Source organism: Dermacentor albipictus, chromosome 10 (genome assembly GCF_038994185.2).
Source record: "Dermacentor albipictus isolate Rhodes 1998 colony chromosome 10, USDA_Dalb.pri_finalv2, whole genome shotgun sequence".
NCBI classification, from domain to species: Eukaryota; Metazoa; Arthropoda; class Arachnida; order Ixodida; family Ixodidae; genus Dermacentor; species Dermacentor albipictus.
The window spans coordinates 89,408,378-89,480,466 of NC_091830.1; the positions used below are offsets into that span (position 1 = coordinate 89,408,378).

The 72,089-nt window shown below is 46.1% G+C and overlaps 1 protein-coding gene across 3 annotated transcripts; it reads right to left on the bottom strand.

The window, feature by feature from the left end:
- Positions 1-1,646: 1,646 nt before the first annotated feature.
- On the bottom strand, positions 1,647-56,930 carry LOC135910237 (neprilysin-2-like). 3 transcript variants are annotated; one of them, XM_065442288.1, is made up of 22 exons: positions 56,799-56,930; positions 54,161-54,245; positions 52,505-52,630; positions 46,700-46,759; positions 45,810-45,944; positions 38,472-38,561; positions 37,819-38,024; positions 27,515-27,763; positions 27,299-27,373; positions 22,935-23,068; positions 21,855-22,095; positions 21,683-21,781; positions 21,520-21,597; positions 19,523-19,632; positions 16,670-16,728; positions 14,505-14,556; positions 14,366-14,436; positions 12,086-12,219; positions 7,900-7,965; positions 6,534-6,632; positions 6,343-6,434; positions 1,647-1,907 (listed from the first exon to the last, which is right to left on the bottom strand). In XM_065442288.1, exons 1-22 carry the CDS (start codon positions 56,838-56,840, stop codon positions 1,793-1,795), a joined length of 2,418 nt encoding a protein of 805 aa, XP_065298360.1. In that variant the 5' UTR covers positions 56,841-56,930; the 3' UTR covers positions 1,647-1,792. The 3 variants fall into 3 exon arrangements, 2 of the variants coding, with proteins under 2 accessions (XP_065298360.1, XP_065298362.1); XM_065442290.1 differs by lacking the exon at positions 38,472-38,561; XR_010566955.1 differs by lacking the exons at positions 1,647-1,907; positions 6,343-6,434; positions 6,534-6,632 and having other exon boundaries at positions 14,362-14,436.
- Positions 56,931-72,089: the final 15,159 nt, after the last annotated feature.

Genomic DNA, 72,089 nt, shown 5'->3' on the forward strand with positions numbered 1-72,089 from the left:
AAGCTACTCGCACGGCTGCAGCCAAGCAACGTCGAGATCAGGAGAACACTGTGCAGAGAGCAGCACAAGCTGCAGCTCGCCGTCGACGCTGAACGGACATTTCGGCTCGTTCTCTTGAAAATGACGCAAAGGGACTTCGTCGCCAGGACCCTCAAGCACGTACCGCCGATAACGCCGCCAAGCAGCTTCGCCACAATGATCCTCAAGTGCGTGCTGACGAAAATTCAGGCACAACAGCTTCGTCGCGCATACGCACATGCGCGCGTTGCAGAAAATGAGGCCCGAAATATTTGCCGCGAAGATCTTGTCGTCCATGCTGCCGAACATGACGCCTGACAACTTCTCCGTAGAGAACGCCGAGTACGCGCACGTGAGAGCCTGTCGAGGCAACTTCGCCCACCAGATCTTCATGTGCTGGTACGTGAAAATTGGGCAACGATACTTCATCGAGAAGACCAAAATGTGCGTGCTGCCGGAAATCTATTTAGCCGCTCCTCTAGCGCAGGCTGTGACTGTTCTGCATGTGCCGCGCAGGCCTGTGACATCTTTTATGATGCGAGGGCAATCTTTCAACGAAGCAGTTGCCACACTTCAGAGCATTAGCACGGCAAGTGTCTTCCACGTGAGGTTCAGCGCATCGCAGACACAGTAACCAGATGGGAAAGACCCCTTTACTTGTCCAAGCTTAAAGCACTGATGGTATTGAAGTGCCTTGCTTATGAATCACGGAGCGGAGTGTCATAAATTGCAAACTTTGATGCGGTATCGTATGCAATCTTCTTTGAAAATTAATTTCACGCCACGCGCGATACCAAGGCGGAAAGCATATGGGACCGCAGCACCCCCACTTGCCGATTGAACAGGGATAGGCAAGTCCGAGTTGAGAATATCAACATGAATGTCATAAACTACACCCAGTGTGGATGCATGGTCCATCGGGATATAGGAACACAATTTCGCGCCTCTTATCTACGTGGCTCATTGCAGTTTTTTTAAGCGCACTCCCGTTGGAAACACCGACTGTGTGGACACTTTTTCGCGTATTTATTCGGATGTCCTTAATCTCATTCGGCACGACAAATTGCTGGAGGCCAGCTTTAAGGCTTTGACTTCAGAGTCGCCATGGTTCGAGTTCACATTTCTATTTTTTGGCCCTTTTTCTACAGACAGAGATGAAACTACCATCCGATAAGTCTTCATCCGGCAGTAAGTACAGCTCAGTTGGCTCGGTGTCGCCGAGCAAGCTTCCTGTGTTGTTCGCGGAGAACGGGTGTGACAACTTCTGGCCAGCTGGCCCTTTGCAAGGCTCTGTGTCCATCGCCACAACACATGGAGCTGAGGTACATACAATTAATAAGAATTCCTAAAATGCCAGAGAACGCAGGTGAACGCGTTCTGTTAAAGTCGCAAGAAGTAGATCGTCGGGAAAAGTCCACTTCGCCTCATAAAGGGCAAACTGGCAGGCGGTTAAGCCTGAAAACTCCCGCGATGACCCTGGTTCTATGCGTTTTCAATGATTCAACTGGGTGGCAGAGGTTGTTCGTCTTCGGTCACAGATTTTAGCAGGAAATTATAGCCAGGAAATGTTCTTTGCTCTAAAAGACGAGAAATATTTATTCTCTTGTACTTAGTACAGACGCAAAAGATACGGCTACAATTTTATTTATGTAATAAATATGAGTACATGGTTTTGCCATTCCTGGTCGGCATGTAGTTCCATATTGTGGGTGTAGGAGTGGTAGGAGATGACGAATAATGCGTAAATCGCATGAATTAAAAGGTAAACAGAGAACTATACGCTGTTTAGGTTGTCAGCGGTTTGAGGGAAGAGTTTGCACACGTCCGTGGTTCCTTTACACTTGAAAGCCTTCTGGAAGCCGCAGTATCCATTCACGGCGCTGTTCAGCCTGAAATAAAAATTTAAACGGGGTGAAAACAATTTTCATGAAAGTAGCGTCTACATTGTTGCTAATTACACCGCTGGTCTTTACCAACTTTTTTTGTGTGTGATAACTGCTTGCTAAAGGGCTCAAACAACACGCCTTTCTTCCCGATTTGATTAGCATTAATGTGTACTTCGAAGCGCGCTTCGACGCAGACTTTGAGAAAGTGTGCATGACTGAATAAACTCCCATTTAGTATGACAGAGTAGAGCAAAAGAACCGTTTGCTTCCAGCCCCGGAGTCTGCCTAAACTCAAGAGAAGGAATTCGTGCTAGTCATTAGAATCTAAGTAACTATTTGACAAGCAGATGTACAGAAATGTGGCACAAATCAGTCAGAACTTCAGACGCAGCTTCATACAACTAGACTTTCTTGCAGGAACAATCGAATGTGACTGCCAAAGCGAAGCCTAAGCTGTTTTGTACAGTGCAGCTCATGCATCTGTGTTCTTTATTTTTGTCCATTTGAATAGTCGCATTGTGCGGTGGTAACACGCCTCCATCTTGCATTTTACGACAGGTATGAGAATGGTACGCGCGACTGCGCGTGAAATTCGTTCCAAATGTGTATTTTGTTTTTGCCTTGCATTGTAGTATCACACAACACGTAACGCCATTCACGCCCTATCTGCAGCCTATCTGGGACAATCCAGGAGGCAACGAACTGTGTAAACTGGATTGATTACAAAGGCGCGTGATGCCTCAAAGTGCTTGATTTAATGATGAAGGATGGGCAAAGGTGCGCGTTCTCATATTTAAAAGTAAATGGTTGCTGTGTGAAGCGATGCGTGCGCCAGCAGCTGAAAGAGTTAACTTGCACGGGGGACACAGTTTTGAGGTTGTTTCCCACTCAAGCGAGACATTTATTTGTCAACTATTTGGCGCAGCTTTGCGCTACTATACTGGGACACACTGATTAAATTCCACAGACAAAAATTTTAAATTTTTGGTTGGTGGTAGGTGGTCACGATACCTTCTGCATTGATCACGTTTGCTTCAGGCACAATAAAGCAAATGGTGATTTGGGGTTTAAACCATTTTCACCTCATCTGAAGCACTGGTTATTTGTGCAAATGCAATGACAATGTAAAGAAATGATTCTGTGTTGTGGAGCTCCCTAAGCCTTAGGAAGAGGGCAGCATTTGAATGGAAGATTTATACGTGTATATAGATTCAATATATCTTCCGTGGCTTTAAAATTTTTCATGCCGGTTTCTCAACAAGACCTCGAATGGCAGATTGTGGGTACCACAAAGGGGAAAGCTTTGTTACCGACACTTTCATGCTCGTCATCATACACCGATTAGACACCATTGCGTCTTGGTTTCCCAAAATCTCGTTTGTATGTCACGTCACACAGCCTGTGCCCGAAGCCGTTTTATTTGCAGGCCAACAGCGTTGCACTTCTGAAGGAAGGCCTTCTTTGTCGTCTTCACGTGGGTTTGGCATACGTGGGATCTGGACATGTCTCTGGCCTCGAGGTAAAAAAAAAGAAAAAAAAATGGCTGTGGCTTAGCTAAGGTTAAGCCCAGGATGCGAAGCATACTAGCCTTTATTTTAGATGTTGAACCACTGTTTAGCCTGGTGAGCTGCTGTTGCTTGGCTATATTTGGTTCGGCTAGACGAAGAAACAACTCATGCGTTACTCTGCTTCGCCTTCATGAGTGGAACGCGACAGCGTTCCCGTCGACCCGCCAAGGGGTGTAAGACAATGGGCTACGGCGCAGTTACTACGCGCCGCGCATTGGACGCGGTGAGCGTCGAGCAACGCAGCGTTCGGCGCGGCAACGAAATGTGCGCCTGAGCAAGCAACGCAGGCCTGAGCCTTAGAAATGCCTCGTTTCTAAGGCAACACCACATTCACTAGAGGCGCTTTTGTACCGCTTTGAAGCATCGTACTCGTGGCTCAGTGGTAGCGTCTCCGTCTCACACTCCGGAGACCCTGGTTCGATTCCCATCCAGCCCATCTTGCAAGGGTTGAGCCAAAGCCACCTATAGAAACAAGCGCAGCTGCTTATATACCGCCGCGACGCCGCGAGCGACGGCGCGAGTTGGAGCCCCGTTTCTCCTCTGCCGTGACGTCACGGTGTCACGTGGTATGGCATGGGGTCAAAGGTCATTGAAGGCGACACCGACGCGCCTGAGGAGCTGGGTTGAGCTCTCGTAATATGCTTCGCATAAAAAAGGTTTGTTCGCGCCTTCAGAGCATTGTACCGAGTCGCAAACAAAATAAAAATTTAGATCTCAGCGAAATAAGTTGTCAGAATTGACCGCAAAGTAAGTAAATTAAATGGCACTTGTTTATTTAGCACCAACATAGTCGAAGATGAACCACATTCTACCGTAGACTGCACTGTCTCAGGGATCAGCCCACTTGGCCTCTTGACCAGAAAAAGAACAGTGTCAACCAAGGTTCATGTCAAAGAATAAATTCAACGCACATGCGCGTAAAAAAAAGCGAACGAAAACGTTGATAATAATAACAAAAATACAGTGTTCGAAGAAGGTGTAAGGCCTCACAATGAAACGAAAAAAATATATTACAAGTAATGCAAAAACATTGGGCAGTTACGCAACATTGCATCAACACTAATATCCCAATTTCAGTATATATAGATACCTACACCATACACGTCTAACATTTCTTTCCGATCAACTTTCGGTTCGACGCGCCTTTCTTTTTGGCTGTGCATCTCTGCAGTATTCCAGAAAAACATACCACTGCGTCAAAGGTAGGAGGGCTAATATACACGATTTCAAGAACACACTTCCTCAAGCCTGTGACGTTCACTAAAACACGTAAGACATCATTTGCCGCTAAAAGACAGCTCCAAATTTTTTCGAATAAATTATTGAAGCGATATTATCTCTACACACCAAAAGGAATAACACAGCGCTTGCTATTCAGCGCATTCATAAAGAATACAGCTAAATTTTTTTCAGATTTTCTACACCTCAATACACAGCGCGGTCGTGCTGACTAGCTTTAATATGTTCTTATTGAAGCTCATGCTGTCAGCAGCATGCTTTATTAAGCCTTTTGCGTCTTCGAGGAATACACCTGCCGTGCCTATAATCAATGTAATATTTGATGTATTAGGACCGGCATTGACCTTCATTGGAAGGGGCCTCTGCGATGAATGCGCTTTGTTTCATCACCAACAGTTATTCAATTTAATGTTCCGCATAAGATTGGTAAGGTAAAATTAAATGAAAAAAAATTACCGACGATTACGTTACTACCTAATGCGAAATTTGAGCGCAGCAAATAAGCTGTTTCACCTTTTCGATAGATTGAGGCAAAGAAATCGAGCAACACATGTATGCGCTATCACAGAATTTTTTTTTATTTTTCACACGTATTCCTTTAACAAAGACTCCACTAACAGTTCTTGACAGTCATGAAGGAAGCTTTGTGGTCGGAGAAATAGACTGATATATGTTCGACTTGGTACACCAATGCTTGATTCTCAAAGACGAGATCTATACAAGTGCCTCCCGAGGTTGTCACAGCCGTGCCACCGATCTGGCTCTCTGATTGCCACCGCACAGGGCGAACGGCAGCGGCAATTTCGGCTCGGGTGGTGCACATATACAGATCCGCCGCCACCGACCTGGCTCTCTGATTGCCACCGCACAGGGGTTGCATTGGAGGAGGAGCGAAGAAAAGAATTAAGTTCGAGCCGGCGCTTTGACAACCGGAGACTCGCAGGAAGAGGGGGGAGGGGGGCGGCGTGTACACCCAGCGGCAAACGATGGGGGCAGAAGCGCGCGCAGCAAGCGGACAACACGATAAAGGGAGGAGGGAAGAGATAGCAGCGACTGACTGATGCCGCTGACGCCGATAGTGAGTCAACCCCAGCTGCGGAGTTGGTTTCAGGGACAACGCCGCCGATGCCGACACAAACAATATGATACCCTCGCTTCCGCAGCGCTAAGAACCAGGTCTAGCCGTGGGAATGTGGTCACGTATTCGTCGACGTGCCGGGGCCTACGTGAAATAACCGGCGCGTCGGCAACTGAAGAGCACCCTATCCACCACACAAGAACAGGGGGGGGGGACCCTTTCCTCCTCTTTCTGCATGGCGGCGACGGTGTTCTATGCAGTCACGTTATCTTGACTCTCTAGCGGCGTCAGCGGCATCCAGCGGTATCAGTCGGTCGCTGCTAGCGCTGGGGGGATGAAAGGGGGGCGGAGCTGGTTACGAGGCCGACGACAACGCCGACGACGACGCGAAACCCAGGAACGGACGCCAAAGAGCTGCGCTCTAAAATATTGTCCAAAGCGAACATAGCAGGCACCCTCCGTTTAACGGAAAACGGCAACACCTTCAGCATAATGAGTACGTCGGATGCCAAGAGTAACTACGCGGATAAATTGTTTGCTTTTGTTAACTCACCTTGCCCTGTAACTTCGTCTTCGTTGGGACCTTATTGGTTCATCAGACCTACCTGTTGGAAAGGCCTTTGTGATGCCGAATGGACAGAAAAGCTGTAAGATACGTTAAAAATTCCCCTGATTGGAGCTTGTACTTGCCAGCGGCATTAATTGTTTAAAAGCAGCAATTAAAGAGGAATGTCATGTACTTACGTTGCCGAATGAGAGAAAAAATATTTTGTCCTCCGTGTCAAACTTGCCTCCATGAAGCAAGTGTGGCTTGCTGTAATTTCCAACACTGCCTTTTAATGCCTGAGTAAAGAAGTTTAATGCATTCAGCACATTATTACCTGCACCATCTAACAATATCTCAAAACACCAAACGATGGTGGCGCGCTACAGTTTTTTTATGTCTCTCCTTAAGAGGAAGCTTTAGCTCGGGTGCTCCTATCTAAATACATGTAAAAGGAGAATTCGTTTTTCTCGACAACCACTGCACCACATTTGACGAAGTTTGTTGCATTTTGAAGAAAAACTTAACATCTAGCGACTGTTGGTTTCGAATTTTTGAGTTAGGTCGTAAATTTTTTATTAAAGAATGGCAAGAATCGAAAACCTTCAAAAAACGAAACTATCAAGTTTACAACTCTGTAAATCAACAAGAAAAAATGATAAGACAATTCTGCGCATTGCATCTAATTCTATATCTAAAGCGGACAAAATTGATATGTTACACATGAATATGAAAACATTTGATAAAATGTAAATACAGCTCTGCAGAACCTTTGTAAACAACATAAGAAATTCACTGTAAAATGACGTATCAAATTTGTCCGCTTTGAATTATCTAAGGGGTGCCGTTTACGGAACTGCGATATCTGTTCTTGATGCAGAGCTATGAATTTGTAAACTTCGTGCTTCTATTTTTTTCAAACTGTCGAATATTTAAAAATCTTTTTAACAAAACTCAAGCCCCATATCGAAATTCCGCTTCAACACTCACTAGAATTTAACTTTCTCTCTCAAGTGCAACAATTTTCATTAAAACCGGTCCAGGGGTTATCTCAGAAAAACGTTTTTGCGTTTTACATGTATTTGAATAGGCCGCGTCAGAGTTGGGCTCGAGCTAAAGCTTCCTCTTAACAATGTCGATTGCAGACTTACTTTGCATTGGCTAATTTGTTTTAGGCTCTATGCGACTTAACTGCGGTGTCTAAAACGAACCTCTAGGAAAATGTCACGAAAAAATTTTGTGGCCTCAAAAATTTCTCCTTTCTCCCCTCCGAGGATTTATTAACTCTATCGAAGAGCAGACATAAATTAGGAACTCTTGAACACATCGTCTCACTGCGAAGGGCTTTACGTAAAGACCTTGGAGCTAATACATGCGTCAGCACATTATCGGAGAGTCAGGAAACATGCAGGTGTCGTTACGTGCCGATCGAGCACACCTAGTATTGAGGGGCACCAGCATCATTGATACCATTGACAGTGGCGATGTGAAGTTTGTCACCTTGTACATAACTCTGTGTTTGCCTACCGACGTGCATTCATGACCAAGAAAAAAAAACCAGCTTACCATAAACGACACCCGCAGTCCGACGTAGTCATTCAAGTGGGCTTCACCATGAGCCTTGACATATTTCTGTAAGAAACAAACAACATGCGGCAGGGAAAACAGTCAAATAAGCTTGCGCGGAAAGAAGTGGAAGGGCACTTGGATAGCAGTAAGGGCATGCAGTGGTACGTATGACAATTAATGAATAAAAATCAATGGCCTAAGCAAGCCCACAGAAATTACTATTTAATACGTCTTCGACCCGACAGATGAGAACACATCGAAACTACAGATTTTATTTCAAATTTCCTTTCTCCCGTTATTTTTCGATTTTATATTTATTTTTATTTAAAATCAGAATCCGTGCATACAGCGACGAATGGCAATGCGTATCGGCCCACCAGTAACGTATGGCGTAAACGCAACAAACAAAACAGCTTAAAATCCACCTGCTGATACTTGGAAATACAGGCACCAAGAGGAAAGCTTTCGTGGTCGAATAGGTTGCCGCACATGCCGGCATCCTTGGTATCGAAAAAGCGCACAAAGCCGTTGGAAAAGCCAGCCGACCACCTGCGCCACGGTGGAAGAACTACAAATAGACACTGACGTAGAGGTGGTTCTCCTTCAGCATGTGCTAGAGAAAAAACGAGCTCTAAATGAACCCCATACAGATGATAAACACCTCTAGATATAGCGTCTTTCATTTACTATATAGGATGCAACAAACTAATCGCAAGTCGCCTTACACGGTACACCATCTCTTAAAGCTTTCCTTCTTGGAGGAATTCTAGATCCTTTCTTCAAGCAACGCCCCACAGCAAAAACTGTACAACATAGTTCTAGAAAGAACTAAGGGAAATGGCCACTGTAATGGCGGAGATTCGGCATTATATGTCTGCTAGGTTTGGTTAAAGGGTTTCCAAGAGCCAGATGGCGACATGGTTGCCCCTCACAGTTTGGTCCAAGATCCTGAATCCCGTGTGGGTATCCTTTTGAAATTTTTATCAACATCAGTCTCACCACCATCGCGACAACACCACAAAAAGCCAACTCATACATTGCCTTCCTTCCTACCATTTATGTAGGTACCCCATCCCGACACCCTACATCCCATTCTCCTACAGTGAATGATGACTAGTCTATAGCAGAACAATTCATTAAAAACACCGTAAACAGGTTTTCAAACACTCGAACATGCGGTGCACAACGTCGTTTCCAGCAGCTTGCGAAAACATGACTCTAAATTACAAAGCTACTTTTTTAATAGAACGTTGCCCTACGGTAATAAACGTTTTGTGCTTGCAAGTTATGTACACATGAATAGTTGGTTATGTTCGATGATATCTAATGAGGATATATGTGGTGCGATCCATAGATACACAGATGGTATTCCGGTGGGCCGCTTGGATGTAGACCCACTTTTGACAGGTAGTGGCTTCATTACTACAACAATCAGGGAGAATTCCACAACTGGTGCGGTAGGTTTGCGAGAGAAGCTGGGCAAGGGCAGAATGGACAGGCCGTGCCGAATACAGGCCCACGGTCCGGAGTCCACAGGCAGGTTCCAGCTGCAGTCAATGCAGCGCCCGTACGTAACCTTCTTGACACAACCTCGTCGCGATGGGAGAGACCGCGCGACAGGTCTGATCCGCACCAAGTTATCAAGAGTCTTGTGGAACGACGCAGCATTTCCTTTCTTTGATAGCCATGTGAGCACGAAGTATTGCGAGAGGAGCGCTAGGGAATATGTCACTGGATGTTGGCGGCTGGCTACGTCGGCCTGGATGTGTCCTGGCGAGGATGAACGGGATATCCAAACAATTCGCATCCTACACGGGAACGCCGACGCTTCACGGTGTACTTTTTCGGCGAAAGGCGATCCTTTCAATGCCTTGTGAAGGCCTTTCATCGTTTTGGCGCATATACCCCGTTTTGGCGCATAAATCTATGCATATATCCGATAGATCTGCGTTCACGATTCCGCCAAACAGCTGTTCGATTGGCAAATTCGGAACCTTATCCCCGTTTCCCGAATGCTTTGCGATGTCGAAAAGAAAGAAGATTTACTATTAAAAGTTCCAAAACTACATTCGCGGCAACTGGAAGAAGAGGCGCAGTTGCTGCCGAAGTGGTGTATTAGCAACACGTCGTGTACGCATGTACACGCTAGCGAAAACTTCATTGTTGTTAAGTATGCATGTGTCGACAGTGTCTCGAGACCATCTTCAGTTTCTAAGTTTGGACGAAAGCCTATTTGAGTCGGGTGTTACCAGCCCAGAGTATTAAGCCACCAGCTTAAGCGAGATGCCAGCATTCACTCTCTCAGATTGAAAAAGATTGATGTCAGCGCCATTGGTCTTATATTTTTAAGGTTGTCCGGAGGTTTGCCAGGCTTGGATAGGCCAATAATATCCGCGTAGCTACTTTTATGTGACAAATATCCAGTATTACAGGCGTCGTTATTAGAGACCAATAGCTTCGTCAATATGTCGCCGGTGCAGTTCTCAAACGGTTCCTAAGAAGAAGCCATGAAGGTTAGGTGCTTTACTCGTTTTTGCCAAATAGGCTGCTGTCACAAGTTCGGTCATAGCGAACGCAGTAGTGATGCTGTCGACCTCCGTTTACGTCGGAAGGCTGCCTGCGGTTGGTGGAAGTGTGGATAGGACGATAAATCGTGGCGGTGAAGAACTGAAGTCAGGGAAGGAGGCCTCGACTAGGTGAGCCGCAAGATGATCAAACGGGAGGTCTGAGGAAAGATGTGCAATTGCCGTTGAAGCCGGTGGCCGGCGACCCCACTCCATCTCGTGAAATAGAGTAAAACAAATCAAAGAATGGCAAGAAAGGTGGGATGAAGACAAGGGCTGACTGCAGACTAGCTGTTACTTTTCAATAGAATATATATATATATATATATATATATATATATATATATATATATATATATGGTGTGTGTGTGTGTGTGTGTGTGTGTGTGTGTGTGTGTGTGTGTGTGCGCGCGTGATGTCAGAATTGTCCCAGACATGTTGAATTGATGCGCCACAATGGCAAGAATACAAAATGTAAAGTTCTAAGTGGCCGCATCACTTGCACCGCATTCCAAGAAAGATAGTTCTTTAATGACAACGCTGTGGAAGGCTTACTTACAGCTCTTTTATTTTCTATGTCACTGCTTCTATAATCAATCTGTTTTGGTCGCTTGCGTGTCTCGTGATTACTATGGTGTCATTAAGACGGGGGGTGCAACTGCATTCAAAAGGGTAAAGAGCTTAATATGCACCTCTGCCCTTCTGAACTTTTCGATGGCGCTCCCTAAGGCGCACATTAAGACATCGACTTGTTTTCCCCATGTACTTTTGACCGCATAAAAGGAGTACGTCATAGACTTACAGCAATCGACGAAAGGGTTTTTATGTTTGACGCTACAAACTCGTTTTTCTATATTTTTTTTTACTTGACAAGTCAGCCTGCGCTACTCAGACAACATTTTCTGAGCGGAAAATGCTACATAAACATTCGTTCGTTGGCCTAACCTTATTATTCGATGCAATACATGGTGCCCGTACGGGACCATAGCAACTTTGCGCTTGGCGGATTACTGTGCGTCAGTAGCGGTTCCACAAGCACTTTGGCAATGCTTTAACTTTTCTAGCAATACTTCCGCTACCAAAATGAGCGGTGCTTAGGGCATCCCAAGCACCGCTCATTTCGGGCTGATGTTCTGCTGCCACGTGGCCTGCATTATGCTATCGTGACAATTTATTTATTTATTTATTTATTTATTTATTTACTTATTTATTTATTTATTTACTTATTTTTATTTATTTATACAATATATGCCTAAAGGCCCGCACGGCTGAGGGCATTACATGGGGGAGGGGAGTACAGGCAATTGATAAAAAAATAGAATACACCGGAAATTCATCGAAAAGAAAAGAAGTACAGATCATGTGACATTAGAATATAATTACTACTTATTATTCACTTCCTCGGAAACAAAACACTTCCTGAAAAACAAAGCCGCTTCATAGGAAACGTTTACAGAAAGTCGTTAGGGGCTTCCTGGGGCTTTACATTACCCTTTTCTATGATTTCGAGGTCAATGACCTTCATACAACGACAAAAAATTAACAGTCAAAGACGTCATGTTCGTACTTTCCTGAGCCAGAAATACAGGATACTGCGCTGGAATCCGCCAATTTCTTACCTTACTGTCATTGCATTCCTGGTTCCTCAGGCAACCGGAATATTGACAAAACCTTCGCTTCGTATCCTCATCCCAGAACTCGTTCGTGACTATTTTACCGCCGAATCCCCCTTTGTAGTCGGTGGACAGAATTGCTGAAAAGCATGGCACAAACACAGTTTTAAGGAAAGCGACCTTTGTGAACCTCAAACATTACTGCGTAATAAAGTTCGTGGCGTGTGACTTTGAAGAATATATATCATAAGAAGGCAACAAACACAGCCACCAAGGACAACACAGAGGAAATTACTTATACCTAAATATTTAATTAAAGAAACGATAAATTAATCGAAAATGAAGGTGGATGAAAAATAAGCTGTTTCACCTTTTCGATAGATTGAGGCAAAGAAATCGAGCAACACATGTATGCGCTATCACAGAATTTTTTTTTATTTTTCACACGTATTCCTTTAACAAAGACTCCATTAACAGTTCTTGACAGTCATGAAGGAAGCTTTGTGGTCGGAGAAATAGACTGATATATGTTCGACTTGGTACACCAATGCTTGATTCTCAAAGACGAGATCTATACAAGTGCCTCGCGAGGTTGTCACAGCCGTGGGACGCGTTACGAGCGAGAGGAACGGGATGTTCTCCCGCATAAGTGTTAGGAAATTGCTGTTTGTCTTTATGTCAACATTAAAGTCCCCCACTACTAACATCGGTGTGGATCGATGGACGGTTAATGCGAGTTGCAGGAAGTGCACGACGTCTTTCGTGAGTGCGGTAGCGGACTCACGAAAGCGGTATCAGTCGGTCGCTGCTAGCGCTGGGGGGATGAAAGGGGGGCGGAGCTGGTTATGAGGCCGACGACAACGCGAAACCCAGGAACGGACGCCAAAGAGCCATTTGTGTAGCCAGCCCTCCTCCACAGTCTCTCCTCCTCCCTTCCATCATCCTCCCTCGCCCGGAGAGCCGACAGCGCGCATGCGCGGCGGCGGAGCAGCGGCGCATGCGCGGCGGCGGAGCGCGGCGGCGGAGGCGAGCTGGTTACGAGGCCGACGCCGACGACGACGACGCCGACGACGACGCGAAACCCAGGAACGGACGCCAAAGAGCTGCGCTCTAAAAACAACTTGCCACAAGTGGGGAACGATCCCACGTCTTCGCATTACGCGTACGATGCTCTACCAATATAGCTACCGTGGCGCCGTTTTCCCATCCACTTTCATGGGTATTTATGCGTTACTACGAGAACTAACCCTGGGGGTGTTAGCCAGTGCCACCACTCACAAACCCTGGCGGCGGATATGGAACATCCTTTCCGCCGCAGGCGTCACGAGTACGTGATGTTTTTGGGTGAAGGCAACTGGTCAGTAAACCCACACATGCTACCTGAAGGCATCAATGTTGCCGGATTCGAGATACACAAAAATCTGAGCATTCGTTAATAGGAGACGCTGTGTTTAGCCAAAGATATGCACTGTGTAATTGCGTGACCACGCCTTTGAGAATCTCATACACTCTATACTCCATTTTGCAATATGACCTTATCATCCTACGGTATCGCAGTAAAAATCGAAAGATTCTAATAACTCTGACATCTTTAACTTGAATCTGAACAGCAGTTTCTTGCTCCCGACTCCCCAATTTACATTCCCACGTAACCTTAGAAACCTCCTTAGGAACCTCCTAGTATTCTTGAAAAAAAAAGAAAGAGAGAACCCTGAATCTGTGAAGCACGCGGACATCAAGCGGTGGGCTTTGTAAACTGCGGTACTCAAGCACTGCAGGCTCTGCGTCTCGATCAATGCTGTGGTGCGTATAGTACATGATGCGAGTTCGACAGAATAGTGCCGGCTATCATGAAATGTAAGTGGCGCAGTAGTTATAATGCTAGCGTTAAAAGCTGAGGACTGTTGGTTAAATTACGTGTCTAACAGCTCGAATGTTGTTGTATGTGCCGTGGCTAGAGTGTTCAAGCATGGCAAATGAACCAACATACATGATCCGCCCGTTTCCTCCATCCTCTGTTGAAGATAGATTAAGCAGACGACCAGCGAAAACATCGTATTGCACTTTAGTGAACATTTATACCGGGATAACTGGAAGCAGCTCAACTAGATAACAGCATACTCATTATTACGATAAAATCGCGTGTTTCGTTGTATGATGTTTCTTTAACATAATAGTATATGCTACCAACATATATTGTCTATATACACAAGCCACTCAGAGCAGTCTGACCTTCATTATGCGAGCGCGAATAATAACCAAGGGATGTTCAGCATACTCACGTACTGTCAAATCTGTCAACAGCATTAACCATCAGCATTGAGGCGAGTGCTCCAATAGTTCCAAAGTTCAAAGCCCTGCAACAAATTGAGGAGCAGTTGACGGAAACCCTTGAGTCATGGAGTAAAGTTTGTCAGCCCCATACCTCGGCATTGGCGGTCTCCTATAGTGTTGCACAACCACTGCCGCTGGCAGAACTGCAAAGTAATGTGTAGAATAGTGTTTCCGACTCTACAATCTTCATTGAAGCCAAAGTTATTTTGGAGATAACGCTGCAGAAAAAAATACAGAGACAAAAGGCACGATAACACAAGTATCGTGTTATCAGCACTTATATAACTGTGTCGTTATGTGTCCGTGTTTTTTTATGCGAAGCATATTACGAGGGCTCAACCCAGCTCCTCAGGCGCGGCGGTGACCATGAAATCACGTGACACCGTGACGTCACGACAGAGGAGAACCGGCGCTCCAACTCCCGCCGTCGCTCGCGGCGTCGCGCCCCGCATCGGACGCGGTGCGCGTCGAGCAACGCAGCGTTCGGCGCGACAACGAAATGTGCGCCTGAGCAAGCGCCGCACGCCTGAGCCGACGTTATGCGAAGCATATTACGAGGGCTCAACCCAGCTCCTCAGGCGCGGCGGTGACCATGAAATCACGTGACACCGTGACGTCACGACAGAGGAGAACCGGCGCTCCAACTCCCGCCGTCGCTCGCGGCGTCGCGCCCCGCATCGGACGCGGTGCGCGTCGAGCAACGCAGCGTTCGGCGCGACAACGAAATGTGCGCCTGAGCAAGCGCCGCACGCCTGAGCCGACGCCGACGACACCGGCTTTTCTGCGACACGAGCTCCTTAACGCTGTCGCGTTAAAATAAAGGCTAGTATGCTTCGCATCCTGGGCTTAACCTTAGCTAAGCCACAGCCATTTTTTTTCTGTGGCACCATTTACAAAATTAACCTTTTACCAAGTCGCCCAACTGTCAGTTCTTCTTAAGCCAATTTTTCTTGAAAAAGAGACAGAGCCGACAGGATTCGCACCTCATCTTGGTTGTCGAGCTTTACTTCGTCAGAAAAAGTCTTTCTCACACATCCGATGAGCCACAGAACCTCACATTTTACCATATCAACACTTGGTGCATCAATGTCCGTGCTTGCTTGAGCACAGACTGACAACATTATTCAGCAGTGCCCAATGCTATGAAAACAATTTTTTCACACTCCCCTCGTCGATATTCGGTTGGTCGTATAGCTGTGGTTGGCAAGCCATGCGAGGTAAAGTCTACAAGACTTCGAAGCTGCCTAGCAGTCATTTACTCGGGGGCTGTAAAGTCTGTGTGATTTCAACACGATTGAACTTGCGGAGAAACGGCGCTTTACCAGCTGGTCCGACTAAAGTTGTTAACGCGCATGTCGTAGTCATGAGTTTTATGGTCCAACTTCGTGAACACAAGCCGGAAAACAAATTTTCAATTTCGGAAAACATGTTGTATGAATGTTTGTCATACAATGGAAGTAAAAGAAGCAGCCTTCAGACGCACCTTATGAAATACACTCTAAAGATGCAGTTTTGTTAAGGTGTAATGAGGTATTGTTTAGAAGCCGTATACTTAATTCATAGTAAATAACAACAACAAAATCGACACTAAAAAATGAAACTCGTGGTTGCGCCATTTCTTCGTTCGTACATATCTGCCTACCGCGTCGCAATTTCGTTCCGCAGTAGTGAATCCATAATGCGTCTACAACAAATGTTTAATGTTAGTCTAGTTGAAGGGCCTCATCCCGGCCTTATGTCAATATGCAGTGCATGTATTTTTCTCCAGCAACATTACTTTTCCTCATCAAGCACAAGCAACATCTTCCTTACTCCACCAATTCTAGGTGTGGGTGAGAGATGTACATAGATGTCATTCTAAATGTTGGCAACTTTCGCGTCACTAGCTTCTCCACAAACAATAATTTGTCCAATGCTCAAAGGATGTAACATGAGATGATATGAAAACACAAACAAACCAATTTGATTTTTTTTTTCAAAGTTACACCAACAGCGCAAGGTTGCTCAAATCAGAAGCGTGATTAATACAGTCACGTAGTGGCTGTATTAATCACGTCTGTCTGCAGTCTTTTCCAGTGTTGTTTTGGTGGAGGTACCAAGGAACTTCACGCATGGAACTACTGCGGTTGTCATATTAAGGAAACCATATCCGTTATTATTTTACCGGCAACCACAATATCAAGTTTTCCAGGTCCTGTCCGCTGGAAGTAAATAGTCAACAAGAGCAATAGCGAATGCGCAGCTCATTGAACTTACCGAGGGTATCGCTCCGTTCTATGTAGTAAGGATGAGAAAAGAAGGCGACGGCCGAAAACCTGCAATATTCACGAAAGAAAGAAGAATGCGAGATTTAATGTTACGGAAGCGTGGCACTGAGTTCTTTCATTCGGCAAAGCCTAGCATATTAAGGAGTAAACCGAAGTCAAACGCTAATTCAGACGAGTGTGGTAGCTTAGTGCAATGGAGCTTCCAAAACCTTTAGCAAGGATGGCGCTCACATAAGCGAGAAAAGATGGCATATACCTATGAAACTTGCGCAATGTAAAGAAGGCTGGGCTAGTGAGCTTCACAATGTTCGTTGTAGTTTCGTAAAAGTGAGCAGAATAAACCTCTTTAACGTGGTAGCCACTGCATCTGCGCAGGAGCGGCTGCAGTATAACACACATAGTAAATAACTTTGTTATGGTGGTTGTCAACATGGACCACGAAGGTAATGGCAATAATGATATTACATTTTTCCTCCACGGGATAGTGGCCATACTGCTGACCAGTGCTGCTGCGGTCCTCTTTGCCAAACTATGATGATGTTTATACTTTGCCTCTAGCTTCCTTTAAGCTACAGTTTTATTCAAGGTATCCAATGCATTTAACACGTGTGTATTATGTAGCAGTTCATATAATTCGATTCATTTGCCTTTCTTCTCGTGTGCTATTCGGCATCCATATTACAACTCCCAATGTTTCGTAATGGAACCTGGCCCTTTGATGGTTGAAATGTTCTTTCGTCATTTCATGCTGACCTACTTTGTGCCGGAGTGTTGCCGCTATTATTACGCACGTTTTCCCCAGTTTTCTGGTCCACAAATGTTTTCAAGCTACTTTATGTTGCTTATCTTTTTTTTTGTCCAAAGCACGTTAAAAGACTGCAGCGCCCTCTTCGTGCAGCCTTCTTGCCCACTAATAAAGCATGTAGCGACCGGTAAAACACGACCGACATAGTCAGCCGTGCTGAATTTCACCAACACTGGTGATCACTTAAGCAAACATAGTCTGGCGTTATGCAGGATTATCGCTTCCTCAGGCGACGCGCTGATGGCGTACTACTCTCTTTGATTTTTGGGAGCATCTTTTTCAGGAAAGTACACATCACTTTCAATTACGAAAATCTCAGCGAATAAGTCTCATCTTGACAAGAATAAAACTCTGGAGAACTTGCCTTAAGAACTTAAGCACAAAGACGAAGACAGAATTGGTGCGACACTCGTCACTTGTTTAATACTTAGGCTGTATACAGAATGTTGCGCATGCATACATAAGTCAGAACTTCCGGGAACTTTTTGACACTTCCGTATAACGTATTTCCAAGACAGATTATCTTTTTTTTTTTCGTACGATATGCGGGATGCTCTTGACATGATTGCGCAATTGAAGTAGTGTGTACAAATACTAGGCTTTGGCCAATAAACTGAATAGTAATGAGCGCACACTTGTCGTGCTTCTGTTTTTTGTCGCGCTTGTTGTGTTCATAGTAATTTTTCTTTCATTTTCTCGCCTATCGGCTTCGTGCCGCCTAGAGATTAAAAGCACGGAGGCAACCATAACAGAGCACTGGAGCGTGCTATGCTATAGTCGGTTGTCCAAAGCAAGGCTGGTTACTGACTTGTGGCCGCTAACGACTACTGACATATCCCCTTGAGGCACAGCGTCCGCGTTTCTGGACGCGAGTCAATTCGGCCAGCTCCCTGGAGCGGAGGACAAGAGAAATCGACGTGCACTGGTCATTAGAGGCGAACCGCTTTTCAAGCTCAACGTGCCTTCAATACACTTCATTGTGCAACGTATTGCTACAAATAATCACTTTGACTATCACTATCTTGCCTGGCAAGATGTTCGACGTGCCACGTTCCGGCACAATATCGAAAGAATAACTTTTTTTAGTAATGCTGAACGCATTACTAAAGTCGATAATTGAACTAAAGTCGATAATTAACATGTGCATTCACTTTAAGTTAGTGATTCAAGCAGTTTTATGAAAGAAAGCAACGTTAGCGAGCACGCTATAAAAACGTATTTAATATTGAAAATTAAGTTATGGGGTTTAAGGTGCCGAAACCACTTTCTGATTATGAGGCACGCCGTAGTGGAGGTCTCCCGAAATTTCGACCACCGGGGGTTCTTTAACGTGCACCTAAACCTAAGTACACGGGTGTTTTCGCATTTCGCCCCCATCGAAATGCGGCCGCCGTAGCCGTGATTCGATCCCGCGACCTCGTGCTCAGCAGCCCAACACCATAGCCACTGAGCAACCACGGTGTGAGGGGAGGGGAGGGTGTGAGTGGTTTCTTCTTTTTTTAATTCGAACAGATTTGTTTTACTTGCACGGATCATATATCTCAATTTGGCCTGTTTGCGTGGATTACCTGAAGAAGCACAACAAATCCCAATGTCGAGAAAGGTCGTGAGAAACATTCCCTACATACTATTTTTTTTTAATATTCTCTCTTTGGTACATCTAGCACTAGCTAAATTCAATCCGAGCGGTTGTAAAGCCATGTCTTCTAGCAGAATTCCTAGGTATAGCGCCACCTTCCTTATATTAGTCCAAAAAATTAGCAAAAAAATGCATTGAAGGTCCACTTGGGATGTTCCTTACCTGCTAGAAGGACGCTTCTGAAAAAAACTCCTAGCATAGATGCCGGAATCTTTCGATAGTGCGCATTCAATGGGCTGACATCTCGAACGAGGTGTTGTCCTAACGCTTTACCCTAAGCCGACATGAGTTGAGATACCGCTCAGCACGAATTTCGCAATTATCTGTGCCCCAACATTGCTGCATAAAGAAACGTTTCGATTATTTTGACGGCATGACGTAATATCATATCAACATACTCTTCTTCTTTGTATTGTGACCCGAGTTTTAGAAGCTCCTGGTAGCGATGGTTTTCTTGAATCCAGAAGATGTGCTCAGCAAACGATGAATTTTCACTGAGCAATGGAACCTGAAAAACATTATCAACTATCTGAAGTTTCAACATTGCGGCCATCTGCGTCAGAAACAGTGTGTACGTTGACCGAAATAGCTGTCACGGACAGTCACTGGTTAAAAAAAGCTAGTTGGCAAGACATTCTACAGCAAAACTTTTACTGTGACTAATTGTGAGTAAAATATGTGTGTTTCGTAAGGACCGCTACAAGCGTCCACTCAAAACAAGGACAAAGAAATATTTAGGGAATCACTGGAACCAGCGTAACGTCGTGGCGACTGAAATTTTGACATTCAAGCAGATATATGTAGGTACAGTGAAAAAATTCTTTTATTAGGCACATTGTGTCGAGTTGTGCAACTGAAGTTTATATAGTGCATTGTTTTAAAACAGTAGGGCATATCATTATGAAATTTTAGTAGGGACAAATTCTTCACACAGGGGAAAAATGTCGCAGCTTCGCCTGAAAGGCAAACTATCGATGGCGATAGCAAATTAGTAGACAGCTACACGAAGTAAGGATAGTAGTTTTATCGGCCGCAAAAACTTGGAGACGTTCGCTTACTAAATGAATTCACGAGCATGGTGTCAGTGCGCACTACCAAACATGGATACGTCATACTCGATGAGCGCGGATGCTCGCTGTCAAAATGCTGAGGTGAGCAAGCGTGGCAGCAGCAGCGAGCGAAGTGACCTTCGTGCTGTCTATCGCGTCAACGCAAACAGCACGCACCAAGGTATGAGCCGTCTGCAGATCCCTTTCGAGATACGGCGCGCGCGGCCGTGCATAATACGCGCTTGTTGGCCCAGTCGAAGCCACCCCCCCCCCCCTCCCTCCCGCGCTGCCTCCCCGGTTTCTTCCATATATGGCGCGCGAAATTGAGCCACGATCATCAATTACCATTGCGCCAGGTCGCGGAATGCGCAGTTGCTGTCGAACCACAACGCCGCCCCCTACCTCCCTCCCTCCAATCCCCCCCTGGCCTTTCGCGCGACAGAAGCCGGCGCATTCCCTCTCCGCTTCCTCCCTTTGCGCGCGCCGGATTGAGTCGCAATTGTTAGCTTCCCTCGCGTGTTCTCTCTTGCACGTACAACATACAAGGCGCGACGACGGTGTTATCGCCCTTGGACTTTACACTGAACATCACGGCGACAGCGACGGCAAAAATGCCCCTTGAGTGTCTACATAATTGCTATCGCAACAGAAAGAGAGAGAACAATGTATTTCAAATGATGGCTCTAGACTTATTTGGAGAAGTTGGTCAAGCACGTTCAAGAACTTTCAAGTCTGCAAGTAGTTTCTGGATTCCACAGATAATTGCTAAATTTGGCCCGACTGCGTTCTCCTTGACGCTTGCACGTAACTAAAACGTTTGCTGCTTGTACCTATAAGGGGTATTCCAACGAAAAGTTGAATAAATATTACTTGTAATAAGGATACGTGCAACAAAAATATTTTAATTGGAGGTGTATTGGAGACGTCGCGGAAAATGTCCGAATCGCTACCGCAACCTACGGATGCTCGTTCTAGTATCAAATTCAATGTTAATGTTAATTCTGTAAGCACATGGCTCGATATTTACGCTTGAAACTCTGCAGTCGTGTACCAGAGAATCTCTACTCTGACCAACAGCCGTTCAAAGTGTCATCCTGTTAATCATAAGTGATCACGCGTTCAACGCTATCGGCGCTTTGGCAATGTGAGCGCTCCTGTTCGATGAGACAGAGCTCCATGGATTTTAGTCTTAACTGGCCCAAGCATACGGAACAACAAATACGCCTACATATGTTGTCGTATGAGTTGCATCAAATTAGGTCAAGTCCTTCTTTATGCACCACCTACCTGTATAGGCCGTAATTGACTGTCGTGGGAACAATCACATAAAGAAATGAGTTACTCACAAATTTATAGAGCTCGTTCACTGCGAGGTTGTCTAGCATCCAGTCAGGATAACCAATCACTGTTTCCATTTTGGCCAGCTGAAATGGTTTAAAATTGCCGTAAAGAGGGGCTTAATTATAGGCGGGGAATCGCAGAACGGCGCCCGGAAGAGAAAGACCTCACTCTCTGGGCCGCCTTGGTCTTCATAGAATTCGTCATCCACTTGTTTTCAGCGATGATCTTTCCGAATGATGCCTTGACGAAGTGCATCATCTTCAGCACCTGTTCAAACAAAGTTCAGGGGAAGGACGTAAACGAGTTATATATGTGCGCCAATTAGGTCAAAACTTCTCACGTTATTCCTGTCGTACTTGTCAAAACTATTCTTAATGTACAAGCTCGCCCCCGCACTGAGCATGGCGTCCGGTTTGAGTAGTTGTTTGATGCAGGAAGCGGCGACGTGATTGCTCGCAGATGAGCGTGTCGTGTTGGTCGCATTCAATTTATACGTCAAGTACAGGTCGTGTAGGGCAGTCCCTTCAGCCTCAGCCAATGACCGAAGGTAAGTCCAGATGACGTAGTTCTTGACAACATTCCTGAAAGAGACGGGAACAATCCAGCACACGAAAATAATGGCGCTCAGACCTTTCTCAAAGGACAAATTTTCGTTTCCCTACTCAGATCCAAACTCGTTAAATGCGCTCGCGAAATCATAGAGAACAGAGCGCGTTCCTATGTCTCTTAGTATCCACTTGCATTTCACACATCAAGGAAGTTGCAGTCGCCGACGAACTTTCGACAGTCCTAGTGAATCTGTAGTTCAAGTGGCTCGAGCGAAGATTCAAGTTTCCTTCATGTGCGATGAAATTTTCCTGTGAGACTTAAATGGGATGTCGTATAGATCGATTACGAGAACTATTTCGTGTGTGAAGGGTGCACCTGAGCACCTTCTATAAGTGGCTCACTACATTAAACCTTGATTTCCCTTCGAACAGTAAGATCATTACAGCCCTAAAACACTACTACAAATATGTTTCTGACGCCAACACTTCGAGCTAATCATTTAATATAGTACAAACGGTGATTTAGGATTGAGTTCGCAAGTATGAGCATGAGCCACGGGACGAAAGTGTATACTGACATTTTCAAGAAGCAATACCCAATCACAATCCTGCCCTGGAGTGAAATGTCGTGAGCAGTAAAGCACCAGCTAACAAAATTGGACAAAAGACACCATAACGAATTGTCATCGCGTTTACGTTACTACTGACATAGCCTGTCCCTTCATAGAAATATTTGTTAGGGGTTTGTACATTCCATCGAAAAAAATATTTAGAGTCCTTGCACCTAAGAACACGATGATGATGTGTCTTCTTGAAATCTGCGGCCCCACGTATGTCGTCACAGGAAAAATGCAAATGCGAATGTCACTCACGTGTTGTTCACACTGCTCATGAACTTCCGCAAGCCTGCATAATAGTCAGGATATTTCAATATGATACGAATACCATCGTCTAAAGTGGCGTTGATGACGCCAAGTTCTTTTTGAAGCATTGTCCGTAATGTAAACTGCGACGTGAAAAAAAATGCAATAAGTCATCTGGCACGTTTCTATAGTGACACGTGTACTTATCCTTATCGGGCAACCACGTTTCGCTGCTTAACAACTGTAATCGCACAGCGAGGGACGCGCCTGCATGTATCCGACGTTTCTGGAAAGTTATCGACGCTTCTATCCGCGTGTCTGTTGTCGCCGAACCTTGTGTTATCAGATTTCATCGCGTGACACGAATGGTGTAGAACTTTGTGGAAGACACGCGGGTTCCATCAGTTAATCTGGAACATTCGACGACTGATCTATAAAAGGCGACGCGCTTGAGCCGCTGATCAGATTTTCGACGATCGCCGACTGTGTTCGCCGCTATCGTTGTGCTTTAAGTGTAGCCTCTTTTGTGGGCACAGGTTCGCCCAATAAAAGCTAGTTTTGTCTTTCACAGTACTGCTACTGTGTTCTTTCTTCACCGTCACTACCATGTGACATCTGGTGGAGGTGCTAGTGCGTTCATGTACCGAACGCCCCCGCAAAGCCGCGATCCAAGCCCGAAGCCCGAGGACAAAACCGACACCGTCCAAGACCAGCGTGCTAGCCACAGACTGCAAGGACTGCCCCCAGAGCACGGACTTCTACCTGAGGCGACAAAGAAGATCGCGGTCAAGACAACCTCAATGGCTGCCCCAGCGTCGAATGGGGAACCAGCGCTGGCCAGGAGGCGCTACGACATTTTTCATGCGTTACTAAAATATGCTGAAACCGTCCGATAGGGAGGCTACGAAGATGGCACGACATATTTAACGATAAGAAACGTGCGCCTGTATCAATGTTTGCCTAGCCCGATGCGGCCAGCCAAGTTCTGTCCATGGCCATGCGTGCTGCGTAGAGCGCATGCGCTGCTACGTCCTAGCACGTCGGTTCCCTGCCATTTGAGGAGCCGTGAAAAGTGTGACTCAAGACAATCGGCGAATTTGCTGACACGAAATCACTGCGTGTGCTTCTGGAAACTGTGTCTACCGCTCGCTAGGCTGTGTGTTACGGCGCTGCTGTCGGCACGTGAAGCTTCAGCGCTGGTTGCCCATAGGAAGCCGTGGTGTTTGAACTCGCTGAATGCTGAATCAGAGAATAGATTCCACTTATAGGTCTTATATTTACACGTGCACTTGGTTATATTTTTCGGGTGACCACTTTTTCACCGTCTAACAAATGTTATCGTTCAGCGCGAGAAGCGCCCACATGTATCCAAAGCTTCTCGAATGTAATCGATAGTTTTGTCTGCTGTCTGTTATCACCGAAGCTAGTGTAATGTGATTGCGCATGCAACGCGAATTGTGCAGAACTCTCTGGAAGACACGCGGACACCAGCGATCACTATGGAACCTTCGATGACACATGTATGAAAGCCGACTGGCTTAACCGGCAGATCAGATCTTCGACAATCGCCGACCGTATTCGCCACTATCGCTGTGCTTTGAGTGTAACTTGCTTTTGTGGGCACACGATCGCCCAATAAAAGGCTAGTTTTGTAATTCACAGACTTGCGGCTGTATTATTCGCCGTCGCTACTCCGTGGCAATGTACTGCTTTGTGCTTATTGCTGCTGCACTGCTCCGTGAAACTGTATTTTCATCATTTGCCTATTCTGCATGTCACTAAACTTCGTTATTGATGCGATTTTAATGCGATTAGCTTTCTTCACGTACTACACGTAGTTTTCAGGGACGGGCGGTCTATGTGTGTATGGAACCGCTTTCCTGCCAATCTGGGTCACAAGTAGTCCATGGTCGAATGGGTTGTGCACCGGGCCGATGTGCCGAGTGAACAGGGTTTGAAACCAACCGTGGGACCAATTTGAGTACCTGAGTATGTGGCCCTTAGTTCCTTTGCGCCGCTCTTCAGCGTACCTGGTTGACGCCGACATGGGTTACTGGGGATGCGCCTCAGGATATGTGGCACTGATGAAGTATTGACGTAATCGTTCTTCGAAAACCCGCAAGGTGTTGAGAAGTAACTAATAAAGAAAAAATTAGGCACCCACCCAAACGTAGCGAATTGCAGCGTTAGGCAACATTGCCATCTTGCGGGTTTTCTCGCAGAACTATTACGTCAAACTCTGGTCTTTGCTTCGAGTTGTCGCTCCATTCGACTTCGCCCTGCCATCTGCTAGCCGCCTGGCTAGCTCAGATGGTAGAGCGGCTGCCCCAGAGCGGCGGTGGTCCCAGGTTCGCGTCCCGGACCGCGACGAATTTTTCTTCAACTGCGAGGCTTTTTCTTTCGAGGAACCTGTAAGGTCGCTCTGATTGTTCGGGTTCTTAAGTCTCACGAATCGGCCTCGTGCTTTGTGTATAGAGAGGGGGTTCACTTCCCCCCATGTCAGCGGAGCGACAGTTGCTTTGTTATGCGGGGTCACAGGCAACGCGCGGGGTTGGGTGACGCGTCGCGGCAGGTGCCAGGCGGGCGTGTGCCGATTCCTGGAAGTCAGTATTGTGCGCACGATGTTGGCAGTCCGCCGACGGGTCACACAGACCAGCCTTGAAACGAACCGCTGTACAAAAGGTATTGTGGGTCTGGCGCCCGAGTCCCTGACTAATTGGAGGCGCCGCCGAGGTTAAGAAGGACTTAGCAACTCTGACTCCGTGCCGCATGCAGTGAGCATGGACCTAATCCTCTACGCCTCCGGAACGTAATCGCCAGCCTTGTTGTTGGGTGCGACTGCCTGCGTGGTGTCTAAGACCAGCTTACCGTGCACGCTGTAGGAATGCGGTGCACACGTAAAGAGTGCATTCGCACGACGGCGTCTTGGAAACACGCACTCAAAGAACTTTGTCTTGTAGACAATAAGTTTGAAGGACAAGGAGGGTCATCCGTCTCCCAGACGGCCAAACTTTGAGTACAGCGGCACTTCGTGGTGCCGGTGCCCCTGCTTCCGAGACATTTGCAGCCTAGACGCCGTTGGCATTTGAAACGGTCTGGCGATAACTTGTTCGGGCCTGGCGTGTTTTGCTGAGCCGGTCACTCACTACGGAGAAATGAGAGGGCAACGGAGTTTTGGCGAAGAAGGAAAAGAGCTTTGTTTTCCAATATGTTTATTTTTAAGAGTAAGCCCATCCCTGTGGGTTGTGGCTTAACAAACGGTTGACTCTGATTGGCAACTGAACCTGTGGGACGGGCCAACGGCCCTACCGCCTTTTTTCTTTGTATATTTGGGCTATAAAAATCGGGACGACATGCTGTCCCTCAGACTTGGCTGAAATCAGGATTGCTGATAGATCAGTGAGCCTCCGTACTATGTACGTTAAAACGAGTCTGGGCTCTAACAGTCATTGAGGCAGTAGAAGAGTGAGACTTTGTTTCTCAATTGTTCAAGTTTGTAATGTATTTGTTTTACCTGCCATGTATATAGAAAAGTTTGCCTATAAATGTTTCTTGTACATCTGACCTCATCGTTTCCTGCCTGCGTTTGACCAACAACTGCCGATCATCGTCCGATAAGCTTCAAGTTCCAACGGTGAAGCGAGGACGGAGAACGAACGAAACTTTACTGAACCCGTATGGGTTTCCTTTGTAGCAATTTGCTACGTTTGGGTGGATGCCTCATTTTCCTTTTATTGATGACTTATTTCCCTTTAATGAACATCTCTGACGTTGACTTAGAGCCCTGTGTATGTGCCACTCGGTTCCGCATCTGTGGCAGCTAGGATGCATCGATACTACGTTATGGTTTCTCAGCCGACGTGGTTAAATAGGAAATCAAAACCTGCGCGTATTTTCTTGCATCGGCTATATTTCGAACTTCACTTAGCGCTACACATGCCTGAACTCACGACGACGAATACGTTCCTTGGGCAATATATCACGCGCGTTTTCTTTGTGCGTTGAACATGAAGCCATCTAACGGACGAGTGTTGTTAAGATGAACGTTAGCTTTTGCCTGAATTGTTGAAATGCACGTACGACGCTGAAATTACTACATATGCAACCTGTGAACTGATTTCAATTTCATTCATTGCAAAGAATTCCGCGTTCTATGGGCTTTTGAGAACGGATATGCTATGGTAGGCTGTGAAAAGAAAAATGATGATAATGAAGATCCTGGTATGAAGGAAAACAATAACAGCTGCATCATAAATGTCACATGAAATACAAAAGACCGGTACCAAATTAATCGGTCGTTTGAGATGAGTTACAAATACAATGCGAAACGTAGTAAAACATTGAAGAAACAATGCTGTTATCATAACACTCACATTAGGTGAAGAGACTTCGGTGCCCACGGATGTCGCGTTTATTTCGATTCTCTTTAAGTTAGTTCCGTCGGAAATCTGAAACAAAATAACCACGTAAGCTCGAGTACAAGGCGTGTAAGTAGATGTTGTGCCTTTGATAATAAACTTGCACTAAACCGTAGCTCACGCCTCGTAAAGTATATTGCATGTGCGCAACACGCGCCTGGTATCTCTTACCTTGGCAACTTTCTGTTCGAAAGTCAAAATGTCGTTCGCAATTAGCGCGCTTTCCTCCTCCGTCACATTGGCCCTTATTAGCCTGATTGTTTCGGCAATGAAGTCTTTGTAGCGTCCGTACTGTTCTGCCGTGATGTTTTCAGACGTTGATACTGCCCGACCAGCTTTCTTGGAATTTAAGATTTCGGAAAACAATTTCTTTTCAGTGGATGCGCTAGAAGCGAAAAAGAAGTTGGTCCGCTTTGTGATCTGCAAGAGAACGCCAGTGTGTTATTATGGCGAACTCACTGACGCAGCGCCATTGCCATGCTTTAATAGTCGACATAGTAAAACTCTTTTCATGTTGAAAAATGATCAGGGTCTAAGTGATGGGGGAAGAAGAGGGGGAGGGGAAGGTCTGCTTAGAATTGCTGTCAAGCATGCGGCTTCCTTGACTAAATAGTTATTTTTGTTTTTCGCCTTTTCATTTGTCGAAACAAAGTAAAACAAACAGCGGCACTTCCGAGCATTTTCGGTCTCACTGTATGAGTGCAAGACGTGAGCGCAATTTTAGCAACTGGCTTAATTCCATTTGGCATTCTTCAGCGCGAAAAAGGACAGCAACACAAAAAGGAAGGACACAGGACTAGAGCTGTCCAACAACTGACGTCTACGAAGAAAAAATAACGAAGAAAAAAGGGAAGCCGTCATCTGCTCATCAGCTGCCATATTCTCAACTAACTCAGATGATTCCAAAATGAGCAACTCCTTTATGCGACTGTTGTGCCAACGCGCTGATTCGGACTTGTGCTCAGATATCTGAGAAAGAAATTCTTGTGGGCCTCGACTTTTTAGCGATGGATGACTTGATTGTGACAGAGGGCGCCCGTTCGTAGAATTGAAAACGTCACACTTCCTTTTTTTTTACACATTTTTGCACAATAGAGAACCTGTATTGACTAGAGAATGCAAACATTTTACATTTACCTCAAATGTCGCTTCACTATACCGCATGCAATGTGGCACCTTAAACGTGTGCGTTATAGTTAAACACTGAGGTGGGGAGAATACGATTGGTTGGTATAGATTTTCATTTATACGAGTATCAATAATAGCTCTCTCACTCGCAGTTTAAGCATCTCATGGGGAAAAGTATTTCGTATTCCATTCACCATTGAAGTATCAGAATTTAGTATACCGAAATCATTTTTATTTTGTAATGTTTCCGTTGGATGCACGCTTTGTTCACGTTTTTCAGCCAAATACAAATAATTAAAACCACTGACCAGTGCTTGCACAAAACCTTAACGACTGAGTTCCAATATGATCCCGGTTTAAGACCCTAAAAGCACCCTCTTTTTTCATAAATACTGTAAGAGTGTTGTATTTATATCTTAAGGCAAAGGATGCATACCCTACAACTATATTACACTTGTAAGTATTGAAATTTATAGCTCAGTAAAGCGGCTTGTCTTTAGTCTGGCTCTGATGTAGCCTATGCGGCCTGGCATTGCTGACTCAAGTTCAATATCATAAAAAAGTCTTTTACTTACAAAGTTAATAATACTCCAATTCAGAGCGTTAGTGAATATAAATACCTTGGTCTTGTTTTCACACCCAGTATGTCTTGGTCGAAGCACATAGATTTAATAACCTCAAAAGCCCTGAAAAAGTTAGGCTATCTGCACCGCACATTGACCACAGCCCCAAGAGATACTAAACTACTCATGTATAAATCACTAATCCGGCCTATACTCGATTATACTTCTCCCGTCTGGAATCCACACAAACAGTGCCACATTAATCAAATTGAGGCCATCCAAAAGAAAGCGATCCGCTTCATATGTCGTAGGTACGATAGGGATTTTTCGCCGTATACCGCGCTTTCATCCCTAGGCTTAGAAGCGCTCTCAGATCGCCGACGCACGGAATCACTGAAGTTTTTGTATTGCGTCATTAACTCTTCTTGCCGTATATCTTCGGATAACTACCTAACTCCTGCGAAACCATCTAATACTAGAAGTAACCATCACCTAAACATCTCACCTTATTTCGCCCGTACGGCCACATTTAAATACAGTTTATTTCCCCGTGCAATCGAGTACTGGAATTCTTTGCCTGGCCATTGAATAGTTTTGGTTTGTGTTTGTTTGTATTGTTCGTATTGGGCCTGTATTGTTTACTATTTTCATTTCTCTGCCTTTCACACCCACTCCTGCAATAGCCCGATCGGGCTGCAGTATGTACAAATAAATAAATAAATCAAATAAATCAGTTTTAATCCTGAAAACAATGAAGAAACAGATCTAAAGCTTTCTCAAGACCTTGCGATTTACAGACAAATCTGTGCGCGAAATTAGGACATTTCTTCGTGCTGCTGTGTTTAATTTCTATATAATATTTATTTATTAATTCATTCCTTTTCAAACCAAAAGCAGCTCCTCCTCAACTGAATAGGTATCCTGACAATTTGGCAACTCAATCGCGAAAAAGCAATCAGAGAGCAAACGTTTTTCTTGTTAAAAGAAATCAAGCTTTCCCAAGACGTTTCGATGTCTATGACTGTAATATAAAGTGCACCATGCATATTGAAAAAAAAAGAAAGCTTTGTAATCTTGTGGGTCCAGTAGCAAGGATGAATAAAGCTTTCGGCGCTAGGAATAATACCCTCGCCTCCTCAATTGCGCACATTCAAACCCTAGAAGTTGTACATTAGACAATGTTCACTGTCGTCCTTTATGAAAGGGAACACGCGAGCGCGTGGCCTGCGCTCTGCGGCGGTTGCCCGCAGCGCCATCAGCCGACAGCTAAAGAAAGCACGTCCGCTTTTGGCGTCATCTATTGGCAAACAAAATAACCAGTCATGGCCGGTGGACAAGCGCTGCTAGATTATGCTCCCTCACCGCTCGCGCAACGGGCGATGCCTGCAGCGCGTCGTCTGCTGGTGACAAATCGAGCGTGGTGCACGAGCACGATCGAAACGTAGAAGCTCTGTCTCCCGCCTTACGCCTGTTGCGCTTCGCCTAAACTAGAGCTACATAGGTGAGGGCGATGCACTCAGCGGAAGGTTTGGTTGTGGTTTGCTTTTTCGAAAGTGTATCACTGAACGTCGCGGAAATTTTCCTTCGAGGCAGATTCCCACTTACCCGGAAAGTACTTGCCTGTCGGCAGAGGAAGTTTTCTGTCGTTTAGTATATCTGCACTTGATGCTATAACGCCATGCACAATCAGAGCACCCTGACCGTGATGATAGCGAAGGTATATTGCTACGTAAGAAACTTGAAGCAAAAAAAAATGTTAGAAATGTTTGTAAATATTTTAATGAATCTTGTATCTGTAATGTAAAAGACGCGAGCACAAAATGCAAAAACAGATATCAATACATTTATTGACATAAAAGATACACGTATATTTTTCTTTTGTATTGAGCACCAAAACAAAACAAAAGTCTGAAATACGTTGTGTCGACGCACTTCTCCGTACCTCGTGCCGTCCCCATTTGCTGCGACGACAGCTGCCATTCTTCAGGGTAGCGAGTTATACAAGGTGGCCGTTAGTGATCTGTTGCTTCTCAGCCGCTTCCACTCCTTTGTGACACCCCAAAGCTCGTTGGCCCATAGTCCGTGCAGACCGAGCCGCCAGCGCAGTATTCAAAAGGCCCCGGACGTTCTCAATAATGTTAAGGTCTGGAGACTGGGGCGGCCACCTTAGAGAGTCGATTCCACGATCCTCGAAAAAGCTTGTCACCCTTCCGGTTGTGTGTATGGGCGACTTGTCTTGCTGGAAGATGTAAGCACCTTCCGGGAAGGGCCCATTCAGCAATCAGGGCACCATCACGTCGTCCGCGATTGAGCAGTAGGCGGCAAACGTGAATCTGTCCTCTATGCGGACTAGTGGACCAAGCCCTTTTTTGGTCACGAGGCCCCACACGCACACTGCTGAACGCCCACTTGCAGCCACTCGCTGGAGGTATTCTGGTCTGTAACTGCAGAAAAGTATCATTAGATCATGCATTGACACCAAACCAACAGTCACTCAACTTATCTCGTATACCCTTCCTTTACGCCAAACATGCGGTATTCCGCTGTGCTACATGGCGCGCGATATTATCGCCGGCTGCTCATGTATACGTTTCGTACTGTTTTAGGTTTTTATTCACTTTCCTATTTCTTTCAAGTTATTTTGCTATTTTCCATTCTTTCATATAGAAACAGCAATTGGGCTGGTGGTGTGCCTCTGTTTGTGGCAGTTGCCAGCCTACTGCCTCCTCTTCCGTGTCTATACTTTCAGCATGGGCTAAAGCGTCTTTCAATGCGAACTAATACTGATGAGCGTAATAATACTAGTAATATTAGAGAACGCAACTACAATTTAATGCTGGTGAACGTAATCTAACACCGTGCCTTGAATATCAAGTTCTCTCGGGCATCTACGCCAGAGAGAACATGATAGGCTACAATATCACACAATGCATAAAGAAGGGTAACCGCCCGGTAGAGTTTTTTCAGCATTTCTTACAGTGATATAATTACCGTTAAGGATAAAACGTCACCTACCGGCGGTTTTCTGGGCGCCACACTCTGTCTCTGGTCCCACCGGGTCGTGAATGAACCTTCGTCGGTGAATACAACATTTTCCCAGTCGGAGGTAATCCAATCTGCGTGATTCTTCCCAAACTGCAGGCGTTTGGCTTTGTTGGTGCCTCGAAGCAGTGTATTCCTGCAAGCAATCCTCTTTTTGAGACCAGCTTCGTCGAGGCGGCGCGTCGCAGTCGTCTCGCACGCCCTAATGCCAAGTTCCTTCAGTACTTCAGGGACTGTTGTCTGCGGCTTCAGTGCTACTGCAGCCACAATCACGCGGTCTTCGTATTCAGTTGTTGCCCGAGGTCAGCGCCTGTGCCGAGCGTCCTTCACACGGCGTTCCGTCTTGAAGGCCTGAACGATCCTGTTTGCTGCTTTTAGTGGCCTCCTTGTAGCTGATGCAATGACCTACCTCCTGGCCCACAAAAATAAGGAATGAAACTACACATGCCCCTATCCCTTTTTATCAAGCCAGTACGCAAGGCGTTCAGCATCCTACCTTTCCCTCTCGTAGTATTTTGGAGCCCATATTTACACGTATGAACTAGTACATTATCACTGCTAGCTTTACCCCGGCATTCTTAAATGGTCATAGACTCGAACTTGGTCCACCGACCGAACTGATCATAGCGCTGCCACTCGGCTGAAAACCATGCAGGGGTTTTGAACGACTGCTGCCGATTATCGCACACACAGTGACCATTTAGCCGAGGGGAATCGCTACCGTCGTCTTTTTTTAACTGCACGCGCGGATTCGCGCGGACGGAAACGCTCGAATTCGGGGGTTAGTGCCATGCAAGGTTGGTTTGAAATTTATCCTCGAGCGAGTCTAAACTGGTATTTCTACATTCATTCCCGATGCAGGGACAATACAACTGAAGCTAAGCATATTTCCATGAAAATTCACACCTTTATTCCCTGGAGAACTATAATGCTGCATACTGTGTTCTTGGAAATGTATTCAGTTGTGGCTTAAGCAAACGCGAGTTCTACGACGAATCCATAGAGCTCGCATGATAGTGTATCACTGAATGAATGATACAGAGTATCATTCAGTTATAGATAAAGAACAACCAAACCTTCCGCTGAGTGCATCGCCCTCACCTATATAGCTCTAGTTTAGGCGAAGCGCAACAGCCGTAAGGCGGGAGACAGAGCTTCTACGTTTCGATCGTGCTCGTGCACCACGCTCGATTTGTCACCAGCAGACGACGCGCTGCAGGCATCGCCCGTTGCGCGAGCGGTGAGGGAGCATAATCTAGCAGCGCTTGTCCACCGGCCATGACTGGTTATTTTGTTTGCCAATAGATGACGCCAAAAGCGGACGTGCTTTCTTTAGCTGTCGGCTGATGGCGCTGTGGGCAGCCGCCGCAGAGCGCAGGCCACGCGCTCGCGTGTTCCCTTTCATAAAGGACGACAGTGTTCATATCTTAGTACTATGCTAAGATGTCAACCAAAGAAAAAATATTTATTTGGTAACATCGCTCTTGCAAATATTTCAGTGATACCAATAAATTCGCCGATCTCAATATAGGTGGAGATCGGAGATCATATTCATAACATAGTGCACACGTACTACGTGATCACCAACAGTTAACCGTTGAATTATGTGTTCTTTGTCGACGTAGTATGGTCATTGACAAGACACAGACACTTCGTACCATTCTATTCCGCCCACTTTTTGCCTCAATACTCCTGCTCCTGTATTGATATACATTAACCACTGCGTGATGTATTGCTGACGTTGGCGTTCACTGATTCTGCTGTATTACTTGCCAAGCGTTTTCATTTCGCAGCGAACCCGTTAAGAAGTTCCTCAACAGTTTTCTTGCCCCAGTGAAAGCAGGCATGCGGTGACGTGATCGATATCAAATGTAAATGCAACGCAGCGTGTTTTGGAGCACCTAATTCGCTTTGAAACGTAAGAACAGATGATTACTACATAAAAGTTGTATTGCTTGTATTTAATTCAAAGGGACGGTAACCGTGGCATTGAACCGTGGCACATGCAAGTGCGGCAGTGAACCGTGGCACATGCAAGTGCATGTGCCACGGTTCTTTGAACTCGTAATTCCTTAATTTTGTTTCTCCTGTCACATCACGCAGGTTCCACGAAGGAGGTCTATAGGGAACTTTCGTGAAGTAGTTTGCTCTAGAGGGACGAGCTGGTACTATCGACGGCGAACAGCTAGTGCCATCTAGAGAGTCGGCAACCCAAGTACAGCGTAAGTGATAGCGTAAATCGACAACCAGGAGTCATCAGAAAGAGAGAGAAACAGAGACAGTGAAGTGAATAAAAAGAATGGAAGCAAACAAAGAAAGACCATGGTCATTTACAAGAATGGGAAGAAAGTAATTAGAGAGAAAAATCTGTACAACATAAATGGTAGTGCCTTGCTAATTGAGGCTTTCGCTGGTTGCCTAAGGACAAAAACATACCGGAGCAAATGCTCGCAACAAAATTAGGCATGTATATGCTACAGCTAAATCCGGAGACCACTCCGTACACCCTAATATAATGCGACGGGATTCACCAGTGAGACGTGTACGTAACGTACACTTTCCAGAAGCGCTTGGATTTAGAGTGGACGGAAGCATCAACCGGTGAGCAGTCGAGGTAAGCAAGGCTCGTTTAGAGTATTAGTGTGGAAAAAATAAGGGAAGAGATTGATACGACTGGATCCGTTGCAGGCATAGGTAGTGTTAGGAATGGCCGTACGGGGTGGCAACGTGCCAGCTTTCAGCCCGCTGCACGTGTTCCAAGCTCACCAGACGAGGCGCCCTTCCGAGAACTGCGGATGACCGGCAGCCACGTGGCGCGCGGTCAGCTCAGGAATGTGGTACTCCGCCGCGCCACCCGGGATGGAGCACAGTTCTTCGAAGCCCTCGGTCTTCGACACCGAGAGCTCTGCGGCACCGCGAGTTCTACAAAGCCCTCTGACGTCGGCTCCGGAGCCTTTGTGTGTGTGCGCTCGAACTTGTGTGCATTAGTGTGTGTGGGCCGCACTGCGGGGCGGCGGCAAGTTTACAATGATTGGACGAACATTCCCGACCACTCGGACTCCGTCCACGCCGAACGATGACGTTGAACTATGACGTCAAGCGGAGAGCTTATAAGCAGCGTTTGCCGGCTGCTAGAGTGTGCTCGTGTCGTGCTCGTCGTTGGGAGCTGAGTGCTCGTTGTTATGCTCAATATGTAGTAGTGAGCTGTGTGCTCGAATGCTGTTTGCTGAACGTTAATCTTGCGGGCTCCATATGGGAGTCGCGCTAGACTGCCGATGTATGTCTTGCCTTAAAATATGTTAATATGTAAATAAATCCTGTTCACCGAATTCATCTCTACGACCTTCGACTCCTTCAAATGGTGGCAGCGGCGCGGTAGTCCGACGAATCTAATAGTAGTTATACAAGGTAGAGAGAGAAGTTTTGAGGAAGAGAAAGAAAGCTTAAGGCGATTTACATAAACTTGCTAGAATAAAACAGCATGCATGGCATACCTGATAAACTCAAGCTGGCTGGGTGACTAGTTGTCCCTGATCCATTTCAAAGGAGGCGGCAATAAATCGTCTTTATCATCATCATTATGATCACCGCACACTCTGGCCAACGCCGTCATTTTTCCTTCAGCCTCTTCTAGGGTTCAGTCGAGGCGCCACACCGGAAACGCTACTGGCACGCTCATCATTAGGCCATCGTTCCGATACGCCTCCAGTGCAAAGCTGTACCTCGCTATTGCTTTCAATGCGAAACAGGATTTTTTTCGGCGACACGCCAGTCACTTTTGTGCAGCTCAAATTTCGGAGTGCTCGAATAAGCTGCACCAGCTCAGCGGCCGAAACTTTCACTGGTGATGTAGCGCTATATGCGAGAGAAATGCGTGAGCAAGCACTACGTCGCTCCTCTTCGAGGTCCCTCGTCCGCAATTTAAACCGCGTTCAGCACATTGCAAAGGGTTGTTGGGGAGCACGGCTAAAGGTGAACAGTCGCAATGATCATGCCGTGACACACTCACAGCGGCAGCAGGAAGGTAGTAAGGTAGCTGCCCCGCCCTGTTTCCCCCCCACCCCCCCACCCCGGTGCAGCGTCACGATGCGCTTACGCTTTTGTAGCGAGACCTACACTTTTGAAAGCGAAATTGGCGTATTGAACGTCAAATTTCGCTATGAATAGTTCGGAATACAGACGCTTTAGAAGTATCCCAAAAATAGTGTTGTCCTAAAATACCACTGCCTTCGCGTTTCTTTTATTATAAAGCCATATCATTATTGGGAAATTCAAAAACTTAATTAGAAAATATTTGTTAACTATGTACTTGCTGATACTGCTTGTTCGCAGAAATTCCGCGCAGCGGAATGCGTAGAGCTCTTGTACAAGAAGCGCTGTGCATAATATGGTTTCATTAAAGTAACTGACCTTTTAACTTTAACGACCCGGTATATTATGCAGCCCTATTATACGGCTACTCCAGTAGTGGGGAAAAGTAGAGAATACTAAATAAGCAAACTACAAGGCAAACACAAGGCAATATTTGAAAAAAAAATGCCTCGAGCCAACGAACACAAGCAAGGAACAATATCTATTGCGGGAAACCAATTACACATTCCTAAGTACTTTCCTGTGGCGACTGAACGCTTATTTATTGGCGAGTAACGAACAGCACCGGACCGCGAATTCAAATGTTCTATTGTACTACATGGACAGAAAAACTACATTTAAAAGAGGTAATAGGAGCAAAAAAAGATTTCTTCGGCAATTCTGAGAATTGTCTACAAATGCGTACGCATTACTTGGCTCGGCTTTTACTTCGCTTTTGTTTACTTGCTTTTCCTAGCTTAAGCATGTCTACCCATCGCTTTTCCGCTGCGAAAGAAATTAAGTCCATGTAATGAACGGTGTAGCGATCAGTTGCCAAGAAGCTGCGTGGCCGTTCAAAAGCGGTCGTATTAATTGATCCGGAACGCCGTCACAACCAGTTTCACCACAGTTGCTCTTTCCATGTTTCTTTTTATATTTTATTCTCTCCTTTCCCTTTTGTGTTACGACACCTTGACGTAGTGAAGGCTACGTCATGAGTTTTCTTTAACGCCACCAATCATTTATTATTATTATAAAGCTATTAGATCATATATACGAATCAGTTATTCTTATTTTTATACTCAGCAGCCCCACAGCTGGCTTCTCTGCACACATACTCGTATTGCGGTAAAGTAAGCTTTCAAAGCGGCCTGACGAGAACGGTTTTTTCACTGATAATCTTTTTTTTTTTTTCAATTGTGCCTTATCGCTTATAAAGCTACCGAACATCGACGTTTACAGTAATATTACGAATAAGTGCTTAACTTCGAAAATTGCGCATTTTCGTGCAGATGCGTTACACTTTTCGAGTGACAGATTTTGCTGGGGTACTGGCCAAAGAATCCTTCGCATTAAAAAAAAAGTATTATGTACAGAACATGAGAACTGCAAGTACAACTTCATTTAACAAGCGTGATATGACCACAGTCACAACAACCGGAGACGTAGTTAAGGATGGCATGCAGAAATTTATGAGATTCAATGTGATAGTGCAGCAAGAGCTACTATCAGTAGGTTCAAAGGCTGTAGTGCTTGTGTCGGTGAAGAAAAACGCTTTCGTAAGTACGGTATAGGAACCGCTTCTTCGCTTTGTTGGTATGGGTAACAAACCACGGAGGCCTACTAAAAATCAGTAAATACGACAAGAGAGCATTAAACAGTGATGCTCACTATGATGGTGGGTTTGCTGGCTGCGTGCTTCGATTGCAGTTGGACGTAGTAGTCGAAGAAAGTTCGTAGGCCCATTTTCTTCAAAGTATCGTCGATGGTCTCATGGCTTTCTCCAGGGGAATGCTTGCTTGTCTTTGGCCAATCCTGAAAACCCAGCTCGCGAAGTATTCTTTGCAGTGATACTTGTAGCTGCGGGCTGTCATTTCCTAGGGAAGTGTTGGTTGTGAAAGATATTACAAGTTGACTTTGGAACAAGTACAATGCTTGTTTGCGTGACGCAGTGACGCAGCTATGACAAGTTGCTAGCGCTGTGGGAACTTCTATCACGTGTTTCACATAGACAATAATTGTTGTAACCAAAAGCCGGCATATCACGTATGGCAAGTAGGCCTTTAACTGCAAGAAGTAGTACCCTTTCTTCTTGGTCAGTAAGCAATTCAGCATTCAGACTCTTTTATAATTGTGTGCTGTTCTCTCTCAAAAAATTTTAGCTGGGCGGAAGTGCCTGGATCTTCTCATACACTCGTTTATTGAATGTATTTATTTCGCGAGAACCGTCTATCAAAAAAAAAGAGTACCAATCCATTTATTTGCGTCAGCAGTGTGTACCATACGGACTAGCTTTCCAAAAAATGTAGTTCACGCCAACTTACTTGTATTTACGCATGACCTGTAGGCAGCAGTGAATTTTCCAGCTGCACTCGAGCTCTCCTGTCCTCTAATTTTTTGGTACTTCAGAATTTCTAGAAGAAATATACAGCCAATCAAGCAGCGTTCTGTCTTAGTATTTCAAAACATTAGGCTACGCCTTATCCAACAAAATACAGTCATATCACTCATTCACAAAAGAACGCATAAAAAATGAGCCAGTTAGAGCATTTAGTTTACTCTTCGCATTATACAAAATAATCACTGAGGTAAGCTCGGCACAGAACTGATGCAGCACTTAATTGCAGCAAGCCCTGAGAGCAGGCTGGCTTTATCAAGAGGTATGAGGCAGTAGGTCACATCACCAGCCTGTTTTATGCACAATGCTGAAGGAAGGACTCTCCCAGCAATCTCAAATTACCCCTCTCTCGCACCAGCTCACCAGCCTTTCATTGCGACTTTCCTCATTTCGTCACACCACTTAATTCTCGGCCTTCCTCGATGGCCCTTCGATTGCATTGGCACCCGTTCTGTAAATTTAATAGCCAAGCGGCTATCTGCACTACACGAAACATGGCGTCATAAGCTTTCTTTTTTTTCTCGCTGTCAAAAAAAAACTGCGCATATCTCGCACACTGTGCGAATCGATGTTATGTGATGCACGGTGCAGGCAGCCGGCTCCGCAGCATTGCTAGGGGTTACGCAAAGAGTTACAAGGTTGACCATCGCGCGTGTGTGAATCCAGTATTTGTGTTTGTGATGCGGGTACCGTCAACTGCAATTACCGCGAAAGCGCGTGTACGTGACCAAAGCAGCTAGACGACTGCCATGGTCAAGTCGATTGCAGGATTTCTGCGAACGATCAAATTCATGTTAATGAGAGACACGGAGTGTTGAGATTGGTGAGAAACTGAGAAAAAAAACGCTCAGTGATGGCATCAGGTGGTATCACTCGTAGTATACAAGCCCGTGACCTGAGGGCGACAGTGGAATTCGATACAGCGTTGATGTTACCGGGACACTATGTGTACCAGGAAGGAGCAGGCCTCGTTTAAGTGGCCTGGTAACGACGAGAATGGCCGTGAAAGTCCGGTACGAACTTTGGGAGGAACGGGAGGTGGCGCCTTGGCGTTCGGAAACTCAATTTTAACGCGAAGCGTTAAGGAGCTCGTGTCGCAGAAAAGCCGGTGTCGTCGGCGTCAGTGTCGGCTTCGGCGGCGTTGGCCGTGAGCGATAAATCCCAGCAGGCATCTCATGAATAAAAAATGGCTGTGGCTTAGGTAAGGTTAAGCCCAGGATGCGAAGCATACTAGCCTTTATTTTAGTTGTTGAACCACTGTTTAGCCTGGTGAACTGCTGTTGCTTGGCTATATTTGGTTCGGCTAGACGAAGAAACAACTCATGCATTACTGCTTCGCCTTCAAGAGTGGAACGCGACAGCGTTCCCGTCGACCCGCCAAGGGGTGTAAGACAATGGGCTACAGGGCAGCGACTACGCGCCCCGCATTGGACGCGGTGAGCGTCGAGCAAAGCAGCGTTCGGCGCGGCAACGAAATGTGCGCCTGAGCAAGAGACGCACGCCTTAGAAACAGCTCGTTTCTAAGGCAACACCGCATTCACTAGAGGCGCTTTTGTACCGCTTTGAAGCATCGTATTCGTGCCTCAGTGGTAGCGTCTCCGTCCCACACTCCGGAGACCCTGGTACGATTCCCACCCAGCCCGTCTTGCAAGAGTTGAGCCAAAGCCACTTCTCCTCTGTCGTGACGTCACGGTGTCACGTGGTTTCAAGGCGACACCGCCGCGCCTGAGGAGCTGGGTTGAGCTCTCGTAATATGCTTCGCATAAAAACAACTTGCAAGATGGACTGGGTGGGAATCGAACCAGGGTCTCCGGAGTGTTAGACGGAGACACTACCACTCAGCCACGAGTTTTTTTTTTCGTTATTCAGACTCAGCCACGAGTTCGACGCTTCAAAGCGGTACAAAAGCGCCTCTAGTGAATGCAGTGTTGCCTTAGAAATGAGCTGTTTCTAAGGCTCAGGCGTGCGTCGCTTGCTCAGGCGCACCTTTCGTTGCCGCGCCGAACGCTCCGTTGCTCGACGCTCACCGCGTCCGATGCGGGGCGCGCAGTCTCTGTGCCGTAGCCGATTGTCTTACACCCCTTGGCGGGTCGACGGGAACGCTGTCGCGTTCAACTCTTGAAGGCGAAGCTTAAGCGTCCTCCAATCTTTTAATCGCTTTTTTGAACGGATGCAACCACCACCCAGTGTTCTGCTGCCGAGAGGCCGAGACCTTAGGCGTGCCACCTGGCTCGAGCACAGGTAGCACGCGATAGTCAAAGGCGAAAGTCGGATTACGAATCTACATGACGACGCAACGACCATCGTGGTATCCCGAACACAAGCATATATAGCCATCGGCCCAAGTTGGACAACTTGGTTCCCTGGGTTGGCGTAATTTCTTGTCGCGGTTATAATGTAATTCCATGCATGCATTGGTATCGTGACAAGACATTCACACGAATCATGTGATGGCTGGACATGCAGGCATGCCATGACATGCGCTGATGGCATATATGCCAATAATTTTGTGACACGCATGGCAGTATATGTCATTATTATCACAAATGCATGTATTGACAAGCATGTCCCGAATATATCCAGTCAAAGAAATGCGTGGCATGTCAATCATTCTATTCATGTCATGTCAAGCATGACATGTCAGCAATGTCATGACATGATAGTCATTAATGTCAGGTCCATTAACGAATGAGTTGTGTATCAGGATATTCATGACATGAATAAAGGACATATTTCATGTCGTTTCCTGACATTCATGTCATGACGTTAATTACGTGAAGCGATGGCATCATGGTAATTTTTATGCGAAGCATATTACGAGGGCTCAACCCAGCTCCTCAGGCGCGGCGGTGACCATGAAATCACGTGACACCGTGACGTCACGACAGAGGAGAACCGGCGCTCCAACTCCCGCCGTCGCTCGCGGCGTCGCGCCCCGCATCGGACGCGGTGCTCGTCGAGCAACGCAGCGTTCGGCGCGACAACGAAATGTGCGCCTGAGCAAGCGCCGCACGCCTGAGCCGACGCCGACGACACCGGCTTTTCTGCGACACGAGCTCCTTAACGCTGTCGCGTTAAAATAAAGGCTAGTATGCTTCGCATCCTGGGCTTAACCTTAGCTAAGCCACAGCCATTTTTTAAGTAGATATGTATCAGAATAAGTGAGACGAGACATGCGTTCATTCCTGACAGGAACGACATGACTTGCTCTACATGTATGATAAAGGTTATAAACAGGGATAATGTGCCTTAGAAAGGCTGGCCAACGTTTCCATAGGGGAACCTATCTTCGTCAAAGGCGGCCTCGTCATCCTCGGCCTGTTAGTTTTAAAGGGTTAGTGCAGTGACGTCACGTGCGGTTGTCAGTGGCGGCTGGTTGTAGAGGGAGAGACTTCAAAGAGAATGAGCGCTGTCGCCTGACGTCTGTGAGCGTGGTTCCCAAGACGAGGAGACAAGAGTGGGAGAGTGGTGGGAAGGCGGGCAGAAAAGAAAAAAAAAGAAAGGGACAAAAAAAGGGGGAGATATCAAGAGGAAGAAAAAGAAAGAACAAGAAAAATAGAGGGCCATGGGAGGGTGTTGGGGAAGCGAGAGGTTAGGGAGCATTCAGGGGTGTCGTTGGCGGCATGTTTTTGTGGTCGCCTGTGACGAAGATAGGTCCTCCTACCGAAACGTTGGCCAGCCTTTCTGAGGCACCTTGTCCCTGTTTATAACCTTTATGCCAGAGTGTGCTATTCCATCTGCCAGTCCCTTTCTTGGTTTTGGATTTTCATACATGTATTGTCATTATTGTCATGTCGTGGCGCACATTCATGTAATTCATGGCACTCATGCCGACATGCATGTAGTTTATGTGATAACATTTATGCCATGTCATTCATGTCGGATGTGTACACATGTCATGTCATTCATATCAAGATACAGATCGAGTTTAGAAATCGATCTCAACGGCATCGTATGTCATTTATATGATTTTTGTCGTGACATACATGCAAGAAAAACATGTGATGTCATTGATAATATGGCATGTCATGCATGTTATGTATGCATGCATGTCATGCCCCACAATGATATTCTGATATATACGTAGCTGAAGAAACTACCACGTAGGGGGCGAGATAGATACACTCTGAGCGCCTGAAGTTCGTAAAGAATGCTTCGCATTAAAAAAACACACTCAGCACCGATTCAGATTTCCTGCAACAATTGATTGAAAACCTTAGCCGGCAAAGCGAAAGAGCAAGTTTGAATAATAAAGTGTAGAAGTGTAGTGATGTGTAAAAGCGCGGTAATGAACGATAAGGAGAATTCATGATTGGCAGTCAACCTCTAAATAATTGCAAGAGTACCTTTATTTAGGCCACTTACTCACGGTTACCCTGATCATAGGAAGGAAAGTTACAGAATAAAATGTGGTTTGGAGCGCATAGGGTAGGATTACCGATCCATGACTGGCAGGTTACCGCTCCTGCTGAAAATAAAAGTTTACGATCGCTGCATTCCACCAGCACTAACATGCAAGGCAGAACCTAAATTACAAAGAAGCTCGAGAACAAGTCCGGGAACACGCAACAAGTGATGGAAAGAAAATGGTCAGACGCAGTCTTAAGTGACGGAAAAGCAGTGGTGTGGAATATAGAGCGAACGGAGGTAGCTGATATTCTAGTTTACCTTCATAGAAAAATCGAAGTGGATCTCGCACCTATCATCAATCCGGTTTTGAGAGCACTGCATAGTGTAACCAACACTTATCAGACAACCTTCAACGATTTCAATAAGGTTGTCACTTCTACACATGTATACGAGCTGTTGCAGCTGTCATAGTTCTCTACACAAAACCAGAAAAAAGTCAAGGTAATAAGAAAGACAAGGAGCCGCACCATTCTTAATTTTATTTTTTTTCATCCTTGCAAGAAGTATAAAAAATGCTAGACAGGAATGTATTAGGAGTAAGGACAATCGGAGAGCTTATCGGCAACCTTATGGATACAGACAACATTGTCCTACTAGGCAACTCCGGGAATGACTTACAACAAATTATTGAGTCCTTAAACCGGGGAAGTCTAAGATTTGAGGGAGAGGTACGCGAATAGGGCACTATTCCATTCGTTCTTCGAATCGAATAGTCGGTATTCGTAAATGCCAGTATTTTTCGAAAAGCTTTCGAATAGCGGAAATTCTTCAGTGTTCGCTATCAAACATAAAATTGATGGAACAGTCCTTCGATTTCTGCTTGCCGGCCATTGTAGACCTAGAACTCCAGACATTTCGTAGGAAAGCACGCAGTACATTGCTCAGGAAGTCAGGCATTTCGTTCTGAACTGCGACAATTCTCTGTCTCCGAAGAGCCTTTGGCTATGCGAAGAAACTGCTTAGTTATTCCGAATGCTCTACTTCGACATCTAGACGGCGTTTTATAAGCTGCATTGTTTCTTCCGGCAGAAACCTGCTGGCATTGCAGGTACTAGAATATAAAAGTTGTTTCATATAAATGGCGAGAACGGCTGCTTTTATTCTAAAAAAAACGTTAAATATTCGGTTAGATTAGATTGCCATCTAGATCTATGGGTTCGTTTTCAAATCATACTTAAAAAATTACCGACGATTACGTTACTTCCTAATGCGAAATTTGAGCGCAGCAAATAAGCTGTTTCACCTTTTCGATAGATTGAGGCAAAGAAATCGAGCAACACATTTATGCGCTATCACAGAATTTTTTTTTTTTTCACACGTATTCCTTTAACAAAGACTCCACTAACAGTTCTTGACAGTCATGAAGGAAGCTTTGTGGTCGGAGAAATAGACTGATATATGTTCGACTTGGTACACCAATGCTTGATTCTCAAAGACGTTCACAAAGACGTTCACAACTGGGCCCTTAATGCCATATTGGCCTCCGCCGTGCATCAGTCGTCGCTCTTGCATGAATGGGATTCGCGGAGACACGAGTCTTACACTCACCGCATTAAGTTGTGGAAGGTGCGCTGGCCTCGAGGGATATTTGTAACCGTTTGTTGTCGAAATAACAACCAAAACAAGCGCGAACCAGACCGACCCAACAGAACGAAACAGGCGCGGGCGAGAGCTGTGGCGCGAGCAGACGATAGTACGAAACGAGCGGATCGGCTGAGACCAGACACGAGTGGGCATCGAGCCGTAAGGAGGGTCTGCATGACACCAGCATCGCGCGCGCACGTCACTGAAGGGGCCGCTCTCATTGGCCTCCGCCATTCGCGGCTCGCGTCCTTCGTCTCCCACTCCAGCGAAGGGGGGCGGAGCTGGTTACGAGGCCGACGCCGACGACGACGCGAAACTATATATAGCTATATAAACAAAAGGCGTGCATTCGCACGCCTTTTGTTTGAAGACTAACATGGAAGAGAACAATGTCGAATTTATCGAAGACCGCGAATGAAAGTTTGTGATTGTTCGCTTGTTCAAATTGCACGGAAGTGTATCTTTGCCTTGGACAACTAGTCACAGAGGAGCCGGTTCATGAGAAGGAAAAAATTCAATTAGCTAGTAACGCACAAGGCAGGCACTCTAAAATTGCGGAAGGCATCTCGCAAATCCTATTCTTCAAAAAAAAAAAACAGTGCAGCAGTTGTAGCTATAGCGGTGTATTGAAAATCACCTATAGCAGGTAGCACAATTTTAATCCTTGAAATGTACTGCTCGATAAGGCTGAGATTGCCCTCACAAATTCTCAGTTGACTAATTAACAAACTGTAGCTGTCATTCTTTTTAATTACTTCCCAGGATATATTGCTATTGATATACTGGAATTACTGTTACTCTGCCAGTACTAACCTATGGGGATGAAAGTTGATAAAAACAGAAGAAATAAGGATCGGCTAATAACCGCGCAACAAGCGATGAAATAGAAAGCAATAGCTGCAACGTTTACGAACAGGAAGACTGCAGTTTTTGTCAGAGAGTAAGGGCGAAAGGCTGATATTCTGCTTGAGAGTTTGGAGAAGGAAATTAGGTTTGGCAAGTAACATAACACCAAACGAGCAGCAGTGGCTCGTTAGGGTAACAACACAATTGTCAAAAGGAGGATGGCGCCGTAGAATACGCCAGAGCACTAGGTAGCGCAATGAAGTTAGGAAACACGCAATTTAGGGCGGGATTTGCCGGCTCAAGACTGGGGTAAATTTTATGTCGCAGGGAGAGGCGTACATTCTGCAGTGCACATAATATAGGCTTATTATTACAACTCAGCAATGCGAAGTCGATGCGATAAATGTCTACAATGATTACGTACCTTGAAGAGCTTTGATCGCGGATCTTCTCACATTTGAAGGGGGTAGCACCTTGTTTTCCGCTCTTTGTCCGCATACGTAGCCATAGAAATCGTCGCAGGGCCTCGACTTTCCCAAGCCGTCGCTTATTATGTCCGCTAGGGATATAAGTGTTGCATGTAAAAATGAGCCGGAACCAACAAAAAACAAACCTGGCAATGCGACGATGGCCAAGGAACTCTTCGTCAGCTCCTTGAGTAGCTCCCGTATTATGACCAGATTTACTTCTAAAATATTGTATTTCGTGTTAATTGCGACTAGTGATAGAGATGCTGCTTGTAAAACAGTGAGACACACATTATTTGTTGGGAAGGTGGTGTTTATAAGCATTATTTCTTAAACATAAGGATTATTTTTGCCCTTTATAGCTCTCTCAAATTCGATAGGTAGAACAGTTGTGATTAAGCAGCAGTTCTAAGTATCGTTGACGTAAGGTCCACAAGCCTGAGTTAAAGGCGAGGAAGCCTGAAAAGTGTAAGCGGGGCTATATCCAAACTGAGGACAGTCGAAACGGACACAAAAAAGCGCAGAGGAAATGTAAGTACCAGGATCGTCCGCTATGTTGTTTAGCTTTCAAGAATAATGTCGATAATATTCTCCTGATCTTTCTAATTCTCATTTATTTGCTTGCAATTAGGGAACATCACTGATCATTCTAAAACGTTGCTTAGTGTTCTGTTTATACACCACTTCATGCGGCTCAAGTAGTAAGTGACGGATATAGCGGACATAAACGAAGCATAAATTCACATTCACCGACATTTGCTTATTTCTGAACTTTTTTTTGTAGGCCCAAACTTGCGCAAAAATTTTACGACTAAAGTTAGGTAATGGATAACAACATAGCTCTTACCAAGGGCAATGCATTGTGGCTTCCAGCAAATATCACGAAATTTGGATGATCTTGTACGGTCTACAGAAGAAAAAAAGAAAGATTGCTGTAAAATGCTTGTTCCACATATAACAGGCTGTCGAAAGAATTCCAGACTATTTCATCTTTTCGACGTAAAGTTATCAAGTGGGTTTGCGTGATTAAAATATTCACGCCTCGAACACAGAATGCACTAAGAATAAGTCGATTCAGGGAGTATAATAGCCGTGGTGTCTCCTAGTCGTACAGTCTCATAGTCCCACGGGGCTCCTTGGACTTAGAGGGGTTTTAGGGGCGCACTCCGAATTCATTTTTACTACCTGGGGTTCTTTAACATGCACCTAAACGTAAGCACCTAAATGTAAATACGCAATATAAGACGCGAGGCAATAGTAAAGCTATAGTACGAGGTACGTGGGCAAGGTTCAGAGGGTTGCGGAGTTTCACTGATCTTCACTGCGTCAACGACTGAAAAACTGCCAACGCTGCTTCGAAACAGCATTGGGCACACAATGTGTCTTAAATCTTTCTGGTTGATTGAATAGTAGGCTGCAGAGTACGCGAGGCAATTTTAGACATTTTTACGGGAACTTGCTAAATGAACGAGACACAAGTTGAACCCATCAAAAAAAAAAACAAAAAAAGCAGACGAATATGTTCGGCACACCTCCAACATGGCACCGTAAACAATTATCTGATATTGCAATGGCTCTAAGTGTCCGCTTTGTCGCACTACTCCAAAGAGTGCACGTAATAGTCACTGATAAGTTTAATTCAGATGTCAACTATTGGGGCTTACAAACGAACAGTCCTGACATAAGAGAAAATTAAGTGAGCATAAGTCTGCATGTCACTGTTTGTCATCAATGTTTCGTGGCACTTGCACAAAGTGTAAAATATTCTTCTCACTGAACCATAACATGGATGTATATTAACATACTTTTTTCAGCTTTCTTCCGTTTTCTGTTTCTCACTCTTTCTGTTTTTCACAAATATCTTCTTTGAGGGCTTTAGCACAATATATGATACACCGTCGTTTTACACAATAATATTTTTACATATTTTACTCCCCTCATTACGGCATGCAGCTTTCATGGTGTACAAAAGAGTCGAATGCTTGAGTGTGCTTGTATCAAGCCATATACAAAGAGTAGAGGTGTGAAAATATTCGAAACTTTCATAACAAATCGAACAGGCACTATTCCTAAATGCGGACATTTTTCCAACACTCTTATTGAATATTTGTGAACTTCAAATGCGCCGAAATAAAGATAACATTGGAGCAGTAGTATAATAAATTTTCCCCCTCGCGGGCACAGCATAGACTCAAAACACAAGAGCTTGCGCAGCGGAACAGGCTACGTCACTTAGGTAACCATACTTTAAAGGTTTTACAGCGATCATTCACGCTCTCTGAAGAGCCCTGTGCTTGTGAAGAAGCCGCTTGTTCGTTCCTAATGCTCCATTTGTGCTTTAAGTAAACAACGCTTTGTAACGTACTACGTAATCACAGAAACTTACTCACTTTAAGCATACCGGAATGGGACCCTAGCTTTGTATTGGTCGTGATAACGGCTATTCATTATTCGAAATGTATTTCCCAGTCGATTCGATTCGCTTCTTATGCACTATCGAGCATATTCTATTCGGTCTCGAAAATCACTTTTCACACACCTCTAGAGAACAGGCAGACAAGCTGCACAGACCATATGAAATTGGACGAGACGACCGGCATCACGACACCTGCCACTGCGCGACAGATGCGAATAACCACTCTGCGAGTTTATATAGCCACGCTCTGGAGTCACATGACTCGATCGGATAGCAGCCATAGCGTTTTCACAAATTAGGACCAATTGGTTGGTACATAAGAGATTTATCTGTCTATACTTAAGCGGCTGATGAAGTTGCACAGAAATTTTGTTGAGGATACCAAAGAAACGAAGAAATTTCGCTTCGTGCACAGTATCGACAACTTCTAACTTTGTCGTATAAGGACCATTTCTGTGAAAATCGAGAACTCGGTCTTTGAACATAAACAGTTAAAAAAAAGTATTTCTAATAAAAAGATAGATTTTTTCATTGAATGAAATTTTTTGTAGCAAAAACAAAACATTCCGCTTTTTTTCTTTGTTTTCTAACACTTATTTTTTTCAGCGTATATTCGGATGCATACCTCGTACTTGCATATACATGGATGAGCGCTGCTAATGAAACTGTGTGCAAGTTTTATGGCGCATGTGCACTGAAATCATTCAGTGCCGCAATTTATTCGTTTTTTTTTTGCGCGCTGCATTTAAGCTGGTGCTGCAGGTAGGCGAGCTCACGCCTGATATGGCAATGGTAAGTATTACAGCCTACACCAAGCCAACCAGCACAGTGCGGGCTAGCACACTCCGCACCTCAAGCAGCGCTTCTTTACCATGAAACGACCTTACGGTTGCCTGAATTCTGTGCCACCGGATTGGAGACATAAGCGGTGCCTTCGTAAAAGCAGCGCTGTACAGAAACAGTCTTGAACAAATTGCTAGACAACGCTGTGCTACCGTACTTCTGTGCAGCGGTACGAAGGGACGCGCGCTGGAGAACTTTGTGTTGCCATGCGTTATTCACTCGTAGTTCGCTTTTATTTTTTCCTGTCGTCACCGCGATCGTTCGCACTGGGTTAAGTGTTAAGCGTTGAATAAGTGTTGAAGACGTTCTAACATCAGCAGGGCGTCGTCCACGCATCAAATACATAAGGTTAATTGAGGTGTGCCATTAAATATACACAGCATCATAGCAGAGTAGAGAAGCTCGCGGAAACGTCGACGCAATATGCGCGGATACAACTGTCGCATAAATGTTTCTATTAGCTTTTTCAACTAAGGGTTGGCTTTAGTCAGTTAGCCGATCTTATTTGAGTGCATGATTTTCTGAAGTGTGGATTTCTTTCTTGTTACTTTCTTTGGAAAGGAGGGGAGGGGGTTATCTATCAAACTGTAGAGATTATTCTTTCCTGCTGCATTGAAGCCTTAACAAAGTTCTTGTTTGCTTTGTCCTATATTTAGGAGCAGATTTCACATGCAAGATCACCGTGATTACCTGAATGATGTACCCTCGAACGATGCCAACGACTCTTGCTGGCTACATGCGCTTTAACAATGACAGGTGAACACCAGCTGGCGTATCCTCAAAGCTACGTATCTACTGTGCAGACGTGCACAATAGATATGTGCACATCAGCATAGAAACGGCACTAAACCACACCACACAATCTGGTAAAAGACAGTACTGTCTTTTACTCCTATTTGTAATTTGGTTTAGTGTTATTTATATGAAGATGAAGCTGTACCAACAGAGGCATCAAGAGAGAGAGAGAGAGAGAGGAAGGCAAAGGAACGACCTGGAGGTTAACCAAAGATGATCTCCGGTTGGCTACCCTGTACTAAGGGAGGCGCAAGGGGATGCGATAGGTGAGAGAGAGAAGCATAAAAAAGAAGAAAAACCTAAACACACAAACGCACGTACACAGGAACTGTTTCTGTGGGCACTGTCACGCAGCCCGCATAGGTGTTCCTAGTCTTACACAATGTCACCGTACAATCCTACGTCAAACAGTGTACAGTTACAATTTGTGAGAATGTCCCGTGTCTTTTAAGTACCGCAGCAGCGCCTTATAGCGGATCGCGCTGATGTTCGCGTAGGTCAGTTTCCAAGGATCTTGTTTTCTGATATTGGGCGCTTGTCCAGCTTGTCTAGAGTGGCTGAGAGGACTGCACTTTACGCGTTGAAACGAGAGCACTGACAAAGAAGGTGCGCGATTGTTTTACTGCACCCGCAGAAATAACAAAGTGGGCTGTTGGCCATTCCGATAAGGAAAGAGTACGCATTTGAAAATGCTACTCCAAGCCATAGACGGACTAGAACGGTGCAGTCACGTCGTGGAAGCTCGGGCGGAATAAGGAGCTGTAAATTAGGGTACAGGGTATGAAAGCGTGCACTTGTGAACTCGGATGAATTCCAGTAAGCTATTATAAGGTCACGCGCAAGTGCGGAAAGCTTTTCGCTGCGTCGGCTCTCGAAAGAGGAATGGCAACGCAGTTGACGCCGTCATGGGCAGATCGGGCAGCTGCGCCTGCTCGATCTTTGCCATGTATTCCACAGTGACTGCACAACCACTGATATAATATATCACGTCATCCGTCAACTATGCGATGGTGGACTTCTCTGATCTCTGCGACGAGCTGCTCATGTGACCCATGACGCAGTGCTGAGACTCTGTAAGACTGCTTTGGAATCACAGAAGACTGACCATGCATGGGGTGGTTCCTCCTGAATGAAATGAAGAGCCGCACGCAGGGCTACCAGTTCAACAGCTGTCGTTGATGATACATTTGACGTTTTTAGCTGTATTTTGACGGATCTTGTTGGTATCACCACAGCGACAGCTGAACTTGCAGATGTGACTGAGCCATCGATGTAGACGTGTACGCGGCCACTGTGCACCTCATCATCAAGGCATCAAGTTCTCCTCCTGCGTCTACACTCTGCGACAGCATGAAATGGCACGCTTAATCTGCATTCAAACAGGGATTCCTGCAAACCTGTAATCCAGAATATTATTCGATGCTATTTTCTGGGCAGCTCTCGCGTTCAAGATAGCCCGTGTGGAGCTTTCTTCTCTTTCTTTTTTTTTTATTCGCAACATGTCACCGGTTCCAACGCTAATCTGTGCAGGCATAATGGGAGAATGAAAGAAATCGAGCACGGCAAACAATTTATTTATTTATTTATTTATTTATTTATTTATTTATTTATTTATTTATTTCCAATACACTCAGGGTATAAATACATTACAGAATTACATTACATTACATTATAATTACATTACAGAATTATAACGACCAGGGTTTGCTCTGCTCGATTTCATTATTTGTTTATCAACCGCCGTTCACACCCGACTGATCCAGGGTATAATTTAGAAGTACTGACTGTTGGGCGTTTCGGTAATCCATACTCAGGAAAGAGTGGCGCAGACTAACAGGGAAGAGAAAGAAAACACGAAGAAGGGGATAACTTGGCCGGATCAACACTTTCATCACTAATGTAGCGCAAGAAAGAATAATAGCATTGAAATATAGAGTCGTTACATTATCGAGGCCTGGTTTTGTGTTTCACCTGTAGCGCTGAGAGGTTCCGAGGTATAGACGAAGGCTTCAAACGATCAACGTTCGTGTAACGAGATGTGTTTCTGCGTACTCGTATTCGTCAGGACTTGCCTTCACCCCGACGAAGTACCCATGCGGCGACCGTATTTTAGTGGGGGCATAAAACAAAACCGCTAGTCTACACAGGTTTGGGCGCACGTTAAGGAAGCTCGGCTGGTAAAATTTACACCGCAGTCTTCTACCATGGCATGTCTCATAATCATGTCGTGCGTTTGGCGCGTAAAAGAGCGTGCAAGTCCCGGTGTCTAAACGCTAGCATTAGATGCAGCTCTTCTTCGACCGCTGTTAATCAAAAGTTGTTGGGCAGTGATGTGCCTTATAATGAACATCATCACCTTCATCCGAACAGTAACGGTTTAGAGTTACCCGCTGTTATATGCGGACCTCTAAGCACGCCTGAGAAGACTCTGAGCTTGAAATTGATCACATTCCAGGTAACCCGGCATACCTATGGCACAAGTCTAGTGGCCAGCAGGATAATTTTGTACTGTGTGGCTTCCAGGTTTGACATCAGAACACCAGCATCTTGAGAGATTGGCGTCAAATTTCATTTAAAAGTGATTGCGCGCACACTTACGCTTTGACGCAGGCGTGGTAGTCCTTGATTTCCCTGCTTTTCTGGTGGCGCTTTCTACGCTTTCATTAAATTCTGGCGCTGTTGTCCACGCTTCCGGGGGCACAACTTCAGCGTGTTTGCGTTCAGCTGGAACAGAAATTGGAGACCAAGAATTATTAATTAGGCCCACTTTCAGCGCGTGTTTTGTACTTTCCAGTATGTTTTGCGCAAAGTGTACTTGAGGCAAGAAGTGTATAAAAACCATCCAACGCTATTATTATTGTTTGCTGCTCGACATCCTTTTTCCGCGCGAGCATCAGGATATCTTTACGATACAATCGCTCTATTGTAGTGACGATATTCCCATTATGGAATCCAAATACAACCGGTTTATGCACATATGAGAACGAACTGTCCATGCAGCATCGCTTCTAAACAATAAGTTATGAGCAGTACACCTAATAAGGCAAGCAAACAATATTGCTGTTTCATTTATAGGTGTATACACATACAAAGGTAAATTTGTAGCTTTCATTGCCGGTTGCCGAGGTGTTTCGTCAGTTCTAAATAGCGTAATCGCAGGTGCATATATACATAAATAAGGACGAGACTGTATAAACGGTCCCCGCTTTGCCTATATATGAGCGGCACCGTGACCCACAGGTTCGCTGGCTTCACAAGTAACACTTGGGCTAACTCGACGGTCATGTCGCTGAAGTCTCGTAGTGTTGTTCGAGGTGATTTTTATGGAATACAAAACCGGCTTCGTATTTGCCTTTCCTTACAAGTGGCAAAGCATTCAGTACTCTATTCCATATTCGGAGATCTCGTTATTGGGACCCTCCTACCCCCGACATCACATCGGGTCGCGCTTAGTGGAGCCGACGTGAGTACCACCACGTCGGTATCTCGGAGGCCGTGCCAAACGTTGGTTTTTGCAGCGCTTGGCCAAGCGTTACAAGTTTGGCAAGCACTAAATTGACTGTAATGTCTGTGCATCGCTTTCTAACATTGCACGGTAAATAAGAGCGCACTAAGCGAGAGCTCACAGACGCTCCAACGTGTTTTTTTTTTTTTCACTAAGATTATTCTACGTGTCGCGTGATCCACATTCCGGGTGGTTTAAAGAAGCTCCTTTGTGCTGTTTGGATCCGCACATTCAATACAATGACAAATGTAAAAAACCTTCGCCCCGAGCGGCGTTTGCCTTCTCCTGATTCGTCTGTGCTTCGTCGTGAACACAGTAGAGAAAACAAAATTGTGCATGCCGTGTCCCTATCCAAAAGTAAAAGCCCAGAAATGAAAGCGAGAGGCACGAGGTACCGAGGTAGGAAAAAGCCTCGTTTTTTTTTAATTACAGCCTATGAAAATATTCATATAACAGCGACACGCATGCTTCCTGTGTGCGCATTTATGTACGATTCATGTATTCCGTTCAAACAGAGCACAAGAAACTAACACTTTCGCTACCACCTCCTAGGGAAATATAAGAAGGTAAGTATTGGGAGTTCCACTGACAAAATTTATTACATTATAAGAACAATCGCGTCAATTTCGTGTGGTTTTCGAAAATAATAAATCGACTATCCGCTGTTTTGTACACTCAATATTCCAGTATATTTATCCGAATGTTATTATTTATCTTGTTTCAAGAAAAAAAAACGGTTTGCTACATACCATGTTGCAGAATCAGGTTGCTGCGGTAGCCGAAAATTATCCACAGCACCCACAGAAGCAATAGCGCAGCCTGCAGCAACTTGCTCTTTTGTCCAGATTGCCCACACATGCAACGTCGAAATAAAAATGAGTACATTAGCAGCAGCCTTCCAAACTGTTTGCTGAAAAATAGGGAATATGTATTTTTTTATGCTTACACTAAAACAGCCCCGGGTCGTGATCGTATACTCAAGACACGCAATTTCACTCCTGAATCGAATGTGTACCACAGCTTTGTCGCACTGTGTTTGCCCATTCTGATAAACGGAGTGTTTTCTTTTCTTTGTTTTTTTGGACTGTACAGCAATCTAAAAATCGCCGGTTGCAGGTTGCATAATTCCAGTGCTTGAGTTGCGTTAATCAAAGAGGTGGAAGTTACTTCCTCGAAAAATCAAGATGCACAGTTGGATAATATGTGAAAAATACAAATGACGTTATGGACTAATTACTAATGGCATATATTGCAATTTGCAAATTGAAATTCACAATTTACATTTAGGTGCACGTCGACCAAACCCAAGTGGCCGAAAACTTATTCGTAGTCACTCGATATGCCATGACTCATATTCAGATCGTATAGTTTTGGTATGCAAATCCTCAGAATTACTTTTTTTTATTATTCCCAACTCCAGTTCTGAAGTGACCTGCGCATAGAGAAAGAGAGGGGCAAAGAGGAAAACGTAGGGAGGTTAACCAACAACGTGTCCGGTTGGCTTCCCTGCATTGGGGGAGGGGAAGAATAGATCAGAAAGAAAGAGAGGGAAAATAATAAACAGTAGTTGTAAACACACTCGCATAGGTATGTTCGTTATCACAAGCGCTCGTACAGGTAAGTAGCCTTCTCCAAGAAGTGCTCTCCGATTAAACGAGCAGGCCTAGCAGTTGCATCAGTGGAGCGTTGCATAGTTCATCAAAATAAAGGCAAAAAAGGCGACTACTCTTAATCAATGAGCCATTTTTAATCACCGAAAAAATAACGTGATATCACCCTGTCAAAAATGGTATTTGTCCATTCAGGTAGATAAGTTTGCATACGGCAGAGCATGTATCCTTATCGGCGAGCCTTATGCTGTGTAAGCTGGTGAGGAATCACATCAGACGCCCGCGTTCAATGTTTTATCAACCGAAGCTCATGCTTAGATGTCTTCATTGCCATACTTAAAACTTGCAGTACGTATCTAAGCCTCCTTTCTGTATACACAGCAATGCTGCAGCACAAAAATTTGCATAGAAACTTGGAACGACTGGACTATAATTTTTGTTGAAAATAATCCCCGCTATGGAAGTGACGGCGAAGCGTAAAAACACAGACGAGGCTTTTTTTGTGTGTGCTATCACCGTTTGTTTTTCGCGCTATGCAGTTATAATAAAAAAATCTTGGTAATTTTTTTTTCTCTCTGCAGATATTAGCGAGCATGCGCGACGTTTCTTTCGTATATCAAACTGCGTTAATTCTAATTCCACGGTGAACTTATCTCGCTATCGCCACCTGCTTGCCCGCAGGTATTTCGGTATCACTCTCATAAAAAGCGGAGAGAGATCGAACTGTTTAGCTTTCGATCGCGCACTGATGGCCACAGATACCACGAACACGATCGATGCCGAGGTCCACGCTGAAGAACTTACGCTAAGACTTACGCTAAGACTTACGCTAAGACTTACGCTAAGACTTACGCTAAGACTTACGCTAAAGCAACAAGCGGACGTAGCAATACAAAGGTGACAACTTGTTCGTTATGTACGACATCAGCGCGCTAGGCACGCAAGTAAACGTCCGATTCATTGCAAATGAACGCAGTTGTAAGTACAGCGTCTGTCCTCGTCTTTTTGTGTGTTTCTTTTCGCGTTACGTGCTGGTCATATTAATAATAATAAAGACTCAACCCATCCTAACGTCTCGTTGCCTACTATTTCTCATCTCCGCGCAGCTCCCACGTTGACTCCGAAATAAGTTGTCCTAAATGTCACAATAACTTTCTTACTTACGCTATCCTAGCTAGCGCGGTCACAATCATTATCAGACTCGCTTTGAGGCATGTTCATCGAGTTATTTTTGTGGTCACCAGGTTCCCCGACCTCTCCAAACGCTGTCCAGTCAACTCTCCCATGCTTCCGCCAACTTCGTCCGATGTCTGACCTTTCCCAACGACTCCGCGTTAACTGCGCACATACAAGCGACTTGCATCTCAGCTGTTTAAAGTCCACCACCTGTATCTCAAGAATAGCCGCCTACGTAACGAAACCTATGCCGACATCCATGCTAAACACCGCTTCATTGTGCTTTCCTGTGAAAACGGAATGCGCACCTGACAATACAGACACGGTCGAAAAAAAGCAACGTTTCTCAAACTATACATGATATGCTTCCTTCCAAATGACAGCGTACGTTTTTTTCGAAGTTCAACATCAACCTTACAGAAACACCGCCACGTTCAAGCACCATATTTAAGTTTCAGTGTCCTACTGTGAGACGTTTTCCTCGGTTTCACCTTGCACGAGATATTATACGGGTTCGCGGAAACGTGGGGATTATTCCAAACATCTGCATCCCACTGAGTCGAGGTGCCAAAGTTTACGAACTAAAATCTCAAACACTTACGGTTGTCGTGCAAACGTCGGCACGGGTTTTCGCTGCAGACATGTTTCCGCCTCGGCTTACAGCCTAGCGTTTACATGCGCGGAAGACCTTTGTATCCAGACGGCGCTGTCTCCACGATCACGCTTGTTCCCATGGCATCGCAGCCCGCAAAAGGTGGGCAGTTGAGTTTACAATGGATCATCCATCAGTTTGAGAACGGGGCTGCCGGTTGTGCTTTCCGTTCGAGGACATTGTTATTCACATGCTTAGCACGTGACATGAAAGCAATTTAGCGGCTGACCTGATTCAGCGAAGTAACTGTGGCGCGATATTTGAATGCCATTAGCTCATCTCCCAGCTGTAACGCACTCGCAGCCGAAGAGAACACCGCCACCGAGACCTGGGTTAAACGGTGTAGAAATTAATTTTACACTGATACATAGGATGTTATATTCACGCAGTCTAGCTGCCAGGAAATTTGATAATTTCATCCGTCTCATTATATATATTGCTTCAAAATACTCTGTACGTCTTCCCTCCCCTAACATCAACCCGCCGCGATGACCCAGTGGCTGTATGGTCTCACACTGCTGAGCTGGAAGTTTCGGGTTCAACTGGGCCGTGGCGGCCACATTCAGATGGGGCGGAATGCAAAAAAAAAAAAGACGCTCATTTGCCGCGCCGTAGGTGCATGTTAAAGAACTTCAGGCGGTGAAAAAAAGAATTCGCAGTTTCGCCCGAAAGACGAAGCATCGATTACGATAGCAAATTAGTATAGACAGCTATACGCGTAGTGCGCGCCGATGGACGCGCCCCTGGTGGCGGTCTTGCGCAGAACACGCGGGACAGGAGCCAGGCGCGCGCCGTAGTTTGTTGTGACTCGCCGTGGTTGCTCAGTGGCTATGGTATTGAGCTGCTGAGCACGAGGTCGCGGGATCGAATCCCGGCCACGGCGGCCGCATTTCGATGGGGGCGAAATGCGAAAACACCCGTGTACTTAGATTTAGGTGCACGTTAAAGAACCCCAGGTGGTCCACATTTCCGGAGTCCTCCACTACGGCGTGCATCATAATCAAAAAGTGGTTTTGGCATGTAAAACCCCATAATTAAGTTAAGTTTGTTGTGTCGTTGATAGCGCTCCTCTGTCTTACGTTTTCAGAGCAAAGTAGGCAACACCCTTCGCATGTGTGGGGTGGCCGAAGCTTCAAGGAATGTCGAAGAATTGTTGCAGGGTGGGGGGCTCAAATACCGGCAAAAACATGCCGGCGATACGGTTCTAATCATTCCCCGCAAAGCCTCATCAGTGGGAGCAACGGTAGCAAAAATGGATCGTCGCTTCGGCGGGACATTTCTTGTTCTCATCCTTTGTCTCGTCGGTGTTTCTTTTTTTTTCACTAGATCATGCGTAAGCGACGAAGTTCGTCTGCAGTGCAGCATGCAGTTTAAAAGCATTTCGCTAATGTTCGGAGTCCCGTTTGCTGCTTATGTTGTTTTGCGCTTCTTTACCTCGTTGCGCAAGCTAGGCAGCACGACTGCACGAGCGCAATGTGTTGTATGTTAAAGGGAAGCTGAAGAGTCTGTCGAATTCAATAAGACGCTCATATACGGATGCGGGAACCTTATAAACCATGTAGGTAAAATTTGGGTTTTTTTTTCAATTAGGAGCGACGTAATCGTCGGTTGAAATTGCGCTGTAGCTCCGCCCCCCGTCGAGTGAGCGAGCGGAGCGGAGACCGGAAACCGCGGTGTTGTGACGTCAACTCTAGTGCTTCGTTCCTTCGCAGCGTCCGCGACCGTGCCTGACCGCGCTTGTTTCTGCGTGCGTGCCATCGTAATCTGCTTCGGTCGACCCTGCATTCCTTTGTTGGTGCGTCTGCGTGTATGTAGAGTGGTAGTCAACGTGCGTGGTAGTCAACGTGAGTGGTAATCAACGTGAGTGGTAATCAACGTGAGTGGTAGTCAACGGGAGTGGTAGTCAACAGATGAAGGTCACTACACGTACTGCATTAAGCGGGAAGCTTTTCACACGTTTAAACCGTCTTTGTAGATTGCCGACAGCTTTGGACAGCGCACAAATGCCGACCATCGCATCCCCGCTTACGTTCCACGAGGAGGCATGCAGGAACACAACACTACAGTTGTTTGACCGGAAACGAGCTCACTAGATCGGCGAAAGATCGGCGAGATCACTAGATCGCTTTGAAAAAAACATACTCACCAAAGAGCATTTCCAACACGAGGAGATCCCAAGACTTTGCTTTCGTTCGCGTCGAAAGCACTGCTCGCACCAGCATCGTTTGCTTCTTCGAGAGGCCGGCTCTTCGCAGTCGGCTCGTACATGTAGGGAGTAACTCCGAACTCCTCAGAAAAACGCAGTCTCTCTAAATTTTCCATTACCGTCTCAGAAAAACAACACCAAACTACCTGGCACCGCGCTTCATGTGTAGCGGCAGCAGTCGGTTACTAGAATTGACGTCATAAGGCGCACCGACCAATCACAGGCGGAAACGAGACGCGCGAGCTGGGCGTGTCCGCTGCTGCACTTTTCGTCGAAATAAAATGTATTTGCGCTTTCTTTCGCTCAATTTCGATACGATATTCAAATTCGGAGGGTTGAAAACCATTATGTACAGATGTTCACTAATTTTTTCTGGAAACCCTTTCAGCTTCCCTTTAAAGCTACTGATGTTTGCAAGAACTGAAATTGTCGGTTTTATGTGGCCCGGTAAATCCTCGCACCAGCTGTCGCGCACTTCATGTTTTCACATCTATTTTATGTGTGGCTTCGCACATTGCTTGGCTTCGCATATCGCACTGTTGCTAGTTGCTCAATGCATGACTCTTGTTTGTTCTTTTGAGCTGCGAAGTTTTAACGCTGCCTCGTTTGTAAAGGGTATAAATTACGCTGTGTCTTATCGGAATGATACCAAGGAAGTGCTTCTTTAATAGCTTTATTCTTTTCGCCTGAGGGTATCTTAGATTTTGTGTTTTTTATGTGTTTAGAAAATAGGTAGTTCAGGGCGAGAATTGCTAATAGTTGCTGCATATGGTATTTCCGTTACATTGTTCGCTGAAAAGTTCGCGCCACGTTTGGGAAGTCATCATACCTCGATGCTGTCTGAGCAGACTTAACACGCCGAGCGATTTGTTTGCTTCACAACGTAGTCCCTTCTTGCATGTGAATTTTGCACTCAACTGAATTCTTTCTTATTATTATGCTTACGCTGCAGAGGACTAAACCCGGCCTTGCCGCCAGCGTTCATCTACTTTGACTGGCGCTTCTCTGCCTTTAAATATATCATGTGGCACCTCTCTCTAGTAATATAAAAAAGTACTGAAAAGTTAGTCAGACTTTAGCTTTGTACGTTTCGAAGCAGCTGCCTTTGGGAACTTAAAATTAAAAGAACTGGAGCGGGAACGGCAGTTCATCGGCGTATGAAGCAGAACTGCATCGGCGGTACAGCACTAATACGCGATTTTATTAACCCGTGCGTTTGGTGACTTCGTTGACTAGTGTATGCGTTTCCATCAATAAATTCGCAATTACTCTTCTTGAGGCGAATTCGGCTGCACTTATGCGGCGATGTCACATGTATTCATCGGCAGAAAAATCACAACGGCATATGCAGACATCGCACCGTGCGGATTTGTTTGATATAAGTCTGCACTAACGACGGGTGCTGATTATTGAGGTACAAAAGCAGCATTACGGCAAGGGTAGAATTAAAGAAAAAGATTGAGAGATCGCATTACTCAACAAAATTATTCGACTAGTTAATATGAGCTCAACTTCATGTAAATGGCATCCATGGCGTTTGGCTGCGGTACGCACCTGGCACGTATGTGGACAATGTTGTGCCAAACACCGGTAACATCGTGTTCATACCCGCTCCCACAGACATCAGCGGCATTGCTACAGCTGTCACCGCAGAAGAAGCAGTCTGGCACCCGAACAAAAGAGAAATCGCAGCCGCTAACTTCATCATCCTTGCTGCAAAGGGTCATCGTCTGCTATTGCTCCCGCGCGTACTGTTGGAAGCGCCCGCTAGGTGGCTATCCGTGGCGCCTCTATGGGCGGTGCACGAGGTGTATAGGAAGTAAGAAATAGCAGTTTTATGGGCCGTACAAACTTGTAAACATTCGCTGCTAACTAAACTAACAATCATGCCGTCACCCACGCAATGATAAACATGAGCACATCTCACTCGATTAACGCGGAAACTCGCTGTATAAACGCTGGACTGAGGAAGCGTGGCAGCAGTAGCGAGCGAATTTACCTTAGTGCTGCCTCTCGCTACAACGCGAACTAAGCGTCGAAAGCACAGCGCATACGAAACTACCACCACTCGGCGCACTTTGTCCACATCGCAGGCCGCTTTCAAGAAAAGGCGCCCGCGCGTCCGCGCCGTATGCAGCAGCCATCGGAGTAGAACGCCTTCCCCCCCACCCCGGTGCATCGCGCGCGACGGAAGACGGCGCGCTCCTTGCCCTCGCTCCTAGCTTGCACGCGTGAGATTGAGCTACGATCGTGGGGTGAACCTCGTAATTTCCACTCACACACACAGAATGCGGTGAACACTGATGATGCTATCGTGCTTGGACCTTATACGGAACATTACGACGATGCCGACGGCAGAAATGCGCCTGGAGTATCCATGTAATTTCTATCGCAATAAAATAATCCAAAACCCCTGCTACGGCGCGCCTCAAATAAGATCGTTGGTTTGGCGCGTCAAAGCCAAGAATTTAATTTTCATTTCTTGTGCACTAACATAGCTGAAGACACCTACACTGACAATTTTGCATCTCCCTTCGTAAGTTATAGTTGCTTGATTAGCCGGGAGTGAAATAGCGCAATCTGCGCAATGGACTAAAACCATACGAGGCAAAAACCGTGTGTACCGCTGCATAACACAGAATTCAGCAGAATAATTGTATAGTTCGTTGAAGCTGTGTTACACTATAAAAGAAAATTATATGATGCAGATATATATTATTAACAACCTGCCGTAGATGCTGACGTCAGCTTCGTGGGGTAGACTTCCGGCTGTTGTGGCTATTTGATGCGACCAGCTACGGAGGTCCTTTTCTCACTGGCACACGTAACTGCGCCTAATTTGGTAGTTAATTTTCATATAAAGAACACTAACCAACTTTTTTTTGCATATTCTAGCTTATTAACTTCAAACGGTGTTTGTCAATCCATGCTTCATTTTACTCGACGCGGCGAACTAAGTCTTACATTGTTTTGTCTCCCTGTCCTGTCCCTATTTTAGCTTGTTATTTGCATGCAGAAAGCTTTATCGGTACCTTCTTCAGGCGCCCTTTGGGGCGCCCCTGCAGTATTTCCGTGATATCTTCTACCGACGAGACAGCATTACCATGCAGGTGTGGAACAGTTCAGTGCATCCTCCTGTAGTTCCGGAAATCGCCCGCACTTGTGCCCACATGATAAAAATTTCCGTGTTTTATACGTTCATTTGCAGTACGCCGCCGCTGCACGCCGCTACATGCTACAAATGGTGCTGCATAGTGCAACTACTGATGTATGCTGGTGCTGCTACTGACGCACGTTGCCGCTTGTGTATTTGCGAGTGCATTAAATTCCATGTCAGATAACAAAGAATACGACAACACTCAGGACACGCATCCACCAATATCCCTTGTGTCGCACTCGTGTACCATCTTCCTAGTCTTCCCCCCCCCCTCCCTAGAAAAAAAGAAACCCTCTGACGGGAATTGCATGCACTTACCCCACCGGCCGTGTGCATGTTACCGCCCCTCAACTTCGCAAAAGGAAAGTTTCACTGACAACGATATGGGCGCGGGTAGCCCTTACCCCAGCTGCCACCTGCAAGTGGAAGGGCTTAATCAATGACGACGCCACCTGACCGAACTGTACGAGCGTGGCACATCACACTGGTGTGTGCCGCCAACTGTTGTAGGCTTGTCCAGGCAAACGACACACCTGGGAGCCCTTGCTCAGACTGTCTGGCCTACCTCTTGACCGCCATGCTGTCTTGAACTATAGTAGATTCAAGATGACTATAATTAGTGAGCGCTACCAGACTTCCTGCGCGATGCGAGTTTACCATTTCTTTTTGTTTTTCATTGTTTCTTAAGGTAGTACATAACTCCCAGCAAGAAGAACATGCTGCAGCATGCTACTACTGTCGCTGCATGCTGCTACTACTGCTGCTTGCTGCTACTACAACTACATGCGACAGTAGGAGAGTAGGCCGCCTTAATTGTTGTTCTTATTTTTATTCATTGCGCCATATATTCCTTTAGCATGGGTAATTGCTACATCACTGTTGATAGGATAACAGCGTCTTTCTTTCCCCTTTTTCTTAATAAAGGCGACTATATCTCTCAGTCAAAAAACTTACATATCTGCCTTGTATGCCAGCAATATGTTTTGTTGCCGCCATCAATAAAACACGGTCCCGGAACCCGCCACTGGTGGCTACGGCCTAGCGCTGCTAATCACGAGGACGCAGATTTGATTTCCGGCCGCTGAATGTAAAAAAAATGGTCACGTAATTACTTTTGATTGCCCGTTAACGCCTCGTATCCCAGCGACAACATATGCTACCATAAATAAGAGCTGAACCACACTTCTTGTACACTAGTTAGAACGTTCTTATATACACGGCAACCAACTTGCTTTTTCGGCACTTTGATAAAGCACACATAAGTGGAAGAACTCACGCAGCTGTCGTGAATTTTGGAAAGATAAAAATTGCGTCTACCATGAAGCCCGTTCCCGGATGTAGCCATGGTTCCTCTAATTTTCCTCTCGCTCGACTATTTTTTTTCACTCTACTCTGCTCAAGTACGTCAGAAAGCAGCTTCGAAGTGGCTTTCACGCTGCATTTTAACGCGATAGCGTTAAGGAGCTCGTGTCGCAGAAAAGCCGGTGTCGTCGGCGTCGGTGTTTGTGGCGTTGACCGTGAGCGATAAATCACGGCAGGCGCTTCATAAATAAAAAGCAACTTCCAAGATTGGCCCGGTGGGAATCGAACCAGGGTCTCCGGAGTGTGAGACGGAGACGCTACCACTCAGCCACGAGTTCGATGCTTCCAAGCGGTGCAAACGCGCCTCTAGTGAATGCGGTGTTGCCTTCGAAACGAGCCGTGGAAAGTTATACTGCGGTGTATATCGGTAATTATGAACATGTAACGTACAGAAGTCACAATTACACGAGTTGCGAAGTGCGTTTCCGCTGCATTTCTTCTGCGCTTTCCGCACACGCAGAGCCATCTTGCAGCAAACACAGAAGACCCCCTCCTCTCGATGTACGGCGCTGCCCCGACAGGAGGCGCGCCGCGCGCGCATTGGGAGCGCTGCCAGGCGCGTCGCGGGACTCCCTCTTCCCTGACGACGCTTCGCCGTGCTCCCGGTCCTTTCTTTAGATTACTATCTATCTCTCTGCCCGTGCCGATCGCGACGTTTGGCTGGCGTAGATCGTTTCCCTTCCGAGACACCGAGTTCTTTGGTTCGTTCCGTTCGCTCAGGCGCACGTTTCGTTGCCGCGCCGAACGCTGCGTTGCTCGATGCTCACCGCGTGATAGGTGGGCGCTAAGTCCGATGCGGGGCGCATCGTAAGTGATCGCTGTGCCGTAGCGCATTGTCTTATACCCCTTGGCGGGTCGACGGGAACGCTGTCGCGTCCCACTCTTGAAGGCGAAGCTTAAGCGTCCTCCAATTTTTGTGGTGAATGTGTGGCAGCAGCCTGTTGTCGCAGGCTTAATAAAGTAGGATCCACATACTTCACTTTATTTCCTTAAGGACCCCACAGCGGGGTGTTACATAAGGGGTGGTTTGTACAGAGATGCTACTGATGCCACAGGTTTTTAACAAGACAGGTATATGGATACACTTTGAATAAAACGTGATGGACAGGTGATTGAAACAATGTCGTGGGGAAGGCCATTCCATTCTGAAGCTGCGCGGCAAAAAAATGATGCAGAAAAAGTAGTGCTGCCAGAACGGGGTCGGGTGACTTGAAGTGGATGGCCTGTGCGGGGCGATGTGCGAGCGGCGGGAGCGATGTAAGGTGGATGGCTGAAAGAACTGTGATAAAACTTGTGGTAAAGTGATAGTGTGGCGAAGTCAAAAGCCAATCAAGGAACTGCATGACACATTGCCACTAGGAAGCTCAGCATACTATCTGCATTAGCTGAACTCACAATCGTAAACCAACGCCTCCTGCAGCACAAAATAAAAAAGAAACAATGACAAAAACAAGAAATGCCTAAAGTCTAAAAGACGGGGATCGTTTAACCATCAATCGGAAAAGGCCAGTGCTATACTCGCATAACTATGGCACGACAACAGACACAATGTGACCCGGTCTAACATACACGCAGCCTGAAGGCATAGCAGTTATCTCTCTCTCTCTCGCTCTCTCTCCTTATGACCGAAGGCAAAAAGTTCATTGATGTGTCCAAGCGGATTTAGTCCTGGCCCATAACAACAGTGAATGTAGGGTAATCCCAACAGACCAAGTGCGCTCCTTTTAGAGCAATTACTTGAGGAGGATCATCTCGTCCTTAGTAATTTGCGATTTGTGCTTTTGTCTCCGCTTTTTCGCTTTGTTTCCCTGCATTTCTGGGAGCTGCCACTCTGTCCTTGCGGCAATGGATGAAGAAATCTCCGAGGACTTTCCTGGTGTGCAGCCGTCAGGTCGGCTAGTGTCCAGGAAACGTGGAAGTGCGTCAAGCGACACAGACAGCGAGGCCACTGAGATATGTTCGGACAGCTACGACTCGTCGGACGATGACTTCCAGGTCGTGATGAGTAGATCAGCGAAAGGAAGACTACTGCAGGCATCTTCGTCGCCAAGTGCTTCTACCGTGAAGAGTGCACCGCTGCGCTGGCCGCACACTGTGCTCTTTATGCCCGTGGACCCGGCGACCAATTTGCGGCTCCTCAAGAGGCAGGTCCTCTCTTCCTTACTCGAGAGAATCGCACCAAACGAGATTAAAGACGTGCGAATAAACTCGCGGAAAAATGTCCTGGCAGTTGATGTGCTACATCGCAGTGCCCTACAACACCTACGTAATATAACTGATATCGACAAGGTAAAGGTGCGATCAATGATCCCTACAGGCAGCGATGGTACTGCGGGCGTCATTTATGACGTCGACGTTGCCATTCCTAATAACAACTTGCCAACGCTGATAAAGCCAACGACAGAAGGCAATTTCATTACAAGGATTTCCAGATTGGGAAACACACGCTGTGTGAAGATTTTGTTTGAAGGAGACAGCCTTCCTTCCCACGTCAAAGTAGGACATGTCCGCCATCCAGTACGACCATTCGTACCGAAGCCCCTCCAGTGTTTCAAGTGTTGCAAGATTGGCCACGTGAAGCGTGTCTGCGTGAACAGCGTAGTGTGCCCGTGGTGCTCTGAGTCCCATTCAGAAGACGCCTGCAGCGCATATGTTCTAAACTGCCCTAACTGCAGTGGTCCTCACAAGGCCTCGTCAAAGGATTGCCCGCGGATGCGGAAGGAATTCACGCTTCTAAAACGCATGGTGCGCGACAATTCAACGCACCGAGAGGCTGCTACCGCTGTTCGCTGACGTCGGCATCGACACCGAAAACGTTCAAGAAATTCCGCAACTGCAGATAGGTTCACGCCAGCTTCAGTCAGAAGGGCTGCCGCATCTCCACACTGTGCCACCAAGACAGATGCAAGGAAAGCGAACAAAGAGGAGAGGCTCGCCCGTCCTGAAGAATGGCCTGAGCTACCGAGGGCACAACTCCCTGCTAAGTTACCTCAAAACGCACCGACTTCAATGGCTTCTGCAACTGTTGAAGCGACGCTAGCTGATGATCTCCAGGTCATCAACATTCTGCGATCGCTCATGAGTGCCATTCGCGTTATACTTATCAATATGAAGTCGTCGTCTGCGCAAAGCGCACTACAGGTGCTGGACACTTTGAGTCCAGTACTTGCAGCTCTTGGTTAAAATCATGGCTCTCCAGAAGCCGTCGTTTCGTGACGAAGTCCGAAACGCGTCGATATTTCAGTGGAACGCCAGAGGACTGAAGTCACGCATGTCGGACTTTCGACAGTTTGTGTTCACGAATAAGTTCCCAGTCATCGTCATCTGCGAGCCCCTATCAGATAACATCAGACTCCGGGTATGAATGTTTCATGTCCGCCACCCATGGAGAATGCAGTAAGATCATCGTATTCATGCGACGTGATCTTACGTATGTCCATCACCCAGTGTCGCCTGACCAAGAAAACCAATACGTCTGTCTGACAGTGAAGAAAGGCAAGCTCACTTTCACATTAATTGGAGCCTACATATCGCCCTCAAGTCGGTTGGACTGCGAGAGATTACGGCGAATCACCACAGCGACTCCGCAGCCTTTGGTGATTACTGGAGATTTTAATGCCCAACACCATCTCTGAGGAAGTTCTAAGATAAACTCGAGAGGCAGAAGATTAGTGTCATTTGCCTCCGTACAAGAACTGTGCTTGTTAAATGATGGAAGCCCCACCTTTCTACGTGGAACTGCCTACTGTAGCTGCCTGGACCTGACCTTTGTTTCACGCTCCTTCACTAGAAAGGTCAGGTGGTTTCCGGATATTGAAACGCGGGGAAGTGACCACCTACCCACTTATCTTAGGGTTGAAGGGTTGACGGACTCCAGGTTAGCCGGCGTCACACAATGTATCGACTGGCCAATGTTCAAGTCAATTGTCGAAGACGGCTGTCGTGATGACTTGTCCACGTACGTACTAGCCTAGAGGATATCATAAAAGGTGCCCTAGAGGCTGCGAAACATTCGCTTCTGAGAACGTCCACAAGCACCGAATACGACATTGAGCTAGAGAAGCTTCGTGCAATTCGTCGTCGTGCAGAGCAAAGATACAGGCGCACGAAGTCTGTACATGACTTGAAGTTGGCCAAAAGAACTCAAAAGAAAATTCAGCGTCGCATGGACAAACTTGCATCACAAAGATGGAAATCATTCTGCGAATCTTTGGATCCACGAAAACCATTGTCTTACATATGGAGAACTGTTCGTGGTTTCCGTGGAACCCCTCAGCAGCGCCACCCTTTAAAGTCTTTGGCCCTTTACCAACAATGCAGCGAGATTGACGTAGCGGAAGCTTTCTGCAGGAGGATTGCTGGCGAAACTAGTTGCGCTGGAACATCGACGCTCCGCCACTCACCGATTTCACGCGACTCCCGCATGGATAGTCCTTTCTCCATGGACGAGCTCGAAGCTGCACTGGCCTTGTGCAAGCGTTCATCTTCACCAGGACCCGACGGTATAACCTACCGTGCCCTGTGTAATCTTGGCGATGAGGCTCGAAAAGTGCTCCTGTTCAACAGCTCCTGGCAGACAGGTACGGTTCCCCAAGAATGGAAGACCAGTCACCTAATTCCACTGCTCAAGCCTGGCAAGTCGCCTGTAGACATTGCATCATACCGACCGATTGCGCTTGCCAGTTGCATCGGAAAACTAATGGAGAGGATGGTTCTAGCACGGCTAGAATGGTACCTCGAACATTACCAGGTATATCCAGATGCAGTGGCCGGTTTCAGGCGTGGCCGTTCTTCCATAGACAACGTTATCGACTTGGTGACGTACGTCGAGCACCAGAAGTCCTGCAAAAGATTATCTGCTGCCCTTTTTCTGGATGTTAAAGGAGCGTACGATAACGTAACGCACGAAGCGATTTTCAGCGCGTTAGAGGCAGTAGGACTTGGCGGCAAAGTATATTTTTTGATAAGTAGCTATCTACATAAGAGATCCTTTTTCGTACTTACCGAAAATGGCCTGACCTCCCAGCATTACAGTAACCGTGGGGTGCCTCAGGGCGGAGTACTCAGCCCAACGCTCTTCAGTCTAACACTCATTGCACTCACCGACATCCTGCCAGGCACCGTTAGGCTCTCCATCTATGTCGACGACATTTGCATTTGGACGTCGGCTGTGACGCGACTGCAGCTTCGCGCGCGGCTTCAAAAGTCAGCTACTTTAACATCATCCTACCTTCGAGAACAAGGACTTCGTATGTCATACGAGAAGTGCGCAGTGGTGGCATTTACCAGGAAATCAACGTCTCCATACGTGATATCCGTCGACAGACACATGATCTCGTACAGCACGTGTCACAGATTTTTGGGGGTGGTCCTTGACAAAAATCTCTCCTGGACCCCTCATGTGAATTGTGTGAAAAAACGCCTGGCAGGAATTTGCCATATGTTTAAGTTCCTTGCAGGAAAGACCTGGGGAGTGCCAATACACTCTATGCTGCAACTGTACAGGGTCCTCTTTATTGGATTCCTGCGGTACAGCCTACCTGTCATGTCCAACATCTGCAGAACTAACCTGAACATAATCTAAAGCATCCAAGCCCAAGCACTCAAGATATGTCTCGGTCTACCGCGGAGTGCGTCAACGACTGAAGTTATTGCAGTCGCTCAAGATTTCTCTATTAGAACGCACATTAGCATTGAAACAATGCGTGTGCACATAAGACACTTCGCCCGGACCCCTACCCACCACCTAGCAAGTCTCCCAGTAGATAGGCCCAACACGACATTCAGTGCGACTGTCTTGGCGCACCGTGCCTCTTTCAGGTCAGGTTACACACCTGCGGCAAGGCCTTCTATTCCTCCATGGTGTATGCGCCGTACTCAAGTGAACCTTACAGTCCCAGGACTTCAGAAAAAGTCGGACTTGCCATCATCAGCGCTCAAGCAACTAACTTTACTTCTCTTGTACGCGAAATACAGCGACTGCACACACGTCTACACTGATGGATCAACTACATCAACCAGTTCCGGCGGCGCTGTAGTTGTACCAGCAATGAGAATAACCAAGCGGTTCAGGACTTCCCATGTCACTACGTCTACAGCTGCAGAGCTCGCGGCTCTCCGCGACGCGCTTCAAGTGATAAATACTGAAAGTCCTAGAAAATGGGCAGTCTTCTGCGATTCAAGGCCGGCCTTGCAATGTGTGCATTCGTTTCTCCGACATGGAAATCACGATCAGCTCACGTGCGAAATCACGGAACTTGTCCATCAGTTAAGAGAAAAAGGCCATGATATCTCTTTTCAGTGGATACCAGGTCATTGCGGTATCTTTGGTAATGATGACGCCGATAAGGCAGCTCGGACGTCAAACCAAGAAGACCGCTGCGTCCCCATTCCGCTCTCAAGGACCGACGCCGCGAGACAACTTGGCATTCTGGCAAGCACTATCTCCTTAGCAGAGTGGAATACCGTACATACAAGGCGCACAAGACTGCACCGACTAAACCCATCACTTCAACTCAGACCTCCAGCCGGTGTGCACCGCCGTGAAGCGTCTCTTCTGTGTCGATTATGGCTTGGAGTGGCCTTCAAGAATGCCTACTCAGCACTAATTGGTATGTCTGAGAGTCCTGCATGTGATGTTTGCGCATGCGAGGAGAACATTGACCACATATTGTGCCATTGTCCTCAATTTCAAGCACAAAGACACTATTTGTCCGACACATTGAGGAAACTAGACGATCGTCCTCTGAGTGAACAGACAATATTAGAGCACCGTCCCGACCGATTATCGGCTCAGAAGGCAGTGAAGGCACTTTTGTGTTTTCTCAGAACTTCTGGTTTGCTCGAGCGACTTTAACTGAAGTGCTTTCCGTACACGTACCTACACCTTCTCTCTCCATTCTTTCTCTTCCCCTTCTCCCTTCCCCCAGTGTAGGGTAGCCAACCAGACTATTCACTGGTTAACATCCCTGCCTTCCTGTGTTGTTCTCTCTCTCTCTCTCTCTCGCGATTCACTGATGATATTGCCTTGCTTAGTAACTCAGGGGACCAATTGCAATGCATGCTCACTGACCTGGAGAGGCAAAGCAGAAGGGTGGGTCTAAAAATTAATCTGCAGAAAACTAAAGTATTGTTTAACAGTCTCGGAAGAGAACAGCAGTTTACGATAGGTAGTGAGGCGCTGGAAGTGGTAAGGGAATACATCTACTTAGGGCAAGTAGTGACCGCGGATCCGGATCATGAGACTAAAATAATGAGAAGAGTAAGAATGGGCTGGGGTGCGTTTGACATGCGTTCTCAGATCAAGAACAGCAGGTTGCTATTATCCCTCAAGAAAAAAGTGTATAACAGCTGTGTCTTACCAGTACTCACTTACGGGGCAGAAATCTGGAGGCTTACGAAAACGGTTCTACTTAAATTGAGGACGACGCAACGAGCTATGGAAAGAAGAATGATATGTGTAACATTAAGGGATAAGAAACGAGCAGATTGGGTGAGGGAACAAACGCGAGTTAATGACGTCTTAGTTGAAAAAAAGAAAAATAAATGGGCATGGGCAGGACATGTAATGAGGAGGGAAGATAACCGATGGTCATTAAGGGTTACGAACAGGATTCCAAGGGAAGGGAAGCGTAGCAGGGGGCCGCAGAAAGTTAGGTGGGCGGATGAGATTAAGAAGTTTGCGGGGACAACATGGCGACAATTAGTGCATGACCGAGGTGATCATTTGGAATATCCAGAAAGTACAACGCATGGCAACCGCAGCGCCATGCTATTGGCTTAAGCGATAACTCTCGTTCCCGGTGCTCTCCTGCTGACTAGACCTGACTAGACTACACCGCGTTCCAGACGTCGCAGGCTTGCGTGCGTCTAATTGTCGTACAAAAATCTCTCACGTGACCTGATCCTAGGTGCCTAGGGACAGGATCGTTTAGGGATTTTTGAGAAGGCATGATGGTGGCGCCGAGCGACGCTGTGGCAGGTGTTCTGTGGCCGTGGCGTGTTCGCACAGAACACCTATACAAACTTGTGTTCTTTCTCGGCGTGATCGGTCTCCGGCTCGCGCGGACCGCGCGTTGTTCAACGTTGCTTATGTGATCGTGCTTGCGTTGCTTGTGTGTTGGTGGTAGGTTCTGTGTTACTTGACAGAAAGCCGCGAGTAGTGGTGGTGCGGCAGTGCGACTTTCGCCTCGGTGAGCTCTGGCAGTACAGAATCTGCGTTGTGTGACCCGTGCTTCCTTGACAATTGAAATGTCGAACTTGCCTAGCGCCTCGGCAGTGAAGTTCTGCGAACCGCGATGTGGCGTCGCCGTGTCCGGCTTTGCTTAACGGACATCGAGGGATGTGCTGCTCGCTACAAGTCATGTAAATGCGACTGCGTCGACCGCCCATGCACTGTTCAGCGCTGAATGTGTGTTAGGTGTGCTGTGCTTGAAACGAGTGGTGCAGCCGTGCAGCGGGGGGTGGTGGAGGAGCAGAGTGGCTTAGGGGTCTCCATTTGCACATTCATAGATAT

Coding starts and splice junctions, on each gene's coding strand:
- LOC135910237 (XM_065442288.1), bottom strand. CDS start 56,840: ATGTCTGCAGCGAAAACCCGTGCCGACGTTTGCACGACAACC. Junction 52,631..54,160: donor CAACCTGATTCTGCAACATG/GTATGTAGCAAA, acceptor TTTCTGTTCCAG/CTGAACGCAAACACGCTGAA. Junction 27,374..27,514: donor TCGAACAGAAAGTTGCCAAG/GTAAGAGATACC, acceptor ATTTTGTTTCAG/ATTTCCGACGGAACTAACTT.